General features: G+C 38.5%; 1 protein-coding gene, 1 long non-coding RNA gene and 2 gene segments (V, D, J or C); all 4 read right to left on the reverse strand.

Annotated features, from left to right (window-relative positions):
• Window positions 1-174: 174 nt before the first annotated feature.
• LOC121401386 lies at window positions 175-811 on the reverse strand. The segment is given in 2 exon segments: window positions 175-619; window positions 708-811. Coding segments are annotated over 2 exon segments (480 nt in total).
• A 2,773-nt stretch (window positions 812-3,584) lies between these two features.
• Window positions 3,585-4,433, reverse strand: LOC108696981. The segment is given in 2 exon segments: window positions 3,585-4,146; window positions 4,310-4,433. Coding segments are annotated over 2 exon segments (408 nt in total).
• Window positions 4,434-39,567: 35,134 nt separating this feature from the next.
• LOC121394443 (T cell receptor alpha chain MC.7.G5-like) lies at window positions 39,568-43,094 on the reverse strand. The gene is made up of 4 exons (XM_041565403.1): window positions 42,673-43,094; window positions 40,709-41,017; window positions 39,762-39,869; window positions 39,568-39,659 (listed from the first exon to the last, which is right to left on the reverse strand). Exons 1-3 carry the CDS (start codon window positions 42,707-42,709, stop codon window positions 39,763-39,765), a joined length of 453 nt encoding a protein of 150 aa, XP_041421337.1. The 5' UTR covers window positions 42,710-43,094; the 3' UTR covers window positions 39,568-39,659; window position 39,762.
• Window positions 43,095-53,810: 10,716 nt separating this feature from the next.
• Window positions 53,811-59,735, reverse strand: LOC108714907. Of its 2 annotated transcripts, none has more exons than XR_005961719.1 (5): window positions 58,008-58,339; window positions 55,105-55,371; window positions 54,679-54,756; window positions 54,482-54,598; window positions 53,811-54,196 (listed from the first exon to the last, which is right to left on the reverse strand). It is a non-coding gene; the product is annotated as an uncharacterized LOC108714907 (long non-coding RNA). The 2 variants fall into 2 exon arrangements; XR_005961718.1 differs by lacking the exon at window positions 58,008-58,339 and adding an exon at window positions 59,599-59,735 and having other exon boundaries at window positions 53,812-54,196.
• Window positions 59,736-72,089: the final 12,354 nt, after the last annotated feature.

Here is a 72,089-nt window from a genome sequence, read left to right on the forward strand (position 1 = left end):
GGTTACAATTTTGGGATTCAAAATGTTTGCTGGGATGACAAATAGGACAGAGTATATACATATAATTAAATGAATAAAACTTTCTCAGTTCACCATAAAACTGTACATCTCATAGTTTAAACTTATGGGTTTGAATGAACCTTTGACTTCAGATCCAGATAATATTGCAAGAACACAGACATTTACAGTTGTCGGCAGCACCTCGAAGAGTTTGTTGAACAGTGTTTGGTGCAGAGGAAGAGAGAGATACTGCAATTCAGAAGCACCATGGACAGAGTCAGAGCTTCTTGTACAGAGGAGGCAGCAGAGAGAGACACTGTGGGACGCAGAGCACAATAATACAGCCCAGAGTCAGACACACTGACACCAGAGATCCTCAGCTCAGTGTATTTGCTCTCCTTGTTTAGTTTTGATGAATACTTTCCCCCAGGTTCATCCTCTTCCTTGCTGAACTGATGCCTGAGTAGGATAAAGTGAGGTCTCACTCCCGGCCTTTGGATATACCAGTGCAGGTATGGGTTGCTCTCTGTTGTTTCATACGTACAATTAAAAGTGACCTTTTCCCCATTCTGAACTGATATAAATGGGTTCTGTAAGACTTTGTCAGCCTTGGAGAAGCCTGAAAGTAGAATAAAATAAATAAAGTACAGCAATGATATAGTAATATAACATATATCTGAGCCATATGTAGAATTCTGTTTTCTTACCCAATATAACAGTACAAATGATTACAGGTGGCCACAGATGCATATCTGAAAGTAGGATTTGTGCGCTGGGTTTGATCAGAGGAGAGAAGACTTAGCAGGATGTTTCAAAGGAATTGTTAAGAAGCCTATAGACAGCCCTTGATGCAGTGCATATATACAGACAGGATATCTACTCACACGGCTTTAAGGAAATCAGCATTGCTCCACCCCAAAGAATAAACTGAAAGAGTACTGGGCACCTTGGGTTTTCCGGATAATGGATCTTTCCGTAATTTGGATCTTCATACCTTAAGTCTAATAGAAAACATTAAATACGCCCAATAAGATGGTTTTGCTTTCAGTTGCAATTAATTATATCTTAGTTTGGATCAAGTACAAGGTACTGATTAATTATTACAGAGAAAAAAAATTGCATTCATTGGATAAAACGCAGTCTATGGGAAATGGCATAAATCGCCGCAATTCCCATAATTCTGGATAACATGTTTCCAGATAACGTATACCATACCTCTGTATTTTTTTTCCTCTTTTAATGTAAGTACACATTCTACCAGGAATGTAATGACTAAATTATCACTGGCACTGCATTCTTTTTCACATTATGAGAAAAGATAAACAGCATGGGGGAAAGAGACATGTTGGAGGTTTTTTTCAATGTTGAAACTCCCACACTTCTCTTTTCAGTTCAGATGCAACTTCTGTCTAATGTGTGAACAAACTTAGTCTAAATGTGCTGTGTTACCCCATTGTATTGACATCAGCCAAACATGGACCACATGTCCATCATTTTTCTCTACTTCCAAGTCACATAAACCCAAAAGTTTTTTTTTGCAATGATGCTTGTCTTTTAGTATCAGGTATGTGTGTGGTCCCTCTGTGTGAGAGAGCCAAGTAGAAGCAGCAAGAATATAAGGGTTGGACCTGAGGCTTACACATGTCACCTCTATATTGTGCTTGATTTGTGCACCCAGTGTGATTACAGTGATGCACCAATGCTCCGTCTTGTGGTCATTTAGTGTAATTTACAACTAAATTACACATAAAGTATACATATATAAAAATATAGATTTAAAGTATATTGCTCATTTCCTTCATGTGTTACCCAGGTAATATTAGTACTTTTAGACAGCTTTTAGACCAATACAAAGCTTTCAGCTCAATATCTCTCTTTGAAGGTCAGAGTGTCAGCAACTCAGTCTGCAGTTTCTATATACACTTCCTGTTTAGTTTTTTAATCCAAGGGTTGCTGATAGGGATTGGCGAATTTGACCCGTTTCATTTCGCCAGAAATTCACCACCAGCAAAATGACGCCGACGCCCATTAAAGTCTGTGGGCGTCAAAAAAAATCTGCCGCTTTTTTTTTTTGTCGCACAATGCCATACAAGTCTATGGGCGTCATTTCCGCGGCGAAAAAAGGCGAAACATTTCGCCCATCCCTCGTTGCTGACTCAAGTGACTTAAACTGCAATTGCTCAGAGTCTGAGAAGTTTTCTAAGTAAATTTGGGCCTATTTAGTATGCTGTGTAAAACAAAATTTGCTGAAAATATGGTGTAAAAAGCTGTGTTAAATAAACTGTGAATTTATCAATCTGTGTTTTACACCATGAGAACGCCAGATTTCCGCCATTATTTTACACTGCTTCAGATCGGTGAGAAGTTGCTCAAAGAAAAGGTGCATAGAAAAATTACGCAAATTACCATTTTTTATATGACAATGCCTGTCGATGTGTGGGGAATTATTCCACCATTTTTACACTACATAATAAATATGTCCCTATGGGTTTTCCCAGACAAGTCAGCCCCAGCCTCCTCCCAAATCCTACTTGCTTGTCAGGTACACCGCTCCTTGTTGCAGACTTTCAGAACAGGGGTCAGCCTCCAGGTACACTAGGCTCTACTTATCCTAGTCCCTATCCTTCTGGGTCCATAACCAAGTGAATATTTCTGGCACACTAGTCCCTCAATTCCTCATAATTGGAGTCTTGGCTGCTCATTTCTCTATCCTGCCATCCAACCAAATCTACCCTGTCACTATCTCACCTACTCTCAGTAGGTGGTCTGTCCCAGGCTCCCTGACATCATGCACTATCCCTTTTCTAATCAACCAAAGAGGAGGTGGCTCACTATAATCTCCCCTTATAAAGCCTCTCCTGGGGCTTTCCTTTTCCCTACAGTGCCATCTGAAGGCTGAAATAACCATAATTACAATAGAAACATTTTCTCATTTCTTGCTTTCCGGGTATGTGCACTCCAATTTAGAACACAAATAGCTCAGACCACCCCCATAAATACAGTGCTGCCTGCATTTGGTAGGCTTAATTGCCACTTTGTATTTGCATCATTAAAACAAGGAACATGTACTCATAATTCTGATCTAAGTCCTCCATGCCAAAGAAGTACTTGGGAATGTCAGGTTTTTCTTCAGAGATGTTTAGTTATTAGTGTCAGGTATGTAAATCTTCCCTGTGAGTGAGAGAACCATATAGAAGTAGGCTTATAAGGATGTGACTTGTGCCTCTCAAAAGCCAGCACATATGTAGATGATAAATGCAGCAGTGTGATAAAAGAGAAGTACAGCACCAATGTGCCCTCTTGTGGCCATATAACTCCTGACTACAGTACATGCAATTGATAAAAGCTACATTTTCAAATAGTATACTACAATGAATACATGTAAGTGTAATATCACTTTTCCACTTATCCCTGATTTCCTGATACTTCTGTAGATTTTGGAAATATTATTATTGCAAATGTGAGTTAATTTACAGATAAGTGTTCATTGGTATTAGACACAGAAAATATAAGAAACCAGTATAAACCCCTATTGGAGTGGATTTTGTCAATTTATTTATTGCTCTATATGTATGAACAATGAAGAGCATTATGCTGTTATGAAATGTTGTCATGCATCACCTGTTTCTTTAGAACATGTATGTTTCATACTTTTCTCTGATTGTTTCACAAAAGATGTCCTGCTATTGAGGGACAAAAACCATAGATGCTATGGTTGAAACTATGTCTCATGATTTGCATTCCATTAAGTGCTGCATAGACACATACATTATAGAGTAATTTATAACAGCACCATGGAGAGCACCAGAGCTTCTTGTACAGAGGAGGCAGCAGAGAGAGACACTGTGGCACTCACAGCACAATAATACAGCCCAGAGTCAGACACACTGACACCAGAGATCTTCAGGTCAACAGAATCGCTCTCTTTGTTCAGTTTTGATGAATACTTTCCCCCAGGTTCATCCTCTTCCTTGCTGAACTGATGCCTGAGTAGGATAAAGTGAGGTCTCACTCCCGGCCGTTGGATATACCAGTGCAGGGATGGGTCGCTATATGCTGTTTCATATGTACAGTTTAAAGTGACCTTTTCCCCATGCTGAACTGACACTAAGGGATGCTGGGAGACTTTATCAGCCTTGGAAAATCCTGAAGAAAAATAAAAGAACCATTTGAAAGCAGATCACCAATTTAATGCATAAAAACATATGCGCTAAAATACGTATTGAGAACATATTGAACAGAAAGCTTCTAATAAAAGCAACATAATATACAGTATATCACAGACATATTTGAAATCCTTCTTTCTTACCAAAAATAACAGAATAAATGATTGCAGGCTGCCACAGATGCATTTCTGAAAAAGAAGACTTGTGTGCTGGGTTTAATCAGAGGAGAGAAGGCTTAGGGAGGAGCTCCCATGAATGTATATGGAGTCTGCAGACAGCCCTTGATATAGAGAACACTTACAGGCAGGGTTATTTGCTCACACATGTAAGTGAGAAAGTCCTGCCTTTAAGGAAATCAGCAGCGCTCCACCCTCAAAAAATAAACTAAAAGACACATGTAAAGTTTATTGTACAGCAAGAAATGAAACTGGTCTTATGCTAATAAAGTAGAACCCCCATTTCACATTTTTTAGGGGACCAGAAAAACATGTTGTAAAATTAGGAAAATGTATTATTCATAATATATAGGTGGGATCACAAAACAACAATGTAAAATGAGGGAAAACTTAAAATCAGGGGATGCAAAATTGAGGTTTTACTGCATACAAATAGATAAATGTGTATTGTAGAATGAGACCAGTTTGATTAAATGAAGTCAGACTGGCCAGGTTACTTTCTGTGGTGCTAAATATAGGGGTGCATCTGGGTCTGCTGAGGCAGATTCATTTGTGCAGAAAGTCACTATCCATCTCTGTCAATTACTACACTCACAGAAGTGTCAGGATTGTAATTAGCCTTTCTTCAATTATGCTTAATTATTAGCGTCAGGTACGTAAATGTCCCCTCACCCTACATTCCCCTGCAGTCAGTTTTCCCGTGTTCAACCACAGGGGAGGACAGAAAGAAGTGCAGCCTTTATTTCCCGAAAGTGCCGTAGTGCCGAACACAGGAAAATGTACCACAGGGTAAAATCACCCATAAGTACAAGCCCTAAGGATGTAACTTAGACCTCACATAAGCCAGTGCTATAATATAGTTGATACAGGCAGCAAGTGTGATTACAGTGAAGTACAAATGCTCCCTCTTTTGGCAATATACAACTGCAGCACATTCAAAGCATAAAACCCTCCTGTTAAAAATGGATACAAGAAGCAAAATGGAAAGTTGTGAACACCACCAAATGTTTTTTATTTATTATTATAAATGATTAGTATATTATTATAATTATTTGATTTATATTTTATAATAACATTTTTATTGATGCTTAAAAACAAACATAGTAACAAACTTGGAATTTGACAATGGAGTTATCTTTATAGCAAATCAGTTTATTACAGAATGGAGAATGGAGATTACAACTTGTAGGCACACATCATCACATGTCACACAGTTAAGCTGGCCATAGCTGTAAAGATTTTTAAAAGATCGTATGAATTTGTCCATCAACTAAAAAGACCATTTCAGGCGATATTGCCAGGAAAACATAGGGGAGCTGCCTGCTTGTCCCTAAAGGACTGGAAAAGATATACAACAATATCAGTGGATCATTCAATAGTGACCTTGTTTCAAAGTAAGTAATGTACTAGAAGCTCCATAAGATTTATTGTCATTTATCATTGTCTAGTACAGGGGTCCCCAAACTTTTTTACCCATGAGCCACATTCAAAAATAAATAGAGTTGGGGAGCAACACAAACATGCAAAAAGTTCCTTGGGTGCCAAATACGGGCTGTGATTGGTCATTTGGTAGCCCATATGTGGACTGGCAGCCTACAGGAGACTCTATTTGACAGTACACCTGGTTTTATGCAACCAAAACTTGCTTGGAGCTTGGAATTCAAAAATAAGCACCTGCTTTGAGGCCACTGAGAGCAACATCCAAGGGGTTGTAGAGCAACATGTTGCTCGCGAGCTACTGGTTGGGGATCACTGGTCTAGTATATGAATAAAACTCTCCCACACTTCAAAGAAATGTTTTGCTTCTTTTTCTACCAAAAACTTTTAAATGAGAATGCGACCACTTAATTCATGCCACCTTACCCATAATTTCCCATATCCCTTCTCCCCTCTTCTTTTTCTCACTTGCACCTATTTGACCTATGTGACACTCTACATCACTACAATACAGTATTGCACTGCTGTTTTTTTTACATTTGTATACTTTTTATACAATTTTCACTCACTGTCCCTTATGTAAATAATATGGTTTATGTCACCTTACCCATAATCTCCTACCACCTCTCCCATTTTTCCCTTGCACCTACATGATCTATGTGACACAATATAATACTATGCAATCCACATACTATGCACCTTAATACTGTGTACTGTTACTGCACCGTTTTCTTTTATTTCCCCATCACCCAACATAGTTATTTGGTGTACTGTACTGGACTGATGTTTTTATATTTTATATTTTTATACAATCTTCACTCACTGTCACTTATGTAAATAAATATTGTAGAATTTTTTTTCATGGTAAATTTTTTTAGTACTTAGTTGTAGTATTCAACTAGTATGTTTTAACTTTGCACAGTCTAAAAAAAGTGGATCGGGATGCATTTTCATTTGCATGTCCTATTTTGAGCGGGACAGTCCCGCTTTTGACAGCTCAACCCGCTGTCACGGATTTATATTGATAAGTCCCGAGTTTCTTTTTGATCTGCAGCACTGAACAGCCAGAAACAGATACAAAGATTCTAACTTAATTGGTTCTTAGCAGACAGCCCAGAATAGATACTTAACATACTTTTGTAACAGTTTCATAAGATAAGAACAAAGACTCACAGCTTAAAGGGCAATTCACCTTCATTTGCAAAACTGTAATATCATATAGCAACCACAGAAATGTGTTCAAACTTTCATAACCTGCCAAATTATGTAAAACGAACATGGTAATTAGAGGAGTGACGTCATCTGGGTGAGACCAACATCGCGTGCCATACAAACAATGCCAGGCAACTAACATCTATTGGACAGCGCGGATTTGGGAAACCCACAGATGGACTGATTACATGCTTATTTTAAGCACACATATGTGAGTGCAATTTGTATTTTATTTAAGTATTTATTAAATAAGTTTTTACAGGATTTTAGCACATCCTATTTAGAAACCGAGTGATGCCTTACATTGGAGGAGCAACTACACTTTTATGCTAGTAAACATTTGTGAGTATTCATTACTTACACATAGGAGGTGATCACATATATTTCTAAAAAAACACAGTTTAAGGGCAACTAAACCCTTTGGTGGAAGAAAAAGAACACACCCCCAAGTAATTGCACAAAGAGGTGTAACTCTATCAAAAAATTACTACACTATATATTACTATTTTTCTGTCTATCCCTGAGGTTATAGCGCTGGTTTTCTTCCTACAAACGAAAGTCTATATTGTGATTTATCTGAAGGAGAACAGATTTTAAAACCGGCAAAGGGAGTGAACTGCAAAGTCTGTGGATTTTATTTGCGCAAATGGTAATTAGGGGGCATGGCCAAAAAAATTAGCCGCGCTATGCAATCTTTTTGTCCCTCTTTCTGTTTCCTAAATGTTGGGCGGTATGTTAAAGGGAATGTATTTTTTGCCTAATAAAAGAAAACATAATTCTGAGCAACTTTGCCATATACATTATCTGTAGTTTTTAACATACGTGTACATGTATCACTGTTGAAAGCAGTCTTTGTCTGTCCCTTTCTATTCTCTGCCCTGATGGCTCAGACTGTTGATACAATGTAAGACAAGGCAGCTGATTAACAGACATGTCCTTTAATATACTGATATGTGTGAGTGCAATGCTATACCAGAATAAATAAATAATACTGTACGTACAATTGTCCACTTCCCTAGTTAAATGTCTCTGGTAACTTCTGCCCTCAATTCTTCCCATTGCCTCGTTTCTCTGATGACATGACTTTTTGAGTTCATATGGGGTTTTTTTATGAAAATATATCACACTATTTACAAAAATATTTTCAAATTTCTTTCTGGGTAGTCAACAACTGTATTTATTGAAGCTGATAGATGTGCCAATTCCTACTTTGACGAAACATCTTCATTTCCTATACGTGTGACACCCCATGGGTGACAAAATACCTTAAAATCCCTTTCAATTGAAAAGGCTTAAAAGCAACTGTTGTGAGCCAGTTAAATTGCATAATCAGATATGATGATGGGGATTCAGCCCAGAGGGAAGCAACTGGGACCATGGATCCTGAAATATTTCAAGCCCGCTTAAGAAAAAATAATTTTTCCTTACTCATATCTTATGAAATCTATGGAACCATCTTACCCACTTGGTTTCTGTTGTCTGCAGGACAACACTATTCCTGTAAAACCCTGGAAATTGAATGAAAACTTATTATAAATATTTTAATAAATGTATTATGTGACAAAACTGCAACAATTCTGAATCCAAAAATACTCCAGCTAAAACCTGTCAAAATATTGTAGAAGTAAATGTCAGATGTCCCTTTTTACAACTGACCTTTCTTTGATTCGTGTTTTTCGGGTGTTTCTGACATGTCTTATACATGTTTTTTGCAACTTTTGCCCCTTCGTGGGGATCTTTTGATCCGGCCAATGCTTGTGCGAATGAGAATGAACTTCCGCCAGATGTGTCGATGCACAAGTGCAGGGGTGGGTAGATGGTACAGAGGAGCACGCAGGAGAGTGGTGGTGGGGAAACAAGAGTCTAGACCAGGGGTAAGCAAAAGAATAGGTACATGCTTTGTACCCCCAATTCATTGCACCCTGGGCACATGCCTTGTCTGCTTACCTCTAGTTCTGGCCCAGATTTTGATAAATGACTGACATTCATGGAAATGATTTTATTTGTAACTTTAAAAATCTCTAACACCACTAAAATTTGACCTTCAATCAATAGGTCAAGAAGGTCTACAGGGCAAGTAGCCTTGTTACAGGGAGCAGGGTTCATTTCCTGTTTTTTTTTCCTGCTCGATTTTTCAAGGGTTACGATTTGGAATTCAAATTTATGCTGAGATGACAAATAGGACAGAGTATCTAAATATCATTAAATGAATATAGGTTTCTCAGTTCACCATAAAACTGTACATCTTATAGTTTAACCATATGGTTTTGAATGAACCTTTGACTTCCGTTCCAGATAGTTATTACTAACATTGCAAGAACACAGACATTTACAGTGCTTTCAATTGTCAGAAGCACCATGAAGAGTTTGTTGAACAGTGTAAGGTGCAGAGAAAGAGAGAGATACTGCAAGTCAGCAGCACCATGGATAGAGCCAGAGATTCTTGTACAGAGGAGGCAGCAGAGAGAGACACTGTGGGACGCAAAGCACAATAATACAGCCCAGAGTCAGACGCATTAACACCAGAGATCCTCAGCTCAATGGATTTGCTCTCCTTGTTCATTTTTGATGAATACTTTCCCCCAGGTTCATCCTCTTCCTTGCTGAACTGATGCCTGTGTAGGATAAATTGAGGTCTCGCTCCTGGCCGTTGGATATACCAGTGCAGGTATGGGTCGCTGTCTATTGTTTCATATGTACAGTTTAAAGTAACCCTTTCCCCATACTGAACTGACAGAAAGGGGTTCTGTAAGATTTTATCAGCCTTGGACAGCCCTACAAATAAAAGAAATGCTTAATAGCAATGGAATACATAAAAAAACAACACAATATGCCACATGTAGAGGTCTTCTTTCTTACCCAATATGAAAGTGTAGATAAATGCAGACAGCCACAGACGCATCTCTGATAAAGAGGACATGTTCATAAAAGAGAAAACTTAGCTTGAAGCTTCACAAGAATTGACAAGGATTCTGCAGATGTAGAGAACACATTCAGACAGGGCTATTTGCTCACATATATAGATAAGAAAGTCCTGCCTTTAAGAAAATCAACATTGCTCCACCCTCTAATAAACTGAAATGGAGATGGAAAGCTTTCAGAGAGATTAGTATGCTGGTTACATACTAAGTTGCAAATAAATGAAGTGCATAACAGTTCTATGGCATAAAACACAAAGTTCAGAAAGTCTGGCCAGGTTACTTTCTGTGGTTGTGGAAAAAGTATCTAGAGGGAGGCAAAGATTCAATAAGCATAGAATTGTATTTTCTTCTTGGATATAACTTATTCTACCACAAATTAGATCTGTTTGGTTTGTTTTCTCTATAACATGAAAGGAAAAGTCAGTTTTGGACTTTTAAAACCACCCTCTTCAGAAGCATTTGTTTTCAATATCTCCCTCTGCCTATTGTATGAGCAAATTTGGTGTAAAGTGCAGTGTATTCATACCATTCAAACAGAGGGAATGCGCCCATTAACAGTCTCCTTTCAAGTTACTATCCAACTCTGACTTTAAGATATACCGATGATTGTAACTCATTTGTCTGCAATGATGTTTAGTTATTAGTGTCAGGTGTGTAAATGTCCCCTCTGTATGAGAACACTATAGGGTGGTGGATAGAGAACATGCAACCAGTATGAGTACAGCAAAGTACCAGTGCTCCCTCTTGTGGCTATACAGTACAGTATACCGCCTGACTATAGTACATGTAAAGTTATGTAAAATATAGAAAAGAGACACAACAACAGCCCTTTAGATTGTAAACTCTTATGAGCAGAGCCCTCTTATTCTATTTTTATTCTGGAACCCTTGTTAAATTGTTGTAAATAAACATAAAGCCATGTGATCATATACTGCAAACCAATTGACCAACCCGCCTATCCCAAAAAAGTACTGCTTCCAGCCCAAACTTAAAGCCATACAAGCTCTGAAAAATATGGAAAGGAATTAAAATCTAACTAACCGCCAGCAAACCTTTATTAACTGATATTGCATACTGATGATACATACAACTCTCACTTGGAGGATTTAAAGGAGTTTTTCACCTTTAAATTAACTTTTGGTATGATGTATAGAGTGCTATTTCAAGACAATTTGCAATTGGTTTTCATTTCTTAATAGTTGTGGGTTTTTTTACTTATTTACTGCCCAGAATAAGCAACTCCTACAAAAATCCCTTGATCCTTCTCAGTTAATGCAACCCCCAACACACTGCCATTTAATGTATAACTTGCATTTATATTATTTTTATATTATACTATTTTTTTATATTATTTTTGCCAAAGTGCATAACCTTGCATCTATCAACATGGAACCTCATTTTCCAGTTTGCTGCCCAGTTTTCCAATTTAGTCAAAAGTGGCAGCCTCCTGCATCAAAACTTGCTGAAAAATTTAGCTCATCACTATAAAAGCAAAGGACCATGTACAGACCCCTGTGGAGTGTGATACTCCACTGGCAACACTGGTGCAGCTAGAAAATGTTCCATTTACCACCACTCTTTCTAGTCTTTCAGATGATTCTCTATCCAAATAGAAATACTATGTTCCAGGCCAATATTCCTTAATTTAACCAGTAACCTTCTGTGTGGTACTGTATTAAATGCTTTAGCAAAGTCTAAATATATCACATCCACTGCCATGCCAGAATCAAGGTCCCTGCTCACCTCCTATATATCAGTAGAAAGATTTGTACACCTTTTTGAGTTTCTTCTTCAGAAACTTTATCATGAAAATGTCAGATGAAGAGATAAGGAATTGTTAATGTATTATTTTGTCTTGAAAGCTTTCATTACTGCATACATTAATTAGCCGTTAAGCTCACAGTGACAAAAAAATTTTGTTTCCTTTTTATATGATGTATGGAGGTAAAATACACAGGGCTTTCAACTATAAACAGCACCATAAACAGAACCAGAGCTACTTGTACAGAGGAGGCATCAGAGAGAGAGACTGTGGGACTCAAAGCACAATAATACAGCCCAGAGTCAGACACACTGACACCAGAGATCCTCAGGTCACTGTTCTGATAAGTGAGTAGAATAAAGGATGGTCTAGTTCCCGGCCTTTGGATATACCAGTGCAGGTATGGGTCGTTGTATGTCGTTCTATATGCACAATTTATAGGGACATTTTCAACTTCCTGAACAGATATCACATGATCCTGTACAACTCTATCACGATAACCCTGAAAATAAATAGAAGCAGATCAGAAACCAGTTTAAAACCAGACAAGAAATAATGAATATTAAGGAACATTAAATATAATCTTGTTCAATAAACCTCCATAATTAACTGATAGAAAAGTACAAATGACTGCACAGAGCCATAAATTCATATCCGAAGCAGAGGATTTGTCTGTATACTGGCAGGGCTGTTGGCTTTCACATTCAGTTGAGAAAGTTTAACAATGAAGGAAACCAGTTTTGCTCCACCCTCATAGAGCTAGATCTTAGATCTCAGCAGATTATTATCTCATTAGAAAGCAATTCAGTATGCTCAAATTGGACCTATTACTCTAAGAAATTATTTTATCATGTTAGTGGGGCAAAATAAAGTTTATGTAGGCTATATTAATTATTTAAAATTAGTTTCCTACAATAAAAGCAAGCAGGTAGGTGCCATTTTGAGAACACTGTTATTAAAGGAAAACTATACCCCCCCAAACAATGTAGGTCTCTATAAAAAGATATTGCATAAAACAGCTCATATGGAAAATCCTGCTTCATGTAAATAAACCATTTTCATAATAATATACTTTTCTAGTAGTATGTGCCATTGGGTAATCATAAATAGAAAATTGCCATTTTAAAAAATAAGGGCCACCCCCTGGGATCGTAGGATTCACTGTACTCACAAACAAACCAACAAACCATACATGTTAGGTCACATGAGCCAATTAACAGACAGAGTTGTGTCTTTTGCTTCCACACTTCTTCCTGTTACAGTTAGAGTTGAAGTATTTCTGGTCAGGTGATCTCTGAGGCAGCACACAGACCATCACGAAATGGTGGCTCAAGGCAAGAGATGTAAAAGGGCAATATTTACTTAATTATATATTGGTAAGATTCTTTAATATGCCACTTAATATGATATGAACTATCTGTTGCTTAAGTGTTCATTTTGGGGGTATAGTTTTCCTTTAAGATAATCTTGTATGTGCCAGAATGGGGGAGCTAATGTCTATGCCAGTCACATGCTATACAATTATAGACAGTGAGGAGGGAGGGGAAGTGTTAGGAACACAGTGACATATGGCGAGTGCAGAATGGGAAGTGAAAGTAATTGACGGCCCTACCTCTATGCCTAAGGCTAATGTTACATACTTATGTAACAGGCATGGATGTTTTAATAAAAAATAATTTGGGTTTTTGGGTTTACTTTGCAAAGGACTGTTTTTATACAGCTGTTTTTGTCAGGGTGATAAGTCCCCTTTAATACTGGGCATGCTCAGATGAACATCAAATATAAAAATCTAAAGTCCTAACATTGTTTACACTGTGTTTATTTTGATCATTTTATGTACTATGATAATGGAAAGCTGTAGTCATAGATTTTTATGTATCTTTATCACAAACAGAAATCTGAAAATATATGTCCTAACATGTTCTTTTGTGGTCATATTCTATATCACTGCAGTCTTTGCAAAATCTGTTATAATATACAGTAGATGCTAGTCTTCTAGTTTCATCTAATTTTGTCTAATTGGTATTGGTATTGGTTCCCATCTAAATGGTTACTAATTTAAAGGCTGTAAAAGGTTTAGTTGTAGTGTATGTTTATAATAAAGCAAACTTGGCTTAATTCAAAGGCCTGAAGCTATCAGCTACCCTAAGTGGTCTAACTAAAACTTTTTGACAAAATATGCAGTATTTGCTGTCCATACTGGGTTCCAAGTTATGTGATACATCCTATATATCTGTTTTTCATTCTGTCATTGCAACAACAATCAAAACACTAATGCTATAATGCTGAAAACCTCTTGACAATTAGAAAAAAATACATATCTGATCGATGATATTGTAAAATTTATGGTATCCAAAACAGACACGTTCTTCACTTTAAGGCAGTTTATTGGTACACCGGGGTGATCATTTCAGTATAAAAAACATAAAAACAAAAATAAATCCTGCTAGGCTCTACCTCTACACCTTCAGTGAGTTCAGTCACTAAACTGGGTCCTTTGTATATTACCAGTAACCAAAAACAAATGTTAGGTTTCGCTTGGACTTCCAATCCTTCTTTGGAGAATTGCTCAGTCTCCTGGCTTTCTGCTCAATTCCTCAGTCACATGGACATGAATTCTTGGTTACTCGAAGGCTCCCTCTGCTTTTTACAGTGGCAGGCAGCACCCCCAGCCCCTCTGGGAGTTCCTTACACAGACACTTGCCTAAAATTCTCCCTACTTTTCCACAAGACACTCTTCCTGTAGAGATACAGCACGTGAACTGGACCACTGGAATGGATTGACTGACTTGCCTGTTCCTTCAAGAACACTATAGCTTCCAGGGCCAGAGAGCAAAATCCTTTAAACAGAGAAGACATTCTCAGTATAACAACATCTATCTCAGAGGCAAATTTACTAAACAGTGAAGCGTGGTTTTTTTTATGAAAATTTGCCAAAATGGCAATTCACAGGGACATCACCAATTTATCAAAGTGTGGACTATCCAATACGTTACTCTTTTCTCCAAAGTCTGTTTCTCCAAGTTCTACCACCATTCATTTGCCAAGACAAAGTTTTGCATTTTGAAAAATAGGCGTATTTCCTACGAAGGGAATGGACCATTGGGGGCCCACTGGGTTCCAAATCTCCGGGGCCCCATGGCATGCGTGACATGCAAGTGCGAACGCCGGCACGTATGCCTGCATGCACGGACAATGGCGCATATGCACGGACTCTGGTGCATATGTGTGCATGCTGCTCTGGCCCGCAATTCATTTTTTTGTGAGCCCAGCCAAATGGGAAGAGGGTCTGGGCCAGCGGTGGGCGGGGGCCCACTGGGTTTTTTCCCGTTGTCGCACCAGCACAGTCCGACTCTGCTTGCAATATACAGTACATTACACTCTTCTTTATATTGCACTCACATCGAAGGTTGCTAACAATTGTACCCCCCCCAGATACAGATTGCAATGATACCCTTTATCTTTTTATTCAGGCCTTCTTCTATTCATATTTCAGTATCTCTTTTAATCCACTGTCTGACTGTTAGAGTAAATTGGACCGTAACAACTGGATAGCTATTGAACAAACAGCAATGATTCCTACACCTCCAGACAATAAAACATTTGAAGTACTGGGAGAAATGGAATAAGAATGTGGAGAAAGAGAAATCCTAACAATTGGGATAAATGTGGCATAGGAGGTGGCATAAGAATTGGGGGAGTGGACAAATAGTATATTATTTGGGGGAAAGAGTGCATAGAAACTGAAATAGAGGGAGAGATGGCATAATAGAAAGTAATGACCTATATAGTGTATGCCTTGGAGATGAGGAAGACATGGTATATTAGAAAATAATTTATATTGTATTAATTAGAAAACATGGAGATATTGGGAAAATTAATTAAATACTGCTTAACAGTGCTGTACTACTCATTTGTTGGTAGTGAGAGTCTTTTCTCACATTCCTATAAACAGGGCCAGATGTATCATTACGGATGAACACATTTTTTTTTCTTTTGTGATGAAATTTGTGTTTTCGCCAGCTGCAAATATTTTTGTAAATCTGCGCTAGAATGTCACCATGCATTTTCTTTCACTGGAAAAAAAATGCAGGAAGCATTATTAGAGTTTCTTCAAAAACAATGCTAAATGGCAATGGCATTAATATCATTTCTCCATGCTTTTTGTTTCTCCAGGAAAAATTTTTGCCAATTTGTCAACAGTTTTGTGAATTTTTCAGTGAAATAAAACAGGCCACTTTCACTCATTACTACGTTCCTGGGCAACACAGTTGCTTTTGTGTCTGATGATTGTGTTGATTTGGGGAAATGTAATAAAAGTTGGTAACAGAAAAAATATCTGCAAAGTGAAAAGTTGTGCCTCTTGTGAACAAATTTTCCTTTGTACGAATTTAATATTGCCTTTGCGAACCCGGAAACTGTTTAGCGACCACTTCCGACAGTGGAAGAAGGTTTGCGAATGTTATAGTTTGCGCCAGTGCACAGTAAATGTAATAAAACTTCTTACTGAAAAAGTTGTTATATTTGCTCCAAATTACAACACCTTCAAACTCTTCTTAAAAGCGGGCAATGTGCAATGAAAATTCACAATGTAGTAACCGTTTAAAGAAGAGTATTACATTGCGAAATGCAAATTTGTATTCTTATTTGTGCAAATTGTTTTGCTCTTTGCAACTTTTATTACATTCCCAAAATTGTGTCTAAATGTGTTACCACATGTGTAATAATGTACAATTAGACCCATTACAGATTCATGTAAATATAAATGAGAGCCCCCTCCCCCATTTTTTTACCCACCTCAGGGGGTTGTCATTTGACATTCATATTAAAATACAGCCTAGCCATACATATAGACTCATTTATACTATAATATAGCAGCACCACGGAGAGCTCCAGAGCTTCTTGTACAGAGGAGGCAGCAGACAGAGACACTGTGGCACTCACAGCACAATAATACAGCCCAGAGTCAGACACACTGACACCAGAGATCCTCAGATCAATGAGTTTGCTCTCCTTGTTCACTTTTGATGAATACTTTCCCCCAGGTTCATCCTCTTCCTTGCTGAACTGATGCCTGAGTAGGATAAAGTGAGGTCTCACTCCCGGCCGTTGGATATACCAGTGCAGATATGGGTTGGTACTTGATGTTTCATATGAGCAGTTTAAAGCTGCATTTTCACCATCCTTCGTATATATAATAGGATCTTGTAGAACTTTATCAGCTCTTATTAACCCTGAAAATAAAATAAAAATATGGATCAGATCAGGAATAATAGTTTTAAACCAGACAAGATATTTGAGGATGCTAAGAAACATTAAATATAATTATCTACTTTTGTTCCTTATACCTAATTTTTCTAACACACATTTATTATAATTACCTGGTAAAAAAGTACAAACAACTGCACAGAACCATAAATTCATCTCTGAAACAGAGGATGTATCTTCAGTACATATATATAAGCAGGGCTGCTAGCTCTTACTTATAGTTTACAAACTCCCACCTTTAAGGAAATTGGTATTGCTCCACCCCAAAGAGTAAGTGCAAGAGAAGAACAGAAAGATCTTTAGTTTCTCAATAGACTAAAGTATCAATGTAGCAAAAGAAAAAACCAATATAGGGCACTACCTAAATAAATAGGATTCTGGTAGAGCAAAACATTAGTAAAGGGGGAGGATGTATTCACAGTTCACCCAAATCCACAGGTGCATATCCATAGGAAAACAACCATAGTTGTGAGTCCCTCCAAAGATCAGTGAAAAGTAGCAAAAAACGCGTTTCGTGCCTATTGGGGCACTTAGTAAGTGCCCCAATAGGCTCGAAACGTATTGGGCCATTGCCCATTATGTCCTCGTAAACTTTTTTGTATTCTTTTACTACTTTTGACAGATTTTTGGAGGTACTCACAACTATTGTTGTTTTCCTAAAGTATCAATGTACCAAAAAAGGCCATTAGTAATGTCATCCATTTATTCATAATTCTGTGCTAAGATGAACTTCAAAGAAAAATATTTTTTGTTCTCACATTTTTAACAGCTTTGTTTATACTGATTAATTCCTGCAATATGGAAACATAAAAGTTCCTTATCCTTATATAGTTCTTGAATTTACTCCCTCTTGTGGTCAGATTCTATATGACTATAGTACATGCAAAATGGTGTTGAAATGAGGTTCAGGAAATATTAATATTATCCTTTTAAATGCGACACAAAGTGTTCATTTCTAAACAGAAGCATCAGTTTCACTCAGAACAATATATGAAACTTTTTTTACAGTATAGCTCAAAAGATATAGACTTTACTGTCAGGTAGTAGATAGTTGAAGTAACAATAAGTACTGTTGTTGCTGTTTTTCAAGGGAACAAAAAATTGTAAAAGGTAATAAAAAACATAAAATTGGGGGGGTAAATGAAACATTTAAAATTAGGATTGGTGTGGACTGCAAAAAAATAACTTAAAGGGGAAGGAAACCTCGTCGGCGCTAACCCCCCTCCCCCCTCCCGTTTATTGCCCCCCCTCCCTCCTCCTCCCTGGCCTACCCCTCCCGCTGGGCAAATGCCCCTAACTTGTTACTTACCCTTCTGCGCAGGTCCAGTCCAGGGAGTTCACAGGCGACATCTTCTTCCACGCGATCTTCTTCCTCCTTTGACCGGCGTTTTGGCGCATGCGCAGTAGATCGTACCGGCGAAACGATCCTACTGCGCATGCGCCGGTCAAAGGAGGAAGAAGATCGCTTAATAATTAGATCAATAATTAGATACAAATTTAAAACTTTTAATTTATATAAACATTTCTCGCCTAACGCGTTTCGTGTCACTGGGACACTTAGTCATAAGTTTGGTGAGAGAAATAGTAAGAGGATAATTGAGAAAGACGATGAATGGTTTATCAATGCATAGGAGTTGGGGGAAATAAAAATATCAGCTGGGGCAGAGTGAGGCATAGAGAGTGAGGAGAGATACTGTATCAATTAAATATATTTAATAAGATTCCCCAAGTAATTTCTGGATAATGGATCCCATACCTGTATTGTCATTTATACATTGCATCTTTGCATAAGTTCTGTTGCTTTTCACAGTACACATCATTGGCAGTCTTATTACCATTGGTAAAGATACAAGTAATGAAGAGGTCAGGGGAAATATACTGAGCACTTATCCATGGCAGGCGCAAATATCCTCCGTGCCTTGAACAAAAAAAGACGTTCCTACTACCCATTGCACCTGACATTTTTGATACTGCTGCCAATTTTTGAGGCACCCTCCAGTGAGTAAAATCTCTAGCTTTTTACTGTGGTATGTACACTTCTTAGTTAGAAAAAATAAAGTGACCCAGGGTCCCCTTTTCCTTTTCTCTCAGGTGTCCCTCACAGAAGCTTAGGCTGAACTAATGCACAGTAATTAATAGAAGCCATAGTGTACCCAAGACTCCATCCAGCTTAGACATTATATACTCAGTCAGTCACAATTATCTTTGTTTACGCGTATTGTTTTTGAATATGGCATTTTTACGCTTAAGAGTAACCATATGGCTAATTCCTGTACTGAATAATTTGCTCAGAAACTTTATTTTAATGATTTATCTTGAAATGAAGAAATCCAAAGGATAGGTATCCAAATATGTAGCATTTGCTTGTGGGTGGGGAAGGGTGGCAAATCTTTGCTAATTATATTCTGTTAATTACAGGAATATCAACTTAAAATATGCTTTCCCCCAACCTGGCAATACTTATATTAACCCTTTATTTACACCCAGCATTGTGGATTGCAGAAGGAAACGCCACATTTTTTAGCACCACGGAGAGCACCAGAGCTTCTTGTACAGAGGAGGCAGCAGAGAGAGACACTGTGGCACTCACAGCACAATAATACAGCCCAGAGTCAGACACACTGACACCAGAGATCCTCAGGTCGACAGAATTGCTCTCTTTGTTCAGTTTTGATAAATACTTTCCCCCAGGTTCATTTTCTGCCTTGCTGTACAAATTCCTCAGCAGAATAAAACAAGGATTTTTCCCGGGTTGCTGGACATACCAGTGGAGATAGGGGTCAGTGCTTGTTGTTCTATAATTACAAATAAAGGCAACCTGGCCACCAACTTGAGCTGTCTCCTCTGAAGAAATCTGTGTGACACTATCGGCCATAGAGTGCCCTGGATTGGAAGAAAAGTACTTAAATAACAGATACAATGGAAAGAAGTCAATGAAAATATTATATCATCTTTTTACAGTGTACAAAAGTAAAATGTTGCACTGAGTGATAGTTCTGCTGGATAATCTTAAACAAGCATATGTATAAACCTCACTATTACAGAGACAGAAGTTCAAAAAACTACACATACTGTATAGTAGTCACCAAATGCTTGTGATCTGCATTATTATGGAAATGCTACATGTGCCACTTACATTACTCTTAAATAACCATATACTTGTGGTTATACAGGGTAGCAATTCTTACCTGACAAAATGATATAAAGCACGGCACTGACATACAGCATCATTTTGTTGATTGCAAGGCTCCTCTGAAAATGTAGGTTGTATATAAACCACTTTGAAGAAAGAGGAGGGGCTCACATTCAGCCAAGGAAAGCATGACTATGGGGCTGATTTACTGAAATAGTTGCACAATTGCAATTGCATTTCGATTGGTTGCTATGAAAAAATGACTCTTGTATGGCGATGGGCGAATTTATTTGCCTGGCGCGAATTCGCAACAAATCAATTCATGAAAGGGCCGCGAAAATTCGCCGACGAATGTGCGCCGGTGTCCAAAAAAACGGACGCTGCGTCCAGAAACCATTTCGCAAAATTGCCCATCACTACTCTTGTACCATTTAGCACCTATATTAATAAATTACTCCTTAACTGAACAATAATTTCAGTTCTGCCAGCTACTGATTGGTGTTGGATGATGAAGGGAGTTCCCAGAAGTTACACTGGTACCAAGAGATGCTATTGGTTGAGAACCTCCGATTTTAGCATGATTCAGGGGCATGACTACAAAGCCTGTATCTTAGACCTCAGTCAATCAATGAATTCAATTTGAGCATTTCATATTAAAGGGGTGGTTCACTTTCAAATGAACTTTTTGTATGTTATAAAAGAGCTAATTCTAAGCAACTTTTAAATTGGTCATCATTATATTTTTTTTGTTATAGTTTTGAATTATTTGCATTCTTCTGACTTTTTCCAGCTTTCAAATGGGGGTCACTGACCCATCTACAAAACAAATGCTCTGTAAGGCTCCAATTGTATTGTTCTTGCTACTTTTTATTACTTATCTTTATATTTAGACCCTCTCCTATTCGTATTCCAGTCTCTTATTTAAATCAATGCATGTTTGGTAGGGTCATTTTGATCCTAGCAATCACTAAACTGGATTAAAACCTAAGACACCTATACCAACCTCTGTGCTGCAGTGATGGTTTCATGGTTGGTCCCATTTTGGTCTTGTACAAGTCTTTTAGTGGGTGCTACTTGGCAGAGAATTGTGGCATCCTAGTCCTATGACATATGGCCGGTATCTGGAGCACCTATTTTCTATTCTAAGGTTAATTAGCTGAATTTTAGTTACAGTAACATCAAAAAATTTAAGTTTTTTAAAGTAATACAGGTATAGAACATGTTATCCAGAATGCTAGGGACCTGCGGTTTTCCAGATAATCTATCTTTCCAAAATTTGGATTTTCATACTTTAAATCTAATAGAAAATCCTTTAAACATTACATTACCCCTATTAACTGGTTTTGCTTCCAATAAGGATTAATTATATCTTAGATGGGAAAAAGTACAAGCTAATTTTATTATTACAGAGAAAAAGTAAATCATTTTTAAAAATATGAATTATTTGGATAAAATGGAGTCTATGGGAGACAGCCATTCCATAATTCGGCACTTTCTGCATAACGGTTTTCCAGAAAACGGATCCCGTACCAGTACGAATATAATGCAGCGTTTCTGTGTTTTTTTCAGAAACACTACTTTTGTTTATATAAATACGTTGCTGTGTAGCAATGGGGGGCAGTCATTCAAAGGAGAAAAGGCTCAGGTTACACAGCAGACAAGTTCTGTAGAACATAATGGTGTTATCTGTTATCCACTATTTAACCTGTGGCATTTAGCCTTTTTTCAATTTTTGCCATTGCTACACAGCAGCTTGTTTATATGAACTATAGTAATGTTTCTGAAGCAAACAGAGAAGTTTTACCAGTGCAGGGCAACACTACATGATATTTTCATTACTTTAACGCACTTTAATTTTTTTGACATTACTGTTACTTTAAAATACTTGATTATTACAAACTACATAGTAACATAGTAACATAGTAAGTAAGGTTGAAAAAAGACATGTCCATCGAGTTCAACCTTTTTTTTTTTTTTTTTGTTTATTAACTACCTATCTGCCAGTTGATCCAGAGGAAGGCAAAAAACCCATCTGAAGCCTCTCCAATTTGCCTTAGAGGGGGAAAAATTCCTTCCTGACTCCAAAATGGCAATCGGACCAGTCCCTGGATCAACTTGGACTATGAGCTATTTCCCATAACCCTGTATTCCCTTACTTGCTAAAAAGCCATCCAACCCCTTCTTAAAGCTATCTAATGTATCAGCCAGTACAACTGATTCAGGGAGAGAATTCCACATCTTCACAGCTCTCACTGTAAAAAACCCCTTCCGAATATTTAGGCGGAACCTCTTTTCTTCTAATCGGAATGGGTGACCTCGCGTCAGCTGGAAAGACCTACTGGTAAATAAAGCATTAGAGAGATTATTATATGATCCCCTTATATATTTATACATAGTCATCATATCACCCCTTAAGCGCCTCTTCTCCAGCGTGAACATCCCCAATTTGGCCAGTCTTTCCTCATAGCTAAGATTTTCAATACCTTTTACCAGCTTAGTTGCCCTTCTCTGTACCCTCTCTAATACAATAATGTCCTGTTTGAGTGATGGAGACCAAAACTGTACGGCATATTCTAGATGGGGCCTTACAAATGCTCTATACAGTGGAAGAATGACCCCCTCCTCCCGTGACTCTATGCCCCTTTTAATACAGCTCAAGACCATATTTGCCCTTGATGCTGCTGACTGGCATTGCTTGCTACAGCCAAGTTTATCATCTACAAGGACTCCAAGGTCCTTTTCCATAATGGATTTGCCTAGTGCAGTCCCATTAAGGGTATAAGTGGCTTGGATATTTTTACATCCCAGGTGCATGACTTTACATTTATCAACATTGAATCTCATTTGCCACTTAGCTGCCCAGATTGCCAGTTTGTCAAGATCCTGTTGCAAGGATGCCATATCCTGGATGGAATTAATTGGGCTGGATAATTTTGTGTCATCTGCAAACACTGATACATTACTTACAACACCCTCCCCTAAGTCATTAATGAACAAGTTAAATAAAAGTGGACCCAATACTGAGCCCTGGGGGACCCCACTAAGAATCTTACTCCAAGTAGAGAATGTCCCATTAACAACCACCCTCTGTACCCGATCCTGTAGCCAGTTTCCTATCCATGTGCAAACGACTTCATTAAGCCCAACAGACCTTAGTTTAGAAAGCAGTCGTTTGTGGGGCACAGTATCAAATGCTTTGGCAAAATCCAAATAGATCACATCTACTGCCCCCCCACTATCCAGAATCTTACTTACCATATCATAAAATGCAATCAAATTCGTCTGACATGACCTATCCTTCATAAAGCCATGCTGATTGTTGCTCATAATGCCATTCATTAGGACAAAATTTTGAATGTGATCCCTTAACAAGCCTTCAAATAATTTGCCCACCACAGATGTCAAGCTTACTGGCCTATAATTGCCAGGCTGAGATCGTAATCCCTTTTTAAATATTGGAATAACATCAGCTTTTCTCCAATCCATAGGCACCATACCAGATGACAGTGAATCTGAGAAAATCAGAAATAAGGGCTGGTCTAAAACTGAACTAAGCTCTCTTAGAACCCGGGGGTGTATGCCATCAGGCCCTGGAGCCTTGTTTACATTAATTTGTATTAAAGCTTTTTGAATCATATCCTGAGTCAGCCACTGACTAGATTGAGCTGAACCATTCGTGCAGTTATTAAGTGAGCCTGTGAACCCAGACTCCTCTATTGTATACACTTGTATACTAGAATTGTTTTTTTTTTTGTTCATGTTGATAAAACAAATGGCTGAGCTGGTAATAAGCTATTGAAGGAGAAGGGAAACTGCTAAATATAATATAGTTAAGACCGAAATCAGTTATAACTGGAGAGAGAGTGAGCCAAATAGGAGATATGGACTGTGGTACCACCACTTAAGGTTTTTTTTTTTATAAAAAAGGTGCTGGTATGGAGCTGTGTACAATACAGGTGCTGGAACAGAGATCGGGTAACATATACAGATATGGGAAACCATTATGCAAGGCACCAAAGTGGGTAACAAAGGGTGCCCGGGACTGTGGGGAGGTACTGGGAGCAGAGGGAACCCTGGGAATGGCTACATGGGGTGCAATGATTGGTTGATAGCACTAAGGGAGGGCTGTTATAAAAAGGGGGAGCTGCTTACCCTCCTCCTCTTGTGACATCACGGGCACCTGGAGCAAAGTGCAGGCTGGCAGCCTGACTGGTCTCCCCTAATTTTTATTTTTTGGGGACCTGAAGTGGAAAATGTTACGCATTAAGTTTTTATTTTGCTAAAACAAATGGAAACGAAGACAAATTTATACCTGGGAAAGTGTGTATTAACTATAAAGGGGTTTGGAGAAGTCTATATAGTCACAAACAAGGTTTCTTTTCTTTTTCTTCTTCTTTTCCAAAATGGTCTCCCCTAATGGCGGCCGATTATCCCACCCCCCACCCGTTGCACTGTTACACTTTTATTGTTACATTTATGTGTTAAAAATTTTTCAATGGATTGTCTTCCATATTGTTAAGAATTGTGTTATATTGAAGAAAAAAATTATATATATATATATATATATATATATATATATATATATATATATATATATATATATATATATATATATATATACAGTTCAAAATGGAGCAGCACTCCAGCAGTTTTGTCAAACAGTTTTATTGACACATCACTCGTGTATTCCAATGTTTCGGCCCTCGTTGGGGCCTTTAAAATGATCCTTAATAAGGCCCCAACGAGGGCTGAAATGTTGGAATACACGAGTGATGTATCAATAAAACTGTTTTGACAAAACTGCTGGAGTGCTGCTCCATTTTGAACTGTGGATATTATACTTTGACCGTGCACCCACCATTGACCAGTGTACGAGTGCAGGTACTTTCGGAATCTATATTTATATATATATATATATATATACACATATATACATACACACATATATATATATATATATATATATATATATATATATATATGTAACACCTATTTGGGCTGCATAGCACACAAATAGTTAAACTGTCCAGCTAGCAGTAGAAGCATGGGTTACACGCGACTTACACAACAGGGTCAGGGCCTTCGCCATGTGGAAGTGTTCCCTCTATGGTGTAGTGCAACTACACCCCCCCAGGCTACTGTACATACAACAAAAGATGGGCGCCAGGAGGTTCTTGCAGTAAAACAGAAACGGTTTATTTAACTATGCACAAGGCAAGTGACCACAGCTTTAGTACTCACGCAGGAGCTGAGGCAATAGCACATTTCTCACACAGAGCTGCAGGCATTAGGCATTTCTCACAGAGGAAAGGTCTCCATTAGGCATTTATTCACACACATTCCCTCCTGGAAGTTGTCAGGAAAGCAGCCTCTACCCTACAGTCCCTCTTCACTGAGGTCCCTGACTGGAGGCAACACACAGAGCCTCTGGGAAGCTACTCCCTTACTGCAAATCCTTGTTGGAGCTTCAGCTGCTCTTTCTCTCTCACCTCTCTGCCTTTCTCTCCTAGAGAGACTATGACAAGTCTGCCCTAGTGTAACTATTCCTCATTCACGGGGTTACCTGGTCCCCGACTTCTTCTCCAAAGCACATGGGCCTTTCTGGGCCTAGCTGTACCCAGGCTCTCCTGAGCACACCCAGCTGGATCACCATCCACAGGCCAAAGAGGAAGTGGCCACTCCCTACACAAACTATATAGCAGTGTAGCAGGGGAGTGTCATTCTCTCCTGGCAGATCACTCTAAGAAAAAGGTGGGGGCCTTAAAGCTGCAGGGCAGATTAACCCATAGGGGCCCCTACATATATATATATATTATTGTCACAGCTGTTGGCGGGTAATTGTTTTTGGACCTTGCCATTCCATTTGGGTATGGCCAGTAGGTTTTTCCCTTTACAACCTTCACCCATGAAAAGGAAAAATGGAGTATTGTGTTTTATTTAAATGTTAGCTCACAAGCGACTGCCTCCCACAGTCTCCAGAAAGCTCTGAATTATGGAAAGGCTGTCTCCCATAGACTGCATTTTATCCAAATAATCAATTTTTTTGGGATTTCTCTGTAATAATAAAACAGTACCTTGTACTTGATCCAAACTAAGATATAATTAAAGGAGAAGGAAACAAAAAAAAACCACACTACCTTTAAGGTGTTTTCCATCAACGCCATACCAAAAAATCTGAAATCATTCCTGCTTCTGTGCACCATGCTTCGGCCCTTTCCACAGTTTGGCGCCGCCATTTTCAAATAGGCGCATCACTTCCGCCCTGCGCTCTCTTTGTAATGCACATGCGCCTCCTTCGTGACCCCCCCCCTGACATAACCATACTTGCATTCATTCCGGCATTCAGAGGCAATGTGTCTTTTTTCCTTTTAAGTTAATACAGACCTGATCGCTGCCTGCCTTTTTTTAATCTCCCCCTCCTCAGCTCCTGCTTCCAGGAGCTTCAAAGCTTACCCTAATCTCTTAGCAGTGGGGGAGTACGCGATTGGTGAATGAAGAGATGAAGCAGTGGCAGAGAGGTCAGCGATGACAAACGGGGGTGTCACGTGACCGCTTCGTCATCGCTGCACAGAGGGAAAAACTATTCTTGTACGCATGCGCAGGGCACGGATTGAAACGATTGCGCATGCGTGTGCCCTATTCAGAAGGATTTATGGACAGCAGCAAAGGTATGCTATATCATCATGCTTACACTTTTTAAAAAATCTATTGCAGCTAAAAGATTGATGGAAAAACGAATGGGAGATTGCTTGCTGGTAATTATATATACTATTCCTTGGCAACACTTAGAGCTTAAGTAGTTTTTTGGCTTTCCTTCTGCTTTAATACTTATTCGAAGCAACACCAGCCTATTGGGTTTATTTAATGTTTAAATGATTTTCTAGTAGACAAGTAGGAAGATCCAAATTACAGAAAGATCCATTACCAGGAAAACCCCAGGTCCCGAGCATTCTGGATAACAGGTCCCATACCTGTAGTATATTCCTATAAGGCATTTGTACCTCTGAGCCAAGGATTATCAAAGCAAATGTAGTTTCAGTAATCCTGCATACCAAACAATAATTTGTTAGATTTTTCTATTTAACTATTTATAATCCTGAACATTTATGTAACTATTGCCCTTCTTTTACACCTTTATGAGAGCTCACTCTTTAACTTTTCACTTTCATGGGATATATCTACCTTCCAATATGAGTAATAAGGTGTTTGTAGGTGATCCAACAACAAAAAGGAAAACAGGGATTGAACATGTGATCAATATATTACAGATAAATTACCTGTAAACAGTTTTGCTAAATTGATTACAGTTTCAAGTGCCCATCAACTAGCCAGCTTCAGCACTGCAATTTATTTCAGTTCAATCCAAACCCAACCTTGGATTAAATGTCAAAGTACCCATGATGATGCTAGTCTGACAATAGTATTTGTGTAAGGTGCATATAATCAATATAACATAATTTTCTTACACAACCCTGTACCACCAAAGAGAGAAAAACAAAATAGGTCTATGTATATACTATACAGATGGAATATATATATATATATATATATATATATATATAATAAATAAAAGGCAGAGCTTCTTGTTCAATGGAAGTTGAAGAGTGAGACACTGTGGGACGCAGAGCACAATAATACACCCCAGAATCAGACACACTGACACTAGAGATCCTCAGCTCAAATGTTTTCATTTCCGCGTTCAGTTTTGAGGAATATTTTGTCCCAAATACAGCTTCTTCCTTTTTGTACAGTTCTCTGAGCAGAAGAAATCGAAGACTCATTCCTGGTTGCTGCACATACCATTGGAGAGAGGCTTGAGTACTTGATGTTTCATAATTGCAAGTCAATATAACTTGCTGGTTGAATTCAGCTTTCACGTCAGGGGGTGTCTGCATGACATTATCTCCTTTAGAGAAAACTAGGTAAAGATAGAATTTTTAGACAAGAAATTCAGAAAATGGATACGAATATAAGGAATAGTTGAATAACTATGACTTTATTATACTGGAGATCTCCAGTTCCTAATTGGCTAAATGGTTGTGTCTATTTCTTAGTAAAACTTTGTGAATATAGGCTTTCATATTGATTCTATACATTTCCATTTATGACTTAACTCAAATGAATACATACACAGATTAACTATACCTAGGGTAATGCTTATTTGTTATTAGAAGAGGTGAAAGGTATCAGAGATAAGAAGGCAAAATATTTTTTTCCATGAAGACGATCTAGGGTCGAAACAATAATACGTTTAATTACCTCTTACCTGGTTCTATATGCCAAAGTACAACACACAACCACAACATCATGCTGGCTAAGGAAAGGCTCAGAGGAATTATTTTAACTACATTCAAAGGCTCTGGGTTGATCTTTGTGGGGGAGGAGCCTCTGAATGAATGACAACTCGGTCTACTTTAACTCTGCTAAAGGTTTGGTGGGCTTTGAATCTATCGATGCCTAATGTTTCAGTAATTCTATTTACTTAATAATGATTCGTTTATAAGTTATTTTTAACACTTTAAGACTCAACAAAATAAAAAGAAAAGGAAATTATTTGTTTTTTTTTAACTTTTTCTGGCATGTGTATTCTTGTTTATTATTTTTATACACTACAGAAAGTGAACAGATGGGAGTGAGAGTTACAGTAAAACAAACAGGGTGGTGATGGTAAACAGGCAGGGAATATTATCTGTCGAACCAAGGGTGTGTCCAAAATGGGTTGTGAGGACTACCAAACTATTCTCGCCAAGACTATAATGGCATTACTGTGCCGTTCCCTGGCAAATGGATATGTATGTTCTTTCCCTGACTAAAGCAGTGTTCGACTACATCAGGGCTTGCTTGCCCTCATCCTACATATGGTTTATAAAATGAACCTGCCATAGATCAGTAGAAATAGTCTATTTTTAAATTAGTTTACTCTACTGTAGTCTGCATAACAGTCCCACACCTATATATATATATATATATATATATATATATATATATATATATATATATATATATATATATAGATATCTATATATATATATCTATCTATCTATATATATATATATATATATATATATATATATATATATATATATATATAGATATATATATATATATATATATATATATATATATATATATAGATATATATATATATATATATATATATATATATATGTATCCATATGACTTCAAAAGTATAAATGCCCACTACAGTATTGTCAGAAAATCAGTGCAGCTAAAGGACTATATGTTGAAATACACATGCTGTTATCTATAATGACATATTTACATTGACATATTTACATACTGAAATAGGTTTTACCTTTATATATTATATTTTATACAGTAGGTGGCAGCAACATTACATCTAAACTCAAATGGAAAATGACTTCTGAAAACAGTGAAAACAAGAGAGGCTTAAATCTTAAAGGTGTTCTGTGCCCAAAAATAGTGAAAGCGTGCTGCTTAAATGTGACAGGGTCTCTAGTACACTAGAGTGCAGCCCTCCAAGCCTCCAATATACTTGTACATTATATGGAGACTCTGGGTGTGTGTAGGTAGCATCTGAATTAGCTCATGTAACTTACTTGTTTTGTTGTAAAAACCTGCAATTTGTCAACCAAATTAGCCATTGTTTTAGTTAACATTATTAAGGAATTTATGTTTAAACACTTTAGCTAGATTTAAAAAATTGTACAAATAACCTGTTTCATTCTCATAAATAAATCCAGCACACTTTAGCAATGGGTTCATTAAATCCTTCTACACCCTCAATTGTAAAGACATTGCCACAATAACTAGCAAACTATATTTTATTAATAGTGTTCGCACAGAAGTTTTATCAGCAGCCTGATAGCCAGCCAGTCTATTTTTGGAATGGAATACCCAGAGGAAGACAGCAGGAGAACATACAGACTCCTTGCAGATTGTGCCAAGATCAGAATAAAAGACTCTGGAACCAGCAGAGCTAACCACCTATCCACCATGCTGAGTGTGGTCATTTATTCCACAATTTGGCTTTAGGTAAACCTTTACATTTTAATTCTAACATTCTACCACTAGAGAGTGCTGGTTTAATATCTTATGCAAATATGTGATATCCAGTGCCTTACAATATTATTCAGCACAGTTTTGACATGACCAGACACAATTGCTCTGAAATTTTTGGAGTTGGGGTGCCATTATACTTGATGCTCTGCAAAAAAGTCACGGAAAATTTGTGAAAGTCGAAAATTGACACCTGTGTCCAATTTTGGAGGTGTGTCAGAAAAGTTGATCCCGTCATCAAGTGCATGGGCGTCCGAATAGTGCTGACGTGCACTGATTTTGACACGGGCAACTTTTTGGACGTGTGTCAAAATTTTTTGGATGCATGCGAATTCACAGTGAATGTGAAGATTCACTTTGAATTTGCGCCAGGCCAGTTTATTCACCCATCACTATTAATGAGGATAATGAGGATAATGAAGGATATTGTGGGAATTCTGAAATTACCATAAACTGGCAGTTCAGTGTTACTCTCTGACAGGGCTGTACTTACCACCCTAGTCACTGGATCTAACAGCTAATAGAGCCCACATTCCGGTTGGGCATAACAATAGTTTTTTTTTTAAACCCCTCCAGGAGCTCCCAGTACGAGCAGCCATGTCCGGTCACTCGCATGCGCATAATGAAAATTGCTCATTATGCACATGCGCATGACGTCACATGCACATTATGTGCATGTGCGTGACACAACATGGGTGCTCGCGCCGGGCGCTTACTCCCGGTGCAGGTAGCCTAGCGTAATTGTAACAATTTAAGATAAGCAGGTCTCTTCGGAACCTGAAACTAGCAGCCTAAAGAGCAATTCACCTTCATTAGCAAAAATGTAATAACACCTAAAAACCACAGAAATGTTCAAACTTTCATAACCTGCCACAAAAATGGGTGCAGCAAACCTTTTTGTCCCTCTTTCTATTTCAAAAATGTTGGGAGGTATGTGCTGGCACAAGATTATAATCAGTAGTGTTTTTCTTCCAAAGCATGAGCTCTAAAATGGAGTCTGAACTCCCACAATGCACTGTGCAGGATCACATGTTGGCAATATGGTAGACAGACATTTCCAAATGATGAAAAACTTGCTGAAGGTGTGTTGAAAGCTGCTTTCTGAGTAAGATAAATGGCCAAATGTAGGTGCTGGATAGATACCTGAAATGACCAGCAGAGGTAGTTAATAGCAAAGGAGTAAACAAATAAATGTGTTGAAAGCCTATGCTGGAGACATGACAATCATTCTTATAGGGCAGTGATGGGGGAAGGCATAAAAGGGAACAAGCTATGACAACACAGTGTAACAGTGTCTGGTGTATGTTTTATATATATTCATAATGCCAGTAGCGTAACTTGGTAGTGTCGGGCTCCCCCAAGCCAAAAAATCTACTGAGGGGGTTCAGCACAAACAATCCTCTTCCCCTGGCCCCATTACCGACCCGCTTGCGCCACACCTCACAGGCCGGCACTGCAACACTATTTTAAAGGAAGAAGATAGTTCAGAGAGGGGCACATTGATGGAACACACAACACTGTCTGGGCCCCCCTGTTCAGGTACGAATTTGTGGCAAGGCATGCCCAGCCTCATTCCACTTTTATTAGAAGCACTCCCTTTATTAGAAGGGACACATTGCTGTTTAAACAGCCCACACACAGATTCCCCAGTGCTCCTGTCATGAGTCAAGGTGAGAATCTTGCCTCAGGCGGCAGTAAGCGGCCTGTTACAAGGGGTGGCAATAAGGTTTTTAAACTGGAAATTCAGCACTGCTAGAAACCGCTGTATCTAGGGATGCAGCTCCTTTTGACCCGCTCCGACGCTTAACTTTTAAGCACGGAGCGGGAGACAGGGGCGGAATCGTGATTGCTGCTTCAGGCGGCAGCAGCCATTGGTTCACCCCTGGCACAGGGGGGAGCGCTCGCAAGGGGGGGACGGGGCAGTTGTTTGACACTTTGGCCTAGGGGTGGCCCAAACAGAACTCCGCCCTGCCCCTGTTACTCAGCCCTCCTTCGGGCCGCTGGGTCTGCTATATAGATCGTTACACCAGTGGATAATGCATTGATTTTTTTTTTAAAAAAAAATTGAAATTCCATGTATTTGCATGTGGCACATCATCACCATTCCACCTGGTACAGTATATGCTGGGGTTGCATCTTAAAATGCTCCTAGTCTAGATCTTAGAGGACCTGTCACCTTGAGATATGAGTAATATATATCTTTCCCTCCTTAGTTAAACCCTATAGTCAACTGTTTTTGTTTATATCTAAAATGGATTAGAAAATATCCTACATGTAAAAAGTGTTTCATAGGTGCTGCCATCTTGAAACAGGACCCCTCTGTTTAGTGTGTGTGGGCTGTGCCAAACTGCCAAATCTCATGCATGCTTAACCCTTTCCCTGCCAGCTGTTTTGCCCTAGATGCGAATATCTACTGCCAAGCAGTTTTTACCAAGGGCCTTTCCTGGGGGGGGGTCTTTTAGTTTACCAAGGAAAGCAATATATTGTTTTTTTCAGGACAACCTGAACTTTCAAAATATGCAAGAATTTTGGTGTAATTCTACTTCTGTAAAAAAATATAGGCTTCTAAGTGTCTAATAAGATGGAAATAATCATGTTTATCTAGTTTTGTGGGGAGCAAAAATAGAAAAAAGTAAGTTCACCCCAGAAAAGCATATATTTTTTTGGAAACTACACATTACACATTACTGCGTTAATATCAAGGGGTTAATCAGTGCAGCATTAACAGCATTATATGACCTTTAATATGGTGCAGAGAGGGATTTTCTGAGAAACTTTGCAATTGTTTTTTTCATTTTTTTATTTGCAGTTTGAGTTTAGCTTTTTATTCAGCAGCTCTCCAGTTTGCAATTTTAGCAGTCTGGTTGCTAGTGTCCAAATTACCCTAGCAACTATGAATTGATTTGAATGAAAGATTATAATCTGAATCGCAAAGAGTCTGATTAAAAAAAAAGTACCAATAACATGTTTATCCTTACAAGGCAATGCTCTTTATATGGGTGCAGTGACCCCACATTTAAAAGCTGGAACTGGGGACTGTTCCTGCTGAATTGTGCTTAGTACAGGGAATACCTATATACCATAGTTTTATGGGATCTCTCTGTACAGACTATGAGCAAACTTAGGGACTGTTCCTGCTGAATTGTGCTTAGTACAGGGAATACCTATGCTGCCATAGTTTTATGGGATCTCTCTGTACAGGCTATGAGCAAACTTAGGGGACTGTTCCTGCTGAATTGTGCTTAGTACAGGGAATGGCCCAGTGTCCTGCTCTGATGTCTGCTATGTGCCACCAGGTTATACTGATAAACAGGAGAATTGTTTTTAACAGGTCTTTGGTATATGAAAATCATGAATGACACAATGAATTTTACTAGAGCTCTTACATGCATTTGCCTATTTATAGAATCAATTCAGAATGAAATGCAATTAATTGGTTGAAATAATTTATTGTATATGAATGTATATTGATTAAATTGATAGTTATGTGATTTATACATGAAATCCAGACCCCTCTTTTGCTCAAATTTTTGTGCAAAAAAAGCAGCCACAGTGTCATCTCAGTTCTGAGCTCAGCCACAGCTCCTTCATTCTATTAACAGCACTACTCTGCAGCAGAACAGCTTCAATCCCCTCTCTCTCCTACACCCCTCTGGAGCGCACTCTGACAGACAGAGAGAAAAGACAAGTTTTGGAGAATTGGAGCACAGACTGACTAGGTTTACCTAGTTATTAGGTTTACCATGTGGTCGTAGTGGGCGGCGGCACACTGCAGGCTGCAGCAGGCATTCTCTCCCTCTCTGTGTCTCCCCAGCCCCCACACAGTCCGACTCCAGCCAGCAAAGCCACGGGGGAGGAGGCGTACATGACATCCACACTCTGTCTCTCCCCACACACCCAGTCACTTAACTTTATTTGCACTTGATCCTTACAACAAGCAGCACAAAATGCTGTGACAAGCAGCACAAAAAAATGAGGATGGAAATCTGACGGAGTGCGGAGAGCTTGGCTGTTATTGTGAGAGGCAGATAATGTGAGGCAATAGGTGAACTTCCACTCACAACCCCCTGCCTCCTCCTGATCTCCGTCCCTCCCGGTCAGTGCCCCTAACCTCTTATGTGTGTGAATGGGCTCCCGATCGGACACAGTGCACAAGCAGAAAGAGTGAAGGGTCATGATGCCACACCCCCACACCACTGAGACGTTTGTGTTAAATATTCCTGCGTCCCCTCAATAACAGCAGGCAGCAGTGTCAGGGCGCCACAACCGATTGCCTTTTGGGAAGCAGCTGTCCGAGGTAAATCATTTGAAGCTGTGCTGGCGTTTTAATGTGTGCGGTGCAGCTGTGAGACGGAAGTCAGTGCTGCTTCTGAACGGAGTGGGGGGGGGCTCACAGACACACGGAGAGAGGGAGAGAGAGAGACAGACATAAGGACGGACGCACCGGCATCTTCCTCTGTGTTTCACTTCCGGAACACACACCCCCCTGCTCCGGCGTGCACAGTCCAACCTTCACCAAATCTCACGAGATCTACATATTTTCCCGTGAGGCTATGCGCACCGACTTTCACAAAGTCGGATCTTGTGAAGTCGCGTGCGCATTGTTAAAAACCCTGCATTCATTTCATTATTACAAAAAAGAATCAATGTATGTAATACCATTAACTCTTTCCTTACAAAACCACTACAACTGAAAAACTGACAGGTTTCCTTTAGGCTTGTCTTATGTTCATAGCATTTGGAACATTTCGGAAGGCAATTGGCTCATGTGTGTAAAAGCCGTGACTTAAGCACAGCCCAACTTTCACTCTTTGCCTGGCTAACCTATCACAATAAAAAGGTGACATCATATTTTAGACAATATGGGTATGGCTTTATTGATACACAAGGGGTGATACAAAATCCTACCTCCCAACATTTTACAAATGGAAAGAGAGACAAAAGGTTGGGCCACGTGTAGTGCAGCAAAAATTTTTGACAACGCCGATTTTATGGCCACATTATTTGGCAGGTTATGAAAGTTTGAACACATTTCTGGGGGGTTTTAGGGTCAGGTTTTATGTGTTATTACAGTTTTGATCATGAAAGTGAATTGTGCTTTAAACTGATAGTCTCTGTTCTCTCAAGAGACAGCTTATCTTAAATAGTTACAATTGTATCTTTCCTTTTATAATTTGTTACAAAAGTATCTAAGTACAGTTGCTAAATGTTCTGGGCTCTCTGCCAAAAAGCCTCTTATTTTAATTAAGTTTCAGAAACTTTGTATCTTTTTCTGGCGTCAGTGCCAGACATTTCAGTAAGAAACCCAGGACTGTGGGCTGAGCTGTCAACATGGTGACTGTCCCGCAGAAAATGGGATAGTTGGGAGGCATGCAAAATGGCCACACAGTGTGCAAAGTGCAAATAAAAGGCCATAATCTGACTTTTTTTGCACTTTGCTCAGTGTGTGGTTGCTGTGAGAATAGCCAAAGGCCTCTGCTCTCTGTTTTGGAGCATGGAGGACTTTATTCTGTGCTTATAATTGAGCGTGGTTTGCATTAGACTGCTCTCGATTCTAAAGAGGCAGCGGGGGTATGCACATAGGCATCCTCCTCTCCTGCCCCTGCCTTGTGTGTCATTCTGAGGAGCTTTCTGGTTCGAGATAACAGATCCCAGGAGCTGCTCAAACAAAAAAGTGTTTTTTTTACAGAAGGTCAAATGTTTTCGAGCACAAACTCTGCGCTTCCTCGGGGACAAAACCTTAAGTTCGTTAAAAATGAAGGTGTTTGGCTCAGCAACAACAAACAAGCTCTGGTGCATTTATTAATAATGACCCACAGACTACTTGTATTGGGAAAGTGTGTTTAAAAAACATGTATGAAAAGACCTATGGGATGATAAATTCCCTTGAACGGCAACATACAAGTCATATTGTGTTTGAAATCTGGATTTACCACAATGGAGATCGAACCTAATTTGGAAGAAGAGAGGGGATTGTGCAGGAAACAATTCTGAAGTGAAGTAATTTATTGGAAAATGTTCCAGTGTCCAGTAAGAAAGCTTAAGTATTAGTAGGCCAGATGAATGGGACAGAATTATTGATCTAATTTGCTGAAGACATTGATTCCACCATAATGTAAAGTATGCCTATATTGTGTTGCCAGTTGTAGGACAAAAATTAAAGCTAAATGCTACAGTATATTAAAAACTTACAAAGTATATTGGCTATATTAAAAACGTACACAGTATATAACAAAAATATTTAGTATATAGACTATACACAGAACAAATACAAAATGCAGTGGTATTAAAGAAGGAAAGCATGGGTATAACAGTGGTTTATGGTTTCAAATACAGACTCTTTGGAGAAAATGTGTTGTTTCCATACTTGTACTGTATCAGTAAAAGTATAGCTCAAACAGATCTGAACATGGTTACACTTTGCACACAAAGCAGTTGTGTATATCAGGAAACTGCACATTCACAGAAAACAGGAAACCAGAAGTGTGTTAGCAGCCTGCCTCAAAGAACTTGCTTGTATCAGATGGAAAATCAGCCTGCAAAATGTGCACAAGCAAAATGCCATTTCTGTTTGAGGTGATTTACCATTATAGATCTTTCTAACCACAAAAAGTATTCATTTCTGTCTCTAAAACTGTGATCTTAAACATTAAAAGATGAAATCATATTTGTTTTTCAAGAGTGAAACCAGTTTATTAAATGCAACTTTTTTCAGTGCAAAAAATATTAGCTAATGATATACTTTGCAGCATATAGATTACGATTTAGGTTTCCTGCATTAAAAATTTAAAGGAGAACTAAAGCGTAACAAAGAAGTGAGCTAGAATGCTGCACATTGAGGCTTCTATACCAGCCAAAGACAACCACAACCCTTAAGCAGGGAAGATCTGTGCCTCCAAAGATGCCTCTGTAGCTCCCTGTCTTCTTCTCTGTTGATTCCCAACTCATATTCTGTGTTGCAGTCAGTTACTTAGCTTAGATACTGCATTCAGCAGTGCTTTAATTATGAGTTTTAGGTTGGGGGAGGCACACAGCCATTCAGTTGTGCAAGTTTAGGGAACACTAGTGGGAACAGGGTGCAAAGGAGTTGTACCAGAGGGGCAGAGATGTGAGTGCTTGCTGAAAGAGACCCCTTACTATGTACCAATTGCATCCAAAGGCAGAAGAGTTTTATGCTGGCTCTTCTCTTGAAACAAAACCAGGATTTACTTCAACACAATGATTACAAGTGCCACAGCATCAATTTCATCTTATACAAGAAAGAGGGACAGGCATTATGGGGAGGCCATCTATTATAAAAAAAAAAGCACCTAATAATTGTTGTTAGCTAAGCTCACAACTCATAGCTTCTTGGTGGCAAAACAACCCTATTTTGTATAAGATTTTTTTTTAGTACATTTAAGGTCTGGTAATACAAATTATGAAAAAAGAACCCTTAAAAAAAACCTCAGGTCACAAGCATTACATTTAGGGGGTCATTTACAAAAATCCAGATTTATCTCATTATTTTATTTAAAAAAGCACAACCAAATTCCCATGCCCGATTTGACCTTATTGAATGATTTAAAAACTTGCATTAATCGGTTCAGGAATAAAACCCAAATAAAATCGTACGAAAACCAAAATCGTATGTTTTTTCAGACTTTTTTCCAGAATCACATAATTTTTATTTATTTTTTTCCCGAAAACCCTGAATTTATCAGATTATCAGGCTGAACCCAGCGCAAACACCATAACTGCCAATTGGGATAGGGGCATCTCCCACTGACTTATACAAGACCTCGACAGGTCTGCAATGGTGGATTTTTAGATCCAGGCTTTTTGTAACATCGGGGTATAATAAAAAATATTTTTCACTAAAAAATATTTTTTTCCACAAAGCCCTACCAGATAAATTTATGGTTACCCCCTTAATAGACCCCATACCTGTATATTACACGTATTTATAGTTTCCTGGCCCACACTTTAAAATAAACTTTTTAAAAAAATAACAGTGCTAATCAAGGCTACCAGTGCAGAATTATGTGCGTTGACTTAAAAGTTCGTTCTATCAATTAATTTACATTCTTTTATTTTTTTCAAACATGGACTTACTGTACGACAATTACTGTAAATGATTATTAATTCACAACTATACCACAGATATATTGCCTATTTGTGGTTACTCACCTGTTTAACACATTTAATGATGACGGTGATGCTTTTTTGTTGATTTAAGGATGCGGTGAAAACAGGGAGACTTCAAATGCAGCCTAGTTAATTTAGAGATCAATACACCTAGCAACTAATTAGCTGTATGCACCTGCACTAGCCAAATACACCCACGACCTTCCTGCCCTACTTTTTATTTTTGTTGTAACGGTAAAGGAATGATAGATATAGAAATTTGCAAATGTTAAATGAGTAAAAAAAAAAAATCACATAAGAATATGAAAGTAAAATTTTGCTGTTGGTCCAGATATGTATTGTTTATGTTAATGGGAACAAAACGGCACCCCAACCAGTGGTGCATGAGTAACATGTTGCTCACAGACCCCTTGAAGGTTGTTCCCAGTGTGTTATGATACCTGTGTGGCGAGGATGGCCTGCCGTTTCTTCCTCTGTCCATGCCAGTTTGTAAATGACATGCACTCACTCCGCTTCCAGGTTTGACGAGTACGATATGTCTTAAATCATTGCTTTTGGTGCGAAATTGGCCATGGGCAATAACTCACTGCCCAATGTAGGTCTATTCCTTATAGTTCCTGGGTGTTATTCTAGTCTGTTTAACCTGTTCCTGACCTTGCCTGTCCCTGACCATCCTTAGTTCGCTGCCAGTCCAGACCCTTGTCAGTTCCTGACAATTCTCTTGGATCACAAATTGCTTGCTTGGAGGAAAGTGTTGTTTGTTTAGGCTGTCAGTCCACATAGGGGCTACCAAATAGCCAAACACATGCTTGTATTGCTCCCCGACTCTTTTTACCTTTGAATGTGACTCAAGAGTAAAAAAAAAGGTTGGGGTCCCCACGTTAGGGCATCAGTTCATAAATGACCCATTGGTGTTTGTTTGTAAAATTATCTTATTGAAATGTAAACAGCTATATCTATATTGTCTTTTTCACATTTTATTGTTTTTTACCCTTCTCTTTTATTGTCATCCACCTGAAAGCATATTTCTATCAGGTCAGAGTAAAGGGACACATGCTAGTTTACAGAAGAGCACTTTAATGGAGTCATTTCAAATACAATATGCACCATATGACTAAGACAGTATTGTAACACTAGCAGTTTAAATACTCCCCATTTAGCTATTGAATGGTAAGGGTGGAAAATTGATAATATTATGACAATGTTTTCATATACAGGTATACATGAGCTATGGTGAAATTGACTAAATGCTGGGGGTAGATAGCCTTAAACTCTGTTTATTCTGTCTGTTAATTTGCTTAAATTGACCTCACTGCAGCTAAGAAGGGACTTGCTCTTTAACACCATCTGGGGAGAAGAAGATCCATGGCTATACATAATTGCATACACTTGGCTTGGCTTTAATTCTCAAAGGACCTGTAGAGAGGAGAGACATACAATTATTTGAAATGTAATTCAAGTAAAAGAAGTGTATGCATTAAAAGCTTAAAGAGGCTATGCTATGCCATCATACTGTACCTTAAGTTAACCAAATTCGATAAGTTGATATCAAATTGAATATTATTCCTTTAATGGTCAGAAACCGCAATCCAAAAACGGTGAACAACAATGTGTTAAATTTTTCATCTGTAAAACAAGATAATAAATCTTTATTAAAGTAAATAAAATCCTGTGTACGTACAGTACATGAAACTGAATATAAACTTTATACATGAAAGTCATTTAAGCCTTTATTAAAGAAGGAAAGCTACCTAGGCAGTTTATTGCCAATTGATGAACCACAACAGTGCAAGCTAGAATGTTGTATTTATTCTGTAAAATGCTTTACCATGCCTGAGTAAACAGCTCTAGAAGCTCTCTCTGTTAGATTAGAATAGCAGCTGCCCTATTAGCTTGGTGTGACATCACTTCCTGCCCGAGTCTCTCATAGCTCTAGGCTCAGATTACAACAGGGAGGGGAGGATGGAGGAAGAAGAAGGGAGGGGGGGAGAGGGAAGAAAACCGAGCATGCTCAAGTCCAAGCCCTGGAGATTTATACTGAAAACAGGAAGTCTGATACAGAAGCCCATGTGTACACAATAAAAGGAAAGAAATGCTGTGTTTCTTTTCACAGCAGACTAAGAGCAGCATTACTTTGAGGGTTTACTGGTGTATTTATATAGACTTTTCTGGTAAAGCTTACTTAGTTTTAACCTTTCCTTCTCCTTTAAAAGCACACATAAGTCACCACAATCTCACTACCCTCACCATGAAGAACTGTTTACTTTAAAGTGGGGGTCTCTGTTTTTTTAATCTTCTTTATGTGAAAAAAAGAGGCCCCATTATCTGTTTATACTGTCATATGCTCTATAATTGTGTTACTGACACTGTCTATCTCTCTATATATTTGGTGCATAATGGACCTCATCTTTCAAGTATTGCAATGTATTTATTCTTTTTTTTCTGTTTTTGTAAAAATAACATACCTCTTTTTATGTCTTCAGACGTAATATCCTTTGATTTATATATGATTTTGCAGTACAGATCCTCTCCTACATGGTTGATATCCCATAATACTGTGCTGTATCTCCATATTTTATCACCAGACTTATCCAGCATAAATCTATCCTTTAGATTAACCTCATTTTTATTGACAACAGCTTTTGTATCATTTTCGGGAGTCGGAAAATCCGTAGCCAGGCACACTGACCTGGGGCACACTGAACTCGAACACATTCTCTCAAGTTGAGATGATTTAAGGAGGTACACTGAAGGTCCGCTGCTGCCTTCAGTATCTGTTAAAAATGTGTGATGGTGATTATTTGCTAATTTTCATAACATAAGCCTGAAACAGTGCAATTTAATATGAGATTGTTGTCCTCCTATTGTCCACAATTGTCTCCACTAAATAAATTACATATTAAGTTGGCCTCTAAACATAATTTCACCTAATAACTACACTACTTGCCAGCTTTTTCTTAGCAATTTGTTTCTGGCAATTTTGTTTTTTTTTCTATAATGAATTCTGACTAATCAAGACAGATACAAGACTAAAATTAGAGATTAAATTCATTGGTTTATTTCCATTTACTATGCTTAACCTTTAGTTTTGTCCCAGGGCTACATGCAAGTTTGCCATAACCTGGACTGATGTAGAGATGCTGCTCTGGCAAATTTGCTAACTATATGTATAACTATAAACGTGCTTGCTTCTAAGCTGCAAGGGTTAAAAAGTGCAGCTTTTCTACCTTAAATATCTCACATCAGAGCAGAAACAAAAAAGATATTGATACTGTGTGATGTAATAGAATTAATAGTATCGACTGCATAAAGATTTATAGTGTATAATTTTTCTGCAACTGCTGCTACTGCTAAAACAAATACTGGGAATGTAATAAAAGTCGGTAACTGAAAAACTGTTCGCAATGCGAAAAATTATGCCTATGTGCAAACAAATTTTCTTACTAAAAAAAAGTCTTTATGTTTGCTCCAAAAGATTATGACACCTTCAAGCACTTCTAAAGAGCGCGCAATTAAAATTCGCAATGCAATAACAGTTTAAGGAACAATATTGCATTGCGAGATGTGGATTTTTAGTCTTATTGGAGTGAATTGTTTTGCTCTTTGTGACTTTAATTACCCATTGCGTGCGTTACCATGAATAGTGATGGGCGAATTTATTCGCCAGGCGCGAATTCGCGGCGAATTTGCGCGATTCGCCGCCAGCGAATAAATTTGCGAAACACCCGCGTCAAAAACGAGACGCCGGCGCCGTTTCGCAAATTCGCCCATCACTAACCATGAAAGTACAATACAAATATAGAGTGGTACTCAAACATAAGATGCCTTGAGGTGTTGCTGAAACAAATACCTTATAAATGTTATTGCATTTAAAATATATGTATTTTTATACATGCTGAATTTTACTTACTAGGCTGGTCAACCAGCTGTGTCCCACCACCAAAGATCAGCTTTGTACCAACACCAGTGAAGGCACAGTCACACACAATAGCACACAAACTGTGCGTCTTTCCTCTTGCTAAGTTCTCAAAATACACTGTGTTTTATTAATTCTAAGTAATACATAACACTTGATTGCAATAATGAGTGGCCACTAAGCTAGCACCAGGTGCAGAGGTTGCAGGTAATTAGTACAGAACAGATATGGTGTATGTTCCCTTGTCAGAGATGGTTCTTAGGGGTTGGAACAATATTACAATATTTTATGTGTTAAAAATAAGCACATGCCCAAAAATGGTCTAGGGTAATAAAATAAAGCAAACAAATGTCAACAATGTGACCCCTTTCCATGTTCCCCTCCACCTGCAGAACAACTATTATTATATTAATTAATAATGAATTAATGTTATTGGGTGAAAATAAATTATTCTAAACCAGAATTCTCTCTATTCTCTCTCAATGTGGGGTTATAAAATAGATAACAACGTACTTGGTCTCACATTCAGCTCCATCCCTTTTCCAAACATTAGATTACCACCGACAGTGTTAGCACATTGTTAAAAGGCACTACAAAAAGCTGTATGATTACCATAAACACTGTATTTTAGCACAGTTGATTTTTTTCTTCTTCTGTAAATTGAGGCCGTGATCAGTGTCACATCATTGATTTAATAATACAGAGAATTAAAAATTCTAAATAAGACTTTATTGACGAATGCAGTAATTGATGACAGGGTGCATGTAGAGTATCACGTGGTTAATGTAACAATGTCTCTAAATCTATTTAATTCATGTACTTTGCGCTATGCCCTCCACATTGAAAAATTGCTCTTGGTTTGTGCTGCAGAGATGTGTTTGAAATATTTTATTTGGTTTTCACAGTAAACCATAAAAATCAATATGATAACAAATAGTATGCAGAATAAGAGGATTAATACAATGACATATTATACAGAATGTATAACTTTTAGACATTCTTAAAAGAAGAAAGAAAAAGCCCATTGTCTTGGGAATGTCAGATAACCCCCCCATGAACATTTGACAATTGAAGAAACTGAGATATTTGACTTCTGGTATTGGAGTCACAGACCTCAAAATAAGGAGACCATATAAGTCTAAATGATTCTTTGGAATTATTTCCTTTAGTTTTTACTAATAAAGCTTCCTGCCAACTAAGCTGGTTCATGTAAGCAATAGTGTCTGTCAATGAGGGAGACTCATTTTGTAGCAAACAGTTAAATAAAGCCTTTCTGGAGGCAGCCAAAAATAAAATTGTCAATATTTTATTTTCTTGGGACTTAAATAATGCTGCAGAGATGGACGCAGGCTACTGTGGGACCTCTAGAGTCACTGCCTAGTTTGGAGGTGGCTATAGCCCCAGGGTCAATAGTAACTGTGACTAGTGATGGGCGAATTTATTCGCCAGGCGCGAATTTGCGCGATTCGCCGCCAGCGAATAAATTTGTGAAACGCCCGCGAAAATTCGCCCAAAATGTGAATTTCGCACAAAATTTGCGAAACGGCGCAGATTTGCCCATCACTAACTGTGACATGTACAACCCTAGTAGGTCAGTATTCAGTAGCACTCCCTTTGCTTGTAAATGTCTTTTGTATCCAGAGTTTTTTGGTTTTTGTTATAGGAACGTTTGCTCACTCCTCCTTGCAGATCACTTCTAATTCCCAAATCTTGTTGGGCTGTCTTGCATGTTTACAATTTACCCACAGATTCTCAATTATGTTAAAGCTAGGGAATTCTGAGGGCCATTCCAAAATTTCCAGCTTGATTTTCTTAAAGTAACTCCTGGTGACGCATGTTTAGGATCATTGTCTTGGTGTAGTAGCCATTCCCTTTTCATTTTCTTCTTCATCTTCTTAACCTCTTCATCTTTCTTATTTTACATTGGCATCCAAAATTTGCTAATATTTAGTGGGATCCATCCTTCGTTTTACACATACAATGTCCCTGTGTAACTGACTGCCACACAAACCCAAAGCATAATAGATCCACTATCATGTTTGACAGTTGGTAAGGTGTTTTTCCATCAAATTATTCTCCTTTTTCTCCAAACTATTGGTGATTGTGGTCAAAGAGTTACAATATTTTTACTTCATCAGTCCACCACACTTGTTTCCAAAAAGTTACTGAAATGTCTACATGCAGTTTTGCATACTATTGACATTAACATTTGTGATGAAGTTGCAGATAAGGCTTCTTCCTGATGACTACTCCATGCATGTGCAAGCAAGGCTGCTCCATGTATTGGTAAAACACTATTCCTGTGTCAGCCAAGCCTTCTTGCATGTCCTCTGCTGTCATATGAGGGTTTGCCTTTCTGCCAGCATATATATGTATAGAGAGAGAGAGAGAGAGAGAGAGAGAGAGATCTCTCAAACAACCTAATATTGAGTGCAATAACAAAAAGGCATCCTTCGTGAACAAACTTTGCCTTCAGTTGTGCAGTACATTAAAGTCACAAGATATTAAGGGTTCATATACAATTAAGCTAAAACATAGGATTTTTCAGAATCTGAAACTTGCAAACTTTAGAGGGTTTTTAATACTTACTGACCACTAGTGGTGAAATACTCAGATGTCAGAGCTCAGATTTGGTCATTTATTATGTTGGAGGACTATTGATATCAATATATACAATGATCTAATGATCGTCATATCAATAAGTAGGCACTTACTCGGTACTACTCTTACTAATGTTCCTGCTCAGAAAGAGTACTGATTCTCAAATCAAACACCACAGTGATAGCTTCAATTACAAAAACTCCCAAGGAAGACACACACACACCAGTAACTGGCAACCATAGTATTCCCACGCTATACCCCCGAAATCTGCAGCTCTCCATAATGATATAACACAAAAAAAGCTATATTAAAAACATATAAATAAGATTTTTACAGTTACAACCTGCAATTTGTTCTGTTAGATATTCAGAGCACTCAAAATCACAAATTTGGTGTCTCACACTAAAAAATTGGAATGGGGAAATTTTTATTTATATGCATTATACAAATTTGATAAGACTGTTAGATAGGTCACATACTATCTAAATTTTCATCAGATTCCTAGTTAAGGGTAGTTCCACTTGTAAATTAGTTCCCCATAAAAAGTCTAATCAGACTATTACTAACGGTACTATAAACTGTTCAGCAAATGTAATTTCACAGTAAGCCTAATATTATATAAGCACAATCAATTTCCTGTCTGATAAAAGTTTTAGGTAGTCTATTGTAACTGAAGAAGGACATGTGTAGCCTCTTTTATTCAACCACATGTGTCCATTGACATGAAATATGTATGAACAGCAAGTGTTAATGTGGAATGTCTATGTGGGATACAAGTATACGTTTACTATATTCAACTTACTTGAATTGCAGATTTAATTATATTTCCTCCAACACTGAAGAACCTCAGTACCAGTCAGAGAAGCACCCGCTTACAGATTAGTCACAACACAACTGAAGGGAGACTGCGGAACATCTGGAAGTTAACACCTGTGTAATACTCCAATTACTTGGCCTACTTTGGTGCTCTGTCAACTTGATGGAGAAATCATCATCTGTCTCATCTGTCATCTGGGCATTTAGGGGCCTATACTTCATTACCGGTGATGTAGCCTGATTCACTCAACAGAGCCTTGACACAATTTTTTGGCTAAATTGTAAGTATTTATATATTAACGTTTATAGAGTTAAAATTACAATCTTTTTCATATATCAAACAATAGCTTGTGCTTGATCCAAACTGAGATATAATTAATCCTTATTGGAGGCAAAAAAATATACTGTGTTTGATTAATGTTTAAATGATTTTCTTTAGTAGACTTAAGGTATGGAAAGACCCCTTTTCTGGAAAACCCCGAACATTATGGCTAACAGGTCCCATGCCTGTAGAAGAATTTTGTATGCGATCATGTGCTTAACAAGCAGCCATGATAAATATTTTAACAGAGTCCCTCTTAGGACAGAGCAGGAGGATTCTAGCAGCAGAGTTTGAGCTTATTGCATACTGTAGGTGAGTGTGAGTCCAGGAGACCAATTAATAGTACATTACAATTATTCTAGTTGGGAAAGGAAAAGAGCATGTATTAGTGTTTTATGAGTTGATTGATAAAGAAAGGGAGATTTTTTGACAATATTGAGTAGTAAAAAGGGTCATGCATTTTGAGTGGCATTAAAGTGGACCTGTCACCCAGGCACAAAAATCTGTATAATAAAAGTCCTTTTAAATTAAACATGAAATCCAATTTCTATTTTTTTTTAAATCATTCATAACTCATTTAAAAATCTCAGCTGTCAATCAAATATTGTCTGCCACTCCTCTATTCCTTACTTTTACTTTCCATTCAGCACTTACTAGATGTCACTGCACTCCACACATTCCCCCTCTTTCTTTACCAGTTAATTGTGTAGCCAGTGCATAGGGATGGACATCTGGTCCCCCATTCTGGTGCACAAACAAGATTCTGAGATGACACAAGGCTTGCCTTAATAACAGTGACCACAAAATGGCTGCTGCCTGCTTGCAATAATTTTGAATTCCCAGACTGACGGAAACAAGATTCAAATAATTTAACGAGTGTAATTTAAGTTAATTTTGCTTGACTAATGTGATAAAATAGGATTTTGAATATTTTTTTTTGCGTGACGGGTCCCCTTTAATACAATTTGGGAAGAAGAGGTAATGGTCAAAGATTAGTCCCAGGTTTGGGTGGAAAACAGGGTCGGACTGGGCCAGCGGGATTCCGGGAAAAAACCTGGTGGGACCCAGCTCTTTTGGGGCCTGCGGGCCCAGACCCACTCCCCACACTTCCCCCTTACCTCCTGGGCCCTGGTTGCATGCTGCAAAAAAAGTATGCACGTGCGCATGCGCGCACGCATGTGTGCCGCTGGCCCACTGGCCCAGACACGCTCCCTGCTGTTCCTCCTTACCTTCTGCCGGCAAAAGGTATGAATGTGCTCATGCGCGGGGGGAGGTGGTTTCCCAGCAGATTAAATTTAGTGGCTGGGGGGCCAGTCCGATGATGGTGGAAAACATTTAAGTTCCGGCCCGGGTGGGTATTTAATTTTTCAAATAGTAACTACTACTCAATTTATAGGGTCAGTCCTCAAAATTCTTAATCCTGGATGCAAAAAAAGCAAAGATGAAGGATTCAGACAGTTTGTGTTATTTAACATGTACTGATTATTGATAAATCTGCCACATAGTCTGCACATTGGAAAGCATTATATTTTCATTTACAAATATCTATAAATGCACAAAATGGGCTGGATATGGCTTTGTCTTAGAGAACAGATAAAAAATCCTGAACACACTGCATCTCACTGTAAACAATGTAATAATAATAGGCCTGACAGACCTTGGAAATAACTGGTTAGTTTTTGTTGTTAATTGTCCTACAGTATAATATCATGCTATACAACTCTGTAAAAACCTGCTACAGGTATGGGATCTGTTATTCAGAAACCCGTTATCCAGAATTATGGGAAGGCCATCTCCATTTTAATCAAATAATTCAAATGTTTGAAAATTTCCTTTTTCTCTGTAATAATAAAACAGTACATTACTTGATCCCAACCAAAATATAATTATTCCAAATCACAGAAAGTTTCCTTATCCGGAAAACCCCAGTTCCTAAGCATTTTGGATTACAGGTCCCATACCTTTTAGGGGCAAATGCATCAAGGGTCGAATATCGAGGGTTAATTAACCCTCGATATTCGACTGGGAATTAAAATCCTTCAACTTCGAATATCGAAGTCGAAGGATTTTGCACAAATAGTTTGATCGAACGATCGAAGGAATATCCTTCGACCAAAAAAAGTTAGCCAAGCCTATGGGGACCTGCTAACATTGACTTCGGTAGCTTTTAGGTGGCGAACTAGGGGGTCGAAGTTTTTTCTTAAAGAGACAGTACTTCAACTATCGAATGGTCGAATAGTCGAACGATTTTTGGTTCAAAATTCGAAGTTTTTTTTCTTCTATTCCTTCACTCGAACTTAATGAATGGGCCCCTTAGTGTAATAGAGTGCTTGAAGTAGGGTGGTCATAGATTTTAGATTATAATCCAAGTATTTTGACTACAGCCCCTTTATAACACGTGTACAGGGGTGTGCCATTCAGCCTATGAGTAAGTGCCCCAATAGGCACAAAACGGGTTAGGTTTTTATGTCCTAATAAATTTTCTAATTTTTTAATTCATTGCTTCCCTATTATTGGAGGTCCTCGCATCTTTTTTGCAATAGTGTTTTGGATTTGCACCCTGGGACTGGGGTGAACTGTGAGTAAATCCTCCATAACTAATTCAACAAATTTAGATTATGTATTTTTTGACTTATTGATTATTATTTCCTTGAGTAGTACCGTATATATACTCTTTTTATGTGGCATTAGCACAAACCTTGTTATTATATACATTATTTTGACTCCATTCCCAAAATACCACTTAATTCAATAATGTTTACCCTGATCAGATACAGCTACTGAACATCAATGACTTGGGGTATTTTAAAAATGTCAAGGATTTAGTTTTACAAACAACACACACAGAACATAAAACTATGTTAATAATTTTCTTATACAAAAACGGGCAAGCAGACTACACATATTAATAAGCACAAGTGCACTTGAACCAGCCTGTGTTTCTCATAATATACATCCTGAAATGGTAAAAAGCTGACATGCAAGAGAGATAAGTGATTCGTTTAAATGTCTAATAAACAAGAAAAGAAAAAAAGGTGACTGGCTCCCCAACATTCAAAGAGAGCTTCCACCAACCATTCCACCGATGCATGTCAGCATATTTTTGGTTAATCTCTACAGTAACCTGTATAAATATTACATTAGTAGTGTGCAGTATTTAATTTGAAGTGTACTGTCTTATACATAGTAACGGTACCTGTCCCATAACTGGAGTGGAAAATTGAAGTATTCAGGAGAAATTAAAAAAAAAAACACTTTGTTGAATATAACTAATAATCTTTAATTCTTTATTACTTAGTATTGTATTAACGCCTTATGTTACCTTACTGTTACTGTCTGACTTTTTTAACCACCTTTTGCCATTACTAGTGTTGCAGTATATATTTAACCACAAGATGGTGCCTTGATGGTGTACCTTGAATTTCAGGATTATAATATTGTACAAAGCATTCAGTTGCAATGTTGTCATTGTGTGTGTGTGTGTGTGTGTATATATATATATATATATATATATATATATATATATATATATATATATATATATATATATATATATTTGGATGCACAGGTGATGATTGAATAAATCGCGTGTTTCTAAATATGATGGAGTGCTAGTCCATTCTGAACTTTATACAATACTCTTGATTGAGCACCCACAATCAAAGCTGAGAGTAGAGTACGGGTACTTTCCAAACTACTATATATATATATATATATATATATATATATATATATATATATATATATATATATATATATATATATATAAAATCCCTCCAATGACGGCACTCCAGAATCAGTCACGCTTGAGTCAGTAGATATCGGTCATAAAGGTTTATTAAGGTGGACCAACGTTTCGATACCACACAGGTATCTTCGTCAGGGTGATACCTGTGTGGTATCGAAACGTTGGTCCACCTTAATAAACCTTTATGATCGATATCTACTGACTCAAGCGTGACTGATTCTGGAGTGCCGTCATTGGAGGGATTTTGTATGTGTTTACAGACTGACACCCGGCCCTTGCAGCAAAATATTTCTTTACAGCCAAACATCTTAGGGCAGAGACATAGGTGGAGATTTGGGGAGATTTAGTCGACCGGCGACAAATCACCTCTTCGGGCGACTAATCTCCCTGAACTGCCTTCCCACCGGCTAGAATATAAATCGCCGGCAGCATTTCACATTCCTCAAGAGGAAACTTCAGACGACTATGGAAAGGAATCACTCCACGTGCCATCCCGCCAGTGATTTCGATTGTAGCCGGCGGGAAGGCATTGCGAGGAGATTAGTCGCCCGAAGAAGAGGCGATTTGTCGCCGGGCAACTAATGTGTGTGCAATGTTTGTTATGATATCAATGCAGAAAAGGAGCAAGGTTGTGCAAAGTAACTAAAAAGTGGGTATTTATTGTCAGGGGGGGCAACAGGGCTCATGCCTTACCTATCTCCCACTGCTTGTGTAATATTGAATTTCTGGGCGATATCAAAACACTTGTATATGTTGACAGAAGTTTAGCAATCAACAGAAACTTCTTACGATAACATCTCTGTAGAGAAAGCTGGAGTTTCTATGGCAACACCCACCGTTTCTCAACCACAGCCAGTTGTCATTATATGCTTACTGTTTGAGAGCATTGCTAAGCTGTGAAATTCTGTTTAACCACTGCAGTTTCTGAATGATTATAACCCCTTCCTCTTGTATTGCTTAAAGGAGAAGGAAAGCCCCAGGGCGCAAAACCCCTCCCCCCTCCCCTGTGTTTCCCCCCCTCCCTCCTCCCCCCTGGCCTACCTGTCCCCCTGGGCAAATGCCCCTAACTTGTTACTCACCCCTCTGCGCAGGTCCTGTCCACGGAGTTCGCAGTCGCCATCTTCTCCCACGCGCGTCTTCTTCCTGCTCTGACCGGCGTCTTCTGGCGCATGCGCAGTAGGAACAGGTACCGGTACAGCTCTATTGCGCATGCGCCGAATGTCACGAAGTTTTCCGATTTCACTTCGTGACATTCGGCGCATGCGCAATAGAGCTGTACCGGTACCTGTTCCTACTGCGCATGCGCCAGAAGACGCAGGTCAGAGCAGGAAGAAGACGCGCGTGGGAGAAGATGGCGACTGCGAACTCCGTGGACAGGACCTGCGCAGAGGGGTGAGTAACAAGTTAGGGGCATTTGCCCAGGGGGACAGGTAGGCCAGGGGGGAGGAGGGAGGGGGGGCAACACAGGGGAGGGGGGAGGGGTTTTGCGCCCTGGGGCTTTCCTTCTCCTTTAAAGGGATACAGACACCAGAAATGTAACTTTTTTTTACATCTATCATAACATTATCTTTGCATGCTGTTTATCATTTTGCCAAAATATCATTGGCCTGATGCTTTTTCATTACCTATCTCATCCTCCATGTTCCTCTATGATGGGTCTGCCATATTTGTAAAGAAAAGATAATGGGTAGCACCTTCCACTGTTTGAGATATACAGTAGAAACAAGTTAGTGGTGTGCAGGGTCACAGAGAATATAGATAAATAGGAGAAAAAAAGTATGACCCATTGGTTGCACCTTCCCACAGACTAAAGGTGGCCATACACGGTCCGATAAAAGCTGCCGACAGACCGTGTCGGCAGCTTATTGGCCCGTGTATGGGGGCCCCCGACGGGCTTCCCCGATCGAGATCTGGCCGAAAGTCGGCCAGATCTCGATCGGATGGGTTTAAAAACCCCGTCGGATCGCGGCCGCATCTGTTAGTTGATGCGGTCCCGCGATCCGACCGTCCGTTTGTGAATGCTAGGATCCGATCGTTGGGCCCTAGGGCCCACGATCGGATCTGCCCGATATTGCCCACCTCAAGGTGGGCATATCGGAGGGAGATCCGCTCGTTTGGCGACATCGCCAAACGAGCGGATCTATCCGTGTATGGCCACCTTAAGTCTCAGATTTAGTCTGTGGGAAGGTGCAACCAATGGGTCATACTTTTTTTTTTTTCCTGGCTGCCATATTTGTGCATCAGTAGTCAGTTAGCATTAGGATATTTAATTGACAGGTTGAGAAGGGACAGTTACGATGGCAAAACAGTCAAGTTTAGGAACTATTGGTGAAAATCAATCAACATGACCTATAGGTAACTTTTAGGGGCAGATTTATCAAGGGTCGAATTTCGAGTTTATAGAAGTTCCTAAAAACTCCGATATACTCGAAAATCGAAGAAAAAAAAACATCCAATCAAAAAGTATTAAAAATTTAGAATTTTTGAAATTCGGGTGAATAGGATCGACCTGCAAACTCTAATCGAATTTGAATCGAAATTCGATTTGTTTTCTCACAAAAATAACACGTATTTAAAAGTCCACCAAACGACATCAAATTGATTGTAGGAGGTCCTCCATAGGCTAAAACACAAATTCAACAGCTTTTAGATGGCAAATAGTCGAATTTGAATTCTTAAAGGGACAGTATATAATACATTTTGGAAATTAGTGTCAGTATCATTATCACAGTATCAAGTAGTCCGATATATAATGATGTTTCACTTGAGCATATTTTTTTACACTCAAACTATTGGCAAAAGAACTAAATAATTGTCGCATAAATCTGAAGGGAATGAGGATGGGTCAATAAAACAGAGGATAAATGAAAAGTGCAGCTACATTTTAAGAAAAAGCAGAAACATTCCATTGTTCTAGAGCTGTGGAAGATACCATAACTTTGGGTAGTTTGTAGAAGTAACTGGATTGGGGCAAACATCTATCCAGTTCTTTCATAACCACCTTTGTAATGAATACTGTGAGAGAGACAACGGACATCAGACAATGGGCAAAACAAATATTAAACATGGGGAAAAGGTCAATGTAGCCGGCAGCAGTGCCATGATAACAAGAATCAAAGGTCTGTCTGTGCAGGCAAGGGTCAGGAGGGTCAAACATTTTTCTTCAACCTTTTTACCTGTGTAGGACATTCTCTACACCTCTACATTAGCAATTATAAACAAGAATATTGCACAACTGCAACTACAAGTGGTTATTTCACTGTAACTGCATCAATTTATTGTGATAGAAAGACTGATGCTGTTAGTTGAGTAGCAAGAGATGGGTAGCCATCTCTAACTCTCACCTATACTGTGATATTGGCAGGCATAGCCTGAATAATCAAGTTATTATATAAATAAATTGCTACAAATACAGTTTATAAATAATACGTCAATGTGCTGCAAAGTAATTTGTGAACAGTGACGGTAAGGAGTTTATGTTCTGTATTCCTTTGGTGATTTCTTCTGTCACTTCCTGCAATATGAGAGTTATTTGTTTTAAATATTCGTAGTGTAGGTACAGCAGAAATTATTTTCTTATAGCTTAACTTCGCAAGACTAAAACTAGACTGTAAGAAAGGTTTAATCTGGTTTTAGATTTCTACTGAGGTGAATGTAGACAGGATTGCTGGCAGCATATTTTGGAACTGGACAATAGTGATGTGCGTGTCGGGTTCTACCCAGCCGATATCTGCCCTTCCTCCACCTGTGCCTGCCCGAGCTTGACTTTCGGGTTCCTTTTATAGACCTGTGCCGACCCGCCGATGACATCACAAAAGGGGAGGGGCAGGCAGGCGCACGTCTATAAAAGTTGAAATGGAAGTCGAAAGCCAGCATTGTAAGGTCGCAGTTGGGGAGAGCAGGGAGAAGAGCTCAACCCGGACCCGCCCGCAACCCGGGAAGGGCGGTGCATGGTTTGCCCAAACACATGGGTATCGGGCCGGCCCGCAAATCACTACTGGACAAGTAGTTCTGCTGGCAGAGTAATAAGGAAACCAAGAACAGTAACCTTTAGGAAAATATTGGTTTAGGTGGAGGGGTTGGAGGAAAATCTGAAGCTGAGACAGGATTTACATTAAATAAAGTTCCTTTATGCAAAATAATCTCATGATCTCATAGACATAAAACTTGGTAAAAAAAGTTAATTTTAATAGATGATTGAAAGCACATTATTGCAAATTAGTATATGAATATATTAGCAGAAAATATAAACAGGGCATTAATTATTAACAAATTAGGAAATCATATCATTTATATATGCAGTATGTATACAGTATTTAAATAGTGAATTATAAGAACATTAGAAGAGACATGTATATAGCTGCATTAACAACAATAATGAACCAATGAAAATTCATATTATGCTCCGTTAAATCATTTCACAATTTAACATTTGTGCAGAATTTTTTAAGCTTCAAATAACTTCAAATAACTTCAAATAGCTTCAGATCACACAGGTTTTCTTCATTTGAGGAAAAGTCAAGGTTAAACTTTAGGCCCTGGTGAGGAATCTGCAAAGGGAAAGAAGTAAACATCAAAAAACCTTTGGCAACTAGTTTTAAAATATGTCATTCTTGTGACCCCTCGATCTAAAAACGTTTTAAACATTTGGACTAAAATGAAGGCCTAAACAAAAATGTGCTTCCTAAGATTTTTTCATGTAAAGTGCTTTATCTGCTGGTGTTAATTTGCTTGTACAAATGGAGTGAATATCCATAATAGGTTTAAGGTTTCTAGTGAACCAAAAGTGTTTTACCCAAGATATTGATTACGGCCCTATATGTGATGTTTCTTACCTTAAAAGAGAAAAAATTTTGCCGTCAGCAGAAGGTTAAAGGCCAGAGCTTTAGCAAATATCATCCTAACCCCCAGGACTGTCATGGACAACATATTCATTCTCTCAGAGCTTGTATCTGAAAATATCATCAATGCATTAAAAATATTCTTTGATAAACGCCATAAAGGAGCAGTTATAAATATTGATTTCACTGACCAGGGCTTTCTTCTGCAGTCCTTTTACACTCATTATAGAATCTAGAATCTAGTTTGCCTTCAGGAAGATCATCGGAATCTGTGATGAATAAATAAGAAATTCAGCTTCTTAGTAGTGCTTTACATTATCATTTTAATGGATTTAATAAGCTCACATAAGCTCTTTACAACTTCCTACAGTCTCTGTAGCCATTAATTCACATCAGCAGCAATCTCCATGTGGCTCGATGTAGTAAACAGCATTAACGGAAAAAGTGTACAATTACGAACATTATTGCATTTTAAAATGCACATTTTTATTCTAATGTTGGGATTTTCTATTTCTTTTGCATATTCCTAATTACATAATGCCCCATGTGTCTAAAGAAACTTATTCAACATGTTATTTATTGTAAGGCCAAAATAGTCATCTTTTCAGAGTAGGTACCTTTTGATATTTCTTTAATGTCACTTTCTGTCTCCAATTTCCCATCATGCTGGACTTTACATTGCACCTCTTTTTCATCTGATCTGTCCACGTATACCGCATTGTATTTTCCATCATGAGAAAGAACTGGGGTAACATCCCCCTTCTTAGAATTCATGTAGATTTCCACATCCTTGGGATAGAAATTCTTTACCAAACAGGCAGCAGGGGACAGACTCTTCTGAGGCCTGAGTACAAAAACTGAGGGGTGGGTGGACTCTTTCTCGCCTGGTGAAAGCAATACACAATAATGAATGCATTAGACATATAATGTTTTCTCATTACTATCCTCTTTTTAGACTTGAAATATTTAAGGTAAAATTAGATTTTTGGTAAAACTTGGTGATGTTGCCTTTAATTTCGAGACTATTATAGAATACAGTGTTTTTTATGTTTTTTAATGTTTGGTGTGATATAGGGGATATAATAATGCACAAAAAAACTATTTTTATTATTATTCATAGTTATGATATTAGGAACTGCTTGATTGTTATTGCATTATAGGGGCTACTGTACTTAAAGGAGTGGTTCACCTTTCAGTTAACTTTTAGTATGTTATAGAATGGCTAATGATAACCAATTTTTCAAGTGGATTTAAAGGGATCCTGTCATTGGAAAACATGTTTTTTCAAAACGCATCAGTTAATAGTGCTACTCCAGCAAACTTCTGCACTGAAATCCATTTCTCAAAAGAGCAAACAGATTTTTTTATATTCAATTTTGAAATCTGACATGGAGCTAGACATTTTGTCAATTTCCCAGCTGCCCCAAGTCATGTGACTTGTGCCTGCACTTTAGGAGAGAAATGCTTTCTGGCAGGCTGCTGTTTTTCCTTCTCAATATAACTGAATGTGTCTCAGTGAGAGATGGGTTTTTACTATTGAGTGTTGTTCTTAAATCTACCAGGCAGCTGTTATCTTGTGTTAGGGAGCTGTTATCTGGTTACCTTCCCATTGTTCTTTTGTTTGGTTGCTGGGGGGGGGGAAACGAGGGGGTGATAATCACTCCAACTTGCAGTACAGCAGTAAAGAGTGATTGAAGTTTATCAGAGCACAAGTCACATGACTTGGGGCAGCTGGGAAATTGACAATATGTCTAGCCCCATGTCAGATTTCAAAATTGAATATAAAAAAATCTGTTTGCTCTTTTGAGAAATGGATTTCAGTGCAGAATTCTGCTGGAGCAGCACTATTAACTGATTCATTTTGAAAAAATTTTTTTTCCCATAACAGTATCCCTTTAAATTTTTCTTTTGTATAGTTTTTTAATTATTTCCTTCTCCTTATGGCTCTTTCCAGCTTTCAAATAGGGGTCATTGACGGAAATCTAAAAATCAAATGCTCTGTAAGGCTTTTAATTACTCATGTCCAAAATAAGATGGAACTGAAAGAATATGGATCGGCTACACTAGACTGAGGTGAAAGAGTTGGTTAACTTTTAGGTTCACTTTTAGGGGCATATTTATTATGTTGAGAAAAACAAAATTCGCCGGAGAAAAACCTGTAAAAAGCTGTGTAAAATAAACAACAAATTTATCATGGTTTATGTAACTGGACACCATGTGAAAGCCAGATTTGCTGCCGTTATTTTACATTCCTTTTGGCGGAAGTCAAACACATAAAAAATCATATGTATTTTTTTAGCCTGGTGATGTGTGGATGTATTATTCTGCTGTTTATACACAGCATAATAAATATGCCTGTAGTATGTTAAATACTGGCTTATTCTAATCAACTTTTCAATTGGCCGTCATTTTCTCTTCTTTTTTTTTTGAGTTTTTGAATTATTTGCCTTCTTTTGCTGACTCCTAGCTTTCAAATGGGGGTCACTGACCCCATCTAAAAATCAAATGCTCTGCAAGGCTTTTAATTACTTATCTATCACTGCATGGTTGCTCAGGTGTTTATATTGCTGGAACTACAAAATGGACGAGCTAAATAGCTCAAAAACCACAAATAATGAAAAATGAAAATCAGTTGCAAATTGTCTCAACATATTACTCTCTACATAATATTAACAGCTAATTTAAAGGTGAAAAGCCCCTTTATTCTCTTATTGCTGGTTACATATTTACTACTAACTTGAACATCTTAGATACTTTCCTACAGACCAGAAGATAAAAACAAGTCCATGTTTCAGCAGTAGGCAAGGTGTTTGGCTTGCTGTGTATAGCTACATATTTTAATTACAAGTTGTAAATTAAACAACATTAAAGAAACCCCAGCTCATATGATCATTCTGCAATATGTTGGCACTTTCTAAACATAGTGGTTTAAAATATGGAATAATCTTTAAGGTTAGGAGGCTTCTTTACTGTGTTTTTGTAGTCTTGCTTAGGGAACATGGGTTTGCCTATGCAGTAAACTAGCTGTCTGTCGGAAATATATGTTAAAATATGTATATAACCAGACTTTTACTGTAAATCAATATTCAGTGACTATATGTATTTTTAAAGGGGAGATTACATGGTAACCACAGTCATTCTTCCTCAAAACAAAAGCCATTTATTTTTTATTTTTCTATTTTTGCTTTGAACTTCACAAGAAAGTTCAATAAGTAAGTATAACATTAAGATTAAGGAAAGAAACAAAAATGTGTTCAGAAGTGATTGCTATACTTTCAAAGCTTAATATATTTCAAATGCAGCCATAATGTTTAGAGATCCTAGGAAATAAAGACAGTTATGGGAGTTTCAAAACATTGTGAATAATATATTTCCATACACAACTGACTAACCAAAAAGTTCATCATTCAAGTACATTAAGGCATTGTTACATTTTAACAACATTGATTTCCTACTCACATTAACTGGAATTAAGTACAAGTCATCACAATTAACAGAAAAAGAGTTTATCTCTCCTTACCTGGTTCTACCGTCAGCTTGGTGCCAGCCCCAAAATTCAACGATCTTGTGTAGGTTGCACCAATATACACAGTGACTGACTGCTTTGTATAAAGTGACACAATTCTCAACTATAACATTTTAAGGTAAATAAAGCCCTAGGAAAATGTAAATGCTACTTACACAACACACTTAAATATATGTATGTTGCAATTTAAACCTAATGCATAATCAGATGGCTTCAGGAATTAACATACTGTAAGAACCATATTCAAATAATTTGATGATGATAGTACAGTATATAAACATTTTACATGCTTAAAATTTGTTATTGCAGATGCAGTAACATGAGGAACTCAGACTCAGCGCACAATGGAAAAGTCTGAGTTACAGCAAAGTGTGCATTCTGGTTATCCTGCCAGATACAATAGCAAGGAGCCTTCATGTGGTTGCAGAAAAACAATACATTCCCAGCTGCAGATTAGACCGTTATGCTCCAGGAAGTCTTGATAATGTAACTGCTGCTTAACTCTTTCCTTGCTTGACTTAAGTATATTTGTAAGTATATATATATATATATATATATATATATATATATATATATATATATATATATATATATATATATATATATATATATATGGGATCTATTCTCCAGAATGGTTGGGACCTTAGATTTTTTTGTAATTTGGAGCACCATACCATGTCAACTAAAAAAAATCGAACATTAAGGGGCAGATTTATCAAGGGTCGAATTTCTCAAAAACTCCCATCAACTCCCATAAACTTGAAATTCAAAGAAAAAAAAAGACCAATTGAAATTTATTTTAAAAAAAATCTATTTTTTGAAAAATGGGTGACTAGGATTGAGCTGCAAATTTGTTTTTGTTTTTTTTCAAAAAGTCCACCAAACAACTCCAAATTGATTGTAGGAGGTCCCCATGGGCTAAAACACCTGTTTGGCAGGTTTTAGATGGCGAATAGTTTAATCTGAATTCTTAAAGGGACAGTAAATGATAAATTTTAAAATTCGATTTTTTTTTAAATTTGAATCAAATTTGGACTATTCCCTAGTCGAATTACACTGAAATAAACTCAAAATATGAATTTAATAACTCAAATTTTCAATTTGACCCTTGATAAATCTGCCCATAAAATAAGGCAAATATGCAGCTTAGATACTATTGTGTTCAAGGTACTGTTTTATTTTGGAGAAGCAGAATTAAAAAAAACAGACATTTGTGCCTATAAAGGACTCTTTTTGGCTCTTTCCTACATTAATGCAGCACCAATGAGCATTGTTTACACCAAGGTCTCCAACATGGGGCCCCATAATTTAAGCCTTTGACCCACAATCAACCTTTTATCATACCCCTATGAACTAGTTTTATCCCCAAAAGTTTCTCTTTGTAGTTGCCCTGCTTATTAGATACCAGTACAACAGTTCTTCCTCTGAATGTAAATTTTGTATTTCCTAATCTTATAGTTTCCTTTCTCACAGCCCCTAGAGATCTTTTTAATTGCAATTTAGTACACTATATTTACATGTATTAATATATTATATATGCTTTTAATTTAGCAATGGATGTTTCTTGATTGGAATTGTCACTTACTTGGAAGTACTTTTAGGTGTGTTCCTTTTCCAAAAACAAGTTTGTCGGCAGCAGAACACCGTGAAATACACTAGTTCAAAAACTTGCTCCAGAATAGTATTTCAAAGAGGATATGGATTAACATAAAGGTGGGGCCAAGCACATACAGTACTAGAGAAATGCAGCTACCATCTGCTCATACAGTTAGCTCTTCCTTTTAGCTCTTCCTTTTAGAGCAGTGATCCCCAACCAGTGACTCATAAGCAACATGTTGCTCACCAAACCCCTGGATGTTGCTCCCAGTGGTCTCAAAGCCAGTGCTAAATTTTGAATTTCATACTTGGAGGCATGTTTTTGATGCAAAAATTACAGATGTACTGCCAAACAGAGCTTCCTGTGGGCTGCCTGTCCACATAGGGGCTACCAAATAGCCAATCACAGCCCTTATTTGGCATCCCCATGAACATTTTATTAAGCTTGTGTTGATCCCTAACTCTTTTTACCTTTGACCGTGTATCACTGGTAAAAAAAAGGTTGGCAACCCCTGTTTTAGATCATACAAAGTTATATGCTAATATGGTCATACCTTATCTTATTATTTTTAGATGCCTGGTAAAAAGTGATGCACAAACTTTTTCACCAGTCATGGATTTATGGCAAAATTCTGCATTTCTCCATCTGCACATTTTTTTTTGCGAAACTGCAGCGACAAAAAAGACAAAAAAGTCACCAGAAAAAATGCCCATTGACTTCAATGCATTTGGACAAAAAGTTCCCATAAGAAAAAACGCCCGTGACTTCAATGTATTTGGACAAAAAAGTTGCTGAGACAAAAAAAGAGTCGCCACAAGAAAAAAAAGCCATTAACTTCAAGGCATTTGGAGCAAGAAAAATTGTCGCACTTAAAAATTTTTTATCACCTATTGACTTCAATTCGTTCGTGAAAAAGTTTCACTGTTTCGCAAGTTTTTTTAGCAGTTTTGGAATTTTTCAGTGAAGCGAAATGGGACAAATTTGCTCATCACTACTACGAATTTCTGTGTTTCGACGCAGGCAAATAAATTAGCGAAATTGCCGCAACAATTCTAGATGCCCATTGATTTTAATGGGCGTCATAATTGTCGCTGGTGTCCAAAGTATTTGGACGCCTGCGTCAAAATTCACATTTCGTGATTTTTCGATGGAACGGGAAAAAATTCGCCCATCACTAATCACTACTGTAAAGATAAAACAGTTTATAATGATAAATCAAAGTGGTAAAACAAATAAAATTCTTGTTTACAAATACAAGTGTGGATGCAAAGTGCTACAATGAATGCAAAACGTAAAGCACAGCACCCAAAAACATTCTCCTAGCAACAGAAGCACCAATGCTTTCATGAATTACACACAAATGTGTTTGTGCTCTCTAGGAAACTCCAGTGGGGATCACAAGATTTTATCACCTGATAGAGAATCATAGTGAAATTTTGTTAAATTTTGCCACATGTTTTGGTTTGGCAAAGAAAAATTGTGCATTTTGTGCTGGAAAGAAAATGCAAGAAAAAATACCATTGACTTCAACACATTTGGTTAAATTTCATCGAAATGTTGCCATTCCCTTACGTCCCTGTACGGCAGCAACCACGAGATTTATTCTTTGCAACCTGCTATGTAGGACCATGAAGAGAAAAGGTTAATTAACCCCACCCATAAATAGGCACTCCCCCTAGAGATCACCAGTGTTTTTTTGTCCTACCTGCGTAGGAGAGTGAAGGTTTGTTGTCCGTTACTAATTATTTCTTTTCTTTTCTTCTAGGGCTGTCAAGTTCCAGGTCTCCAGGAGACTTGATGACCATAGGATTGAACTACCCTAGGGGTAGAAGATCCGGAGGCTGTGAAGGGGTCTCTTTGGTTATGTTGTCCTCCATGAGGAATCTTTGTGCAGCCGAGGGTTTGCCTTCTTCAAACATGGAGACGACTATTCCACTGTGGGACGCATGGGCGCCAGAACGCGCGCGCGACAAGACGCGCGCGCGTCAAAATACGTGCACGCGTCAGGACGTACGCGCGTCGGAACGTGCGCGCGTCAGAACGTGCGCGCGTCGGAACGGGCGCACGTACGCGATGACGTCACGAAGAGCGCCAATTACCAAATGGAAGCTGAGGCTATTTACAGGTATGCAGTGGTATTTTTCAGCGCAGTTCAGACAAGGTCTGCAGATCTGCTGGTGATACTTTTGAACTGTCTCCTCTGCCTAGGCTGCAGCCTCTTGGGCAGGTTGTAAGGTAGTGACTGAGACTGGAGGGATTGTACTAGGTGTGTTCCTAGGGAACATTTTAAGTATTCATTGTCTGTCGTTATTGTTTTTCAGATGTCCATCCCTCCTCAGCAAGAGATTCCTGTTGCTAAGAAGCATAAGAAATCGAAACACATTCAGTGTAGAGCTTGTGATACTCCGCTTCCTGATGGATGTGACAGGAGATTCTGCCAGGAATGTTTGGCGAGTTTAGCTCAGAAGGATACTATTACTCCCTCTACAGATTGGATTAAGGATGTTGTTAAGACCTCTTTGAAAGAGATTTTAGACCAGATGCGAGTTAATGCTGTTGCTGAAGCTCCTCCCTCATTAACCAATCACTGGTTTTTGGAAGATATGGAGGAAGATTCATCATCTGAGGAGGAGGATGAATTAGCTCTTTTTTCTGTTGAGAATACAGCAAGATTAATTAAGAAGGTAAAAGCCACCATGGATACTGCTGATGAGGAAGATTCCCAGAATTCCTCTTCTTCAGCTAAAAGATCAAGATCTTTCCCTGTTCATCCGGTCATGAAGGAACTTATGGAAAGAGAGTGGAAAAATCCTGAGAAAGCCCCATCCATTACAAAGAGACACAAGTTGTTGTTCCCTATCCAAGAAGAGGAGCTGGAGAAGTGGGAGTCTCCACCAAAGGTGGATGTTGCGGTAGCAAGGCTATCAAAGAAAACGGTCATTCCAGTGGAAGACGGGTCTGGCCTAAAAGATCCGATGGATCGGAAAGTGGAAAGCTTGCTTAAACGCTCCTATACAGCGGCAGCAGCTTCCTGTAAGCCAGCTTTAGCAGCCTCAGGGGTAGCTCGCTCCTCAAGATTCTGGCTAAGACAACTCATTAAGGACATAAGTAATAAAGTTCCTAGGGAGGAATTGCTTGGATCCCTATCTAAAATTTCTACAGCAGTGGATTTTTTGTGTGATGCGTCTATTGAAGGGATAAAATTGGCAGCCAAAGCTATGGCATTATCTACTGCAGCCAGACGGGCTCTATGGCTGAGAACATGGCCAGCAGATGTTATCTCAAAGAATAGTCTCTGTGCTATGGCCTTTGAGCCGGGTCATCTATTTGGGGCAGAACTAGACAAACTGCTAGAGTCACTGTCAGGAGCCAAAAGTAAACGATTGCCTCAGGAGAACTTCAATAAGAGAAAGAAGAACTATTTTTTTCGGAATAGACGTCCCTCACCGAAAAGAGACTCCTTTCAGAGAGACGGAAAGAAAACGGAAGTTAGTTCCTTCCACTCCTTCAGAGGCAGATTCAACAGACACAGAGGAGAGAATAAGTCTGCTGAGCAGAAAAAGAAAACATCTTTCTGACGCCAGAAGTGGTCTCCCGGTGGGAGGAAGATTGAGGGCCTTTTATCAAGAATGGGAAGAAAGAATTTCAGATGCTTGGATCCTGAAACTGATACAAGAAGGATACAAAGTAGAATTTCTTTGTTTTCCTCCACACAGGATTCTTATAACACCCATTGCATCGCCAGTAAAACAGGGAGCTTTAGAGAAGGCAATAACAGAATTCCTGGCTGCCAAGGTTCTCGAACCAGTGCCTCCATTCCAGGAATTTCAAGGTACTTATTCAAGGGTTTTTTTGGTACCAAAACCAAATGGGAGCTTCCGCACAATAATAGACTTGAGGTTTGTCAACCAGTTCATCCAAAAGTTGGCTTTCCGTATGGAAAATATCAGATCGGCTATAAAGCTCTTAGATCATGGAGACTATATGGCTTCTTTAGACCTCAAGGACGCCTACCTTCATGTGCCTCTTTTCAAGGACCACAGAAGATTCCTACGAATAGCTCTGTACATGGGAGGGGAGCTTCGCCATTTTCAATTCCGAGTACTGCCCTTCGGAATAACAACAGCTCCCCGAGTGTTCACCAAGATTGTAACAGCAATGGCAGCTGTATTGAGGGAAGAAGGGATTACGATAATTCCCTATCTGGACGATTGGCTTGTCACAGCTATATCAGCATCCCTGCTTCAGAAACATTTGGACAGAGTGATTACCTTCCTTCTACAACTAGGTTGGATAATAAATTGGGAGAAGTCATCATAACATCCATCCAGAGTGATAAAATTCCTGGGGATGGAAATCAATTCAGTCAGGATGAAAGTTTTTTTACCACCAGAGAAAGTTCTCAGTCTCAAGCAATCAGTCCAACAGATCATTGCCAGACCGCATTCCTCTCTCAGAGAATTGATGAGGGTGCTCGGTCTTATGACAGCGACGATAGATGCTGTACCATGGGCGAAGTTTCACATGAGGCCCCTTCAGGCGGAGATTCTCCTCAGATGGGATCGCCAGCCTTCTTCCTTGGAGAAGAAGTTTTTTCTCAGCAGAGAGACGAGACACCGGCTTCAATGGTGGCTTCAGGATCTCAATCTTACACAGGGATTGTCTTTCCAACAGATGAATTGGTTAGTTCTCACAACAGATGCTTCCCAATCAGGATGGGGGGCCCATCTGAATCAATTAACAGCACAAGGTGTCTGGAGTCCAATGGAAAGGACTATGTCCTCAAACTTCAGAGAAATGAGAGCAGTCTTCAAGGCAATCTTGGCGTTAGAACGACATCTCAAGGGGAAACATCTGAAAATCATGTCAGACAATTCTACCACAGTGGCTTATATAAACAAGCAAGGGGGAACCAGAGCTCCCTTGTTGAGCAAGGAGATACGGAAGGTTATGGAGTGGGCAGAGACCAATATACCCAGTATTATGGCTGTGCACATAAAGGGAGAGAACAACATCTTAGCAGATCATCTAAGCAGAAATGCATTCAGACCGGGGGAATGGTCTCTAAATCAAGAAATATTCTTGAAAATTACGAGACGCTGGGGACTTCCAGCTGTAGATTTAATGGCGACCAGGAAAAATCGCAAGCTGAGAACGTTCTGTTCCCTGAACAGGCAGGATCACCCAGATTTCCTAGATGCGATGTCAATCAGGTGGAATTTTCACCAGGTCTACATATTCCCACCATTTTCCATGATCCTCAGAGTCATTCAGAAGATCAAGGAGGAACAAGTGAAGACCATCTTGATAACACCTTTCTGGCCAAGGAGAGTCTGGTTCTCACTGTTGATGAGGATGGCCAGGAAGAAATATTGGGTCCTTCCTCAAGTTCCGAAACTTCTGACTCAAGGACCAATTGTTTGCCACGACCTCCCCAGACTTCGGCTAACGGCCTGGAATCTGATAGGTCCCTTTTAGAGTCACAGGATATTTCCCCGGAGGTAATTAATATCCTTGTACAATCTAGAAGAGATTCTACGAATAAGATCTATAGCAGAATCTGGAAAGTATTTAGAGCCTGGTGTAGCGGGAAAAAGGTTGCAAGCGACCAGCCTTCAATTCCTAACTTGCTAAAATTTCTTCAGGAAGGTTTCGACAAGGGATTAGCAGTTAATACAATCAAGGTACAGATCTCAGCTCTTTCTGCTTTTTGGAGTAAATCCCTTGCTTCAATTCCACTTATCAAAAGGTTTGTAAAGGCCATATCTAAGATTCGACCTAAGATTTTTCAACCCCTTCCTTCTTGGGATTTGGCGCTTGTCCTTAAGAATCTTTGTGTTTCTCCTTATGAGCCATTGGAGAGTTGTTCTATAAAATGTTTATCTTTCAAAGCTCTTTTTCTAGTGGCCATCACTTCAGCCAAACGTATTGGAGAATTGCAAGCTTTGTCATCCAAAGAACCGTACTTGGTTTTCCTTCAAGATCGGGTAGTTTTGAAACCTCTTCCTTTCTTCAGACCTAAAGTGGCATCCTTATCCAATACTAACCAAGAGATCATATTACCCTATATTAATCAAGGGACTCAAGAAAAGGACGATCAGCTTCAGTTTCTTGATGTGGGAAGAAGTCTAAAAATATATGTGGATCGCACCAAGGAGTTTCGCAAAGACAAAAATCTATTCATCAGTTTTGCAGGGAAGAATAAGGGTCTAAAGGCTTCTAAACCATCTTTGGCAAGGTGGATTAAAGAGACGATTCAGATGGCATATATCAAGGAAGATCGTCTTCCTCCATTCCAGATTGCAGCTCATTCGACAAGAAAAATGTCCACGTCATGGGCAGAAGTCGCAGGAGTATCTATGGATAATATCTGCAAAGCAGCAACATGGAGTAACCCAAACACTTTTGTGCGACACTACAGGGTGGACATCTTAGCTGCTCAGGAAGCTTCCTTTGGCAGTAGGATCCTCCAGAGGGTGATGTAACCTTGGAACCCACCCTTATTGCTCGTTAGCTCTCGTGGTTGCTGCCGTACAGGGACGTAAGGGAATGAGTAAATTTATACTTACCGTAATTTACTTTTCCCTTAGTCCCTACGGCAGCAAGAATTCCCCGCCCAAATAATAAAAGATATTAAGCATTAGGTGTTTACTCATTATTCACTGGTGATCTCTAGGGGGAGTGCTTATTTATGGGTGGGGTTAATTAACCTTTTCTCTTCATGGTCCTACATAGCAGGTTGCAAAGAATAAATCTCGTGGTTGCTGCCGTAGGGACTAAGGGAAAAGTAAATTACGGTAAGTATAAATTTACTCATTATTGCACATTCTTCCCTGGCCCTGGGGAAGTATCGCTCATCACTATACCCTGGAATTACAGCTAGCCTAGACCTGGGCCAAATTCACATGGAATTCAAGTGGAGCAAATTGAAATTCTTGAATATAGCTATTTTATATTCTTTGCTGTTATATTGTTGTTCCAAAAACCACTTTAAAGGGATGGTTCATCTTTAAGTTAACTTTTAATATGTTAAAGAATGGCTAATACTGAACAACTTTTCGATTGGTCGTCATTTTTTCTTTTTGAATTATTTGCTTCCTTCTTCTGACTCTTTAAAGCTTTTAAATGAAGGTCACTGACCCCATCTAAAAAAACAAATGCTCTGTAAGGCTACAAATGTATTGTTATTGCTACTTTTTATTCATCTTTCTATTCAGGCCCTCGTCTATTCATATTCCAGTCTCTTATTCAAATCAATGGTTGCTAGGGTAAGTTGGACCCTAGCAACTGCAAATTTCTGAATAAAAAGCAAAATAGCTCAAAAGCCACAAATAATAAAAAGTAGAAACCAAATGCAAATTGTCACAGAATATCATTCTCTACATCATACAAAACATTAACTTAAAGGTGAACAACCCCTGAATCTGAAGTAACAAATCACTTCAGACTAAATTGACAGAACAATATCTGCCATCTTGTAGTTGGTATGTGTTTCTTGACAGTTGTCTATTTCCCCAGGTGGTAATTTCATGGTTCCCCAGCCAGTTGACTTTTGATATCCAATCATGATAACTGAATGTGATTCTGACATCTTCTTTTCATCCTGGAACCTGATCATGATACATGACACGGGTTCCAATTATTCTATAAGGTGGATGAGTAGTCCTGGTTCCCTGGGAGTTGTTCAGCCTGTCTATGAATGTATATTTTAAATGGTAATAATAATTACTAATATTTTAATAATAATAATAATAATAATAATAATAATAAAAAGAAAAAATGTGGTTCCCTTGGTTGGGTTATCAGCTGTACTTAAAGGTTGCTCTGTATGAACCCCAAGGATTATCTGGGAGATTGATATCTGAGAATGGTATAGGAACTGTGGTTCTGAATCCTAAAATATTTATATTACAAATGAATAAATATCGATGTTTACTGCATACTAATGATGATTAGAATCAAAAACATAATTTCCTTGTGGTGGGAATCAAATGTTAAACAACTCCAAATTGATTGTAGGAGGTCCCCATGGGCTAAAACACCTGTTTGGCAGGTTTTAGATGGCGAATAGTTTAATCTGAATTCTTAAAGGGACAGTACATGATAAATTTTAAAATTCGAATTTTAAATTTTTTTAAAATTTGAATCAAATTTGGACTATTCCCTAGTCGAATTACACTGAAATAAACTCAAAATATGAATTTAATAACTCAAATTTTCAATTTGACCCTTGATAAATCTGCCCATAAAATAAGGCAAATATGCAGCTTAGATACTATTGTGTTCAAGGTACTGTTTTATTTTGGAGAAGCAGAATTAAAAAAAAACAGACATTTGTGCCTATATAGGACTCTTTTTGGCAATGAGAATGGTATAGGAACTGTGGTTCTGAATCCTAAAATATCCTAATATCGATGTTTACTGCATACTAATGATGATTAGAATCAAAAACATAATTTCCTTGTGGTGGGAATCAAATGTTAAATAAATTCAATCACCTTCCCCCTATAACAGTGCTGATGACTTTTGACAGAAGATAACGTGCTTAGTGTTTGTGGCGTGGAATGGAGGGGTGGAGGTGGATTTGTGTCAAATACTGTACATGCCAGGTGACAATAGCGACAGTCTTCATTCCTTCCATTCTCCAGTCCGTGTGCAGTGCAGGAAAAGCTGTTAGCACAGGGCCATAGCAAAGCAGGCTTTCAAAATGACATTGGATAATATCAGATAAAATCAATATGCATTACAGACTTACACACTGATGGTGCCTTTGCTCTATTTGAAACTCCTTTCCCTGTCCAGCCTCTTTGAGATAATAAGAACATCCAGTATTCTCAATCAGAATGGTTTGGTGCAAATGCTTGTTTGAGTTGAGTGCATTTGAAGTATTCAGAGAGATGTGACAAAAACAGTCAATCTTATTTTAAAGAAATCAAGCAATAAAAGACCTTTCCTGTCTGAGAAGCCATTATTTTTATACCTTTTTTTGCAATAAACACTGCTGCATCATACAACATTTTGGTGAAATGGACGACAAGAACATTCTCATCTTTCTACATATAGATATCCTAACCCAGAACAAATAAACATGGACTGATTTGCCGGAAAAGGGATACTGAGCATAAGCAATGTGAGCGTGACTTGCTGTCCTTGAGGCACTAGTCCCTCCCTGTGCAAGCAGAGTTATCACCTTTTTTGTTAAAAATTTCCTTTTTCTGTTAAAACAAACTAGGGCTGAAATTTTTCTGGCCTACATGACGGAGGGCTGATAATAGAAGCCAGTTGACCACTTCCTGTTTTAAACCACACCCACTTTAAACCACACTGATGTTACCACAAGAACTTTTAAGACCATGTCCACATTAATGGTGGTAGCACAATAAAAAAACAAATGGTTAGTGCTTATTGAAGGGATATCAATCATAGCTTATATGTGAAAAAAAGTTGTCAAATTAAGATATTCCCTTAAATCCATAAGCCTCCTCCTCCCGTGTGGACAACACCACCCAACACATGATTGAACCCCTTAGGGGCCCTAACAACAATTTTCAAATGTTAACAAACCCTCAGAACAAACCCTCACATCCTACAGTTAGCATAGGGCAGGCAGAGTATGGCACACAGAGGGAGCATAGGGCAGGCAGAGTATGGCACACCCAAGGAGAATACAGTACAGGTAAGGAGCATAGGGCAGACAGAATACAGCACATACAGGGAGCATAAGGCACACACAGGGAGCATATGACAGGCAGAGTATGGCACATACAGGGAGCATAGGGCACACAGAGTACGGCACACACATGGAGCATATGGCAGTCAGAGTATGGCACACGTAGGGAGCACAGGGAAGGCAAAATAGAGCAGGAGACAGGGAAACCTATGAGGGCCAGTCATACAGTTCATACTGTGTTACATACAGTGACATAGTGCTGGTGCCCCTCCAGCAGTTTGTATGAGGCATGAACAGGTGAACAATGTGGGCACTTTCAGTCTGGGTCTGAGGTGTGAACAGTACAGGGCTTTAGGATGTCTAAGCAATCACAGCAGACAGACTTTCATGTGAAGGGGCCACAGGGGGTGGGGGGTTGCCAGTTGGACAGCACTGCCTTATAAGATTCCCTGGTCATTTGGAAATAGGTGTGTGTAACAATATTGACTCGCATCTGCTATCCTAGGAGACTAATATGTCATCAGGTGATCAAGGAGTTTTTCTCCCAATCATAAGCTGCAAGGGAGAGCTGGCTATAAATTAAAATAATATCCTGTGATTCTATTTATGCTTCCCTGTCTCAAATCTATAGTGCCTCATCTCTATACTTCATATAGGCCTCCTACATTTTCTTTCTGTACAAGGGGCAATCCTGGCCCCCTCTGCCACTCTGAGGTGATTTGCTGCTGCCGCCCCTCCATCTCTCCTGCCCCCGCTCATCTTTTTGGCACCAGAGGTGTTCAGGAGGGTCCAGAATGCTAGTTCAGAGAAGCACAAATGCACTCTCTGAGCTAGAAAAGTTGAATTCCCAGTTTAAAAACCAAAAAATCTTAGTGTTACAGGAACCAGCAGAGTGCTGTCGTCTGAGGCGAGTTTCTCAATTTGCCCCATTGGCACAGTGCCCCAGTTCTGTACCAATGACTTTATGCTAGGGTCGGGGTTAATTCACTAAACAACAAAGCACTTAACGCTAGCGTGAATGCGCCAGCGTATCGCATTTTCGTTAATTCGCCGATTCGCCAACGGACGCTGGTGTAAATTTGCTATTGTTACTTCGCACCCTTACGCCTGGCGATTTTGCGCAACGGACGTAACTACACAAATTCACTAACGTGCGAATTATTCTGAACGCTACCTTTTACGCCAGACTTCCTTCGCCCCACCTCAGACGAGGCGAAGTGCAATAGAGTAGATAGGGATTGCTTTAAAAAAAGTTAAAACATTTTCTAAGTCCCAAAAAACGCTGGCGTTTTTTCATTTTTTATGGGTGATAGGCTGAAAAAGATCGAAATTTTTTTTGGGGCTACCCTCCTTCCCCCCTACATTTCCTAACTCATGGCAACTTAACTATACAGTGGGCACATGTGTAGGGCAAAATAAAAATTTTATTTGCAGTTTTGAAGGTTTCCCAGGCTTGTGTAATGCTGTTACATATACCTCCATTGTAACTTGAATTTGGCGCTGTATGCAAATTAAGCATCGTTAGCTTAACTTTGCTTTGCTTGGCGAATTAACGCTAGTGCAACTTCGCAACCTTACGCTTCCCCTGAGCGCAACTTCAGATTTTAGTGAATATACGTAGCCCCGGCGAAAATACGCCTGGCGAAGTGCGGCGAAGTGGACGCTGGCGCAACAACGAATCTTAGTGAATGTCCCACATAATGTGTAAGCACACTTTTAAAAATTACTGGACATTTTCAAACAGAATATTTGTATTAATTCAGAAAGAGCACCTTTGACTTGCAGGTGGGCAAATCATAGGTGTTACTGCTGTTTTAATAAAAGGAATAATGCATCTCATTGATATGAACAAAGAAAGGACAATGTCCATTATTAGGAATGAATGCTGTCTACAATATTTCTGTAATAATCCAACATACAAGGTATACATGTACAGTATTTGGTTGGGTTTTTTACAGGAAATCGCTAGGATTGTTACAGTGTGTGTAACCAGAGCCACATCCTGCCAAGAGGTTTCAAAATATTAAAAAAATGTTACAGTAAGTAATACACATCTAATACATGCTTACAGTATGCTTTCTGTTTAGAAACATTCAGTGGAGCCTATATCATCTTTTTATTAGCTGGTACAGGTATAGGATCCCATGTCCGGAAACCCGATATCCAGAAAGCTCCGAATTATGGAATGGCTGTCTCCCATAGACTCAATTTTATCCAAATAATCCACATTTTTAAAAAAACATTTCCTTTTTCTCTGTAATAATAAAACAGTAGCTTGTACTTGATCCCAACGAAGATATATTTAATCCTTATTGGAAGCAAAACCAGCCTATTGGGTTTATTTAATGTTTAAATGAATTTCTAGTATACTTAAGGCATGAAGACCCAAATTACGGAAAGATCTGTTATCCGGAAAACCCCAGGTCCCGAGCATTCTGGATAACAGGTCCCATACCTGTAATAATACTGCATCACTGGGATTGTACCACAAAGTCAGTTTGGGTGTTTTAATTATTAAAATTTCTGATAAATTGATACATTTATCAAAATGGTTACTTTTCTCAGATCGTCAGAATGTGTATCACTGCTTTGGGCAGCTGAACACCATTTAATGAAAATATAGTACTCAGTGCTCTATCAACCACTTAAATACTTTTCTGCCCTGCCCCCATGCTATTCATATGTGGAGAGAAATAATTTGGCAAAAGAAATTGCTAAATCCTAAATGTCAATATTGTATAACTGAGCAACAGCCATCTTTAAAATAGAATACAAATAAAATAAAAAATTGGTTCTGGATGTTCTTCTT

Source organism: Xenopus laevis, chromosome 1L (genome assembly GCF_017654675.1).
Source record: "Xenopus laevis strain J_2021 chromosome 1L, Xenopus_laevis_v10.1, whole genome shotgun sequence".
Lineage (NCBI taxonomy): Eukaryota > Metazoa > Chordata > Amphibia > Anura > Pipidae > Xenopus > Xenopus laevis.

What these genes read in the sequence shown, in the direction of transcription:
- LOC121394443 (XM_041565403.1), bottom strand. Translation starts at nt 42,709, where the DNA reads ATGTTTGGAAAAGGGATGGAGCTGAATGTGAGACCAA. An exon ending in GGAGCTGAATGTGAGACCAA is followed by an intron (nt 41,018 to 42,672) that starts GTACGTTGTTAT and finishes CATTTTTAACAG; the next exon opens with ATACTGAAGGCAGCAGCGGA. An exon ending in GTCTGAAGACATAAAAAGAG is followed by an intron (nt 39,870 to 40,708) that starts GTATGTTATTTT and finishes CTTGTTTTACAG; the next exon opens with ATGAAAAATTTAACACATTG.